Raw genomic sequence first — 72,089 nt, forward strand, 5'->3', positions numbered from 1 at the left:
CAATGACACTGACTCTACTCCAGCCACTTTAATCATGGGAATTGATGGGAAATTATGTAAATATATCACTAGCCACTTTAAACAATGCTACCTTATATAATGTTACTTACCCTACATTGTTCATCTCATATGCATACGTTGATACTGTACTCTATATCATCGACTGCATCCTTATGTAATACATGTATCACTAGCCACTTTAACTATGCCACTTGGTTTACATACTTATCTCATATGTATATACTGTACTCGATATCATCTACTGTATCTTGCCTATGCTGCTCTGTACCATCACTCATTCATATATCCTTATGTACATATTCTTTATCCCCTTACACTGTGTATGACAGTAGTTTTTTTTGGAATTGTTAGTTAGATTACTTGCTCGTTATTACTGCATTGTCGGAACTAGAAGCACAAGCATTTCGCTACACTCGCATTAACATCTGCTAACCATGTGTATGTGACAAATAAATTTGATTTGATTTGATTTGATTTTGAAATGGTTTAGGTAGTCTTGATTGATGGTAATGTCAACATAGCAGTCAGTCTTAGTGTAGGTTGTGGTTTATAAAATATTCCCATTGTTGGATATCCTTCCTCCTGCTAGTTTATGATAGGAATTACTAATTGCATCACAAACCAGTGCATTGTGACTTGCATGGATGATAGCCCATGTGTATAATCTATTTAGGCTTCAGTACATATCTCACTTTCTGGCATTTTGATTTCCGCATTGGGTGTGATTTCAGTGCCAAACAGGAGCAGAGTAAGGACGGGACAGGGGGAATGGAGACAGGGTCAGAGGTTGTAGTTCACAGGACACAGAGTGTGGCCACAGAGTCAGATGGTGTAACCAGAGGGTCAAAGAAGTGTGAGGTCCTGCAGGGTCTAACAGGGAGTGTTATTGGGGGGACGTCTCTGGATCTGAACCCCGTCTAGAGCCTCTGAGCAGGCTTCCATACATCACCCCACTGCCCTGCCTTCTCTCCCACACCCCAGATGGCCCTGTCTTATCTAGGCCTGAGCTTAGGGAGAGCCCTGAGCACATGGAGCTGGTGCTATCCCCTGAGCCACAAGAGGATCCCAATGACCAAACACAGTTGCTTGGCCTTGACAACCTTCAGGCAGCACAGACTACTTCAGGCAGCACAGACTACCTCATCCTGTGGGGAAAGATGGTGCTTCCATCAGTGAGAGTTTGAAAGACAGACAGCAGTGACAGAACCTGAAACACCTCAGTGGACAGAGACACTATCCTACGGCTGTCTGGGTATGATCCTTTATCCAGAGTCCATGACCTCATATTTTCACCTGATACAAGCGAAGGGGCCTGGGGAGAGAGAGAGGACAGATTTTTTTTTGTGGGGGATGAGGACCCTAGAAAAGGCCTTGAGGGAACTAGAAGTATCATACCTGATGGATCATCTAGTGTCATGCTAGAGGGGGAACGTCTAGATTCTGGAGCCAGCGGCCAGGTATCAGAGGACATGAGTGTGTATGAGGAGTACCTGCAGTGTGTGTCCTGTTTGGACCACCTCAGAAAGGGGCAGAATCAAGCACCTGCTGACGTCATGACCCTGCCTGCGGACCAAAGGACTGATCTGTCTAAACGATCTGTGAGGGCTCCTGCTGAGCTGGTGGTCGCTGAGCAACCTGTCCACCAGAACATCCCCAATGAGGGGAGAAGTGCATTATTCATGAATTCAGAAGTGAAGAACAACAGAAGTATGGGTCTAATAAAGGATACTCATCCTATACATGCATTATATACATAACACATACTTTACCTACTGATGACATACACAGTCAGCACATAGAGCACTTACCCTGCATATACTTTCCAATGTAAAGAGACATAATATTGTTCTTTCTTTGTCTTCGGTCAGTGTTGCAGCCCAAGAGCGGCGTAGGTCAACTTGGTGTCTGTGGTTAAGGCTCCTGTCAAAGGTTGCAGTCGTTCCTCGAGGTTCTGGGAAAGGTCATCCTTCACTGAGAAGTGCTACCATGGTAACATCTATCATACTTACGTCAATATCCTCTCAAACAACCAATATGTTTGTGTGTAACTGAGGAATGAGTTATTGGTTGTTACTTGGATTTGTATTAATAGCAATCAATGACATCAAATTAAGTATGGTGAAATATAAGTGAGTACTGGCACCTTTTTGATTCCACGAAGAGCAAGAGAGATAGCCATGTGGTGAGTATCACTCACATGGAGTTACACTACCCTCTGTAGTCTCTCAGCGGGACAGCATCTTTACACAGAAAGACAGCAGCAGGGGTGTATTTTTTTAGTTGAACCTTAATTTAACTAGGAAGGTCAGTTAAGAACAAATTCTTATTTCCAATGACGGCCAAGGAGCAGTGGGTTAACAAGGTTAACAAGACTGTTCATAATGACAGACTTTTATTTTGTCAGCTCGGGGGATTCAATCAAGCAACCTTTAGGTCACTGGCCTAACGCTCTAACCACTCTAGACTACCTGCCACCCCATTAGAACACCACATAGCAAACCGTAGTGTTGTGTTGTTGAATTAAAGAAGTAGTCGTGGTTCTCGTTTAACTGGCTTTAATAACAACTCATACTTTCCTAGGTTTCACAGTTCAAAGTAATTTTCATTCACTCGTTCTAGTCACATCTTCATCACTATAACAGGTAGGTAAATCTCACGATAGTCCAGTCACTATACTACATCCCTTACCTTGTTAAATTTAAAATCCACTTTCACAATACAATTATATTCCTGTTTCTAACATTTATGTTACAATAGCAATTTTATTTTACATTCAAAAGATAACTACTCATATTTTATATAAATTTAGGCAAAAATTGAAAAAAAAAGGGCTGCAATCCCGTTAACGGGATGATATGACAACAGCCAGTGAAAGTACAGGGCGCCACATTCAAAACATCAAAAATCTCATAATTAAAATTCCTCAAACATACATGTACTGTATCTCATACCATTTTAAAGATAATCTTGTTGTTAATCCCACCACAGTGTCCGATTTCAAATATGCTTTACAGCAAAAGCACCACAAACGATTATGTTAGGTCACCACATAGCCACAGAAAAACACAGCCATTTTTCCAGCCAAAGATTTTCCAGCCAGAGTCACAAAAACCACAAATAGAGATAAAATGAATCAATAACCTTTGACACTCATAGGACTTCATGTTACACAATACATGTATGTTTTGTTTGATAAAGTTCATATTTATCAAAATGTGAGTTTACATTGGCGTGTTACATACACTAGTTCCAAAAACATCCAGTGATTTTGCATAGCCACATCATTTAACAGAAATACTCATCATAAATGTAGATGATAATACAAGTTATACACATGGAATTATAGATATACCTCTCCTTAATGCAACCGCTGTGTCTGATTTGAAAAAAAGTTTAAGAAATAAGCGAACCATGCAATAATCTGAGACGACGCTCAGAAAAATGAGTCACAATAGCCGCCATGTTGGCGTCAACATAAACAAGAAATTACATGATAAATATTCCCTTACCTTTGATGATCTACATCAGAAAGCACTCCAGGAATCCCAGGTCCACAATAAATGTTTGTTTTGTTCGATAATGTCCGTTATTTATGTCTAAATACCTTCTTTTGTTAGCGCGTTTGGTATATATATCCAAACGCTTATTCTGGTCAGCGTTAGGTCAGACAAAAACTTCAAAAAGTTATATTACAGGTCGAAGAAACATTTCAAACTACACTGTAAGTACAGAATCAATCATTAGGATGTTTTTAACATATAGCTTCAATAAAGTTCCAACCGGAGTATTCCTTTGTTTCTTGATGAGCAATGGAACGCAAGTGGATACCATGAGGAATGCGCGTGATCAGAAAATGGCTGACTGCCAGACACCTGATAGATTCTGCTCTCATTCACTCCCACAACACAGTGGAAGTCTCATTCAAATTTATATAGATGGTTGACATCTAGTGGAACCCCTAGGCAGTGCAACATCATTAATATCTCAAGGGGATTTCATTGGGAACTGTGGTGAATACATACAATGCTCAGATTTCACACTTCCTGTTTTGATTTCTCCCCAGGATTGTGCCTGCCAAATGAGTTCTGTTATACTCACAGACATCATTCAAACAGTTTTTAGAAACTTTAGAGTGTTTTCTATCCAATACTAATAATAATATGCATATATTAGCAACTGAGACTGAGGAGCAGGCCATTTACTTTGGCCAACTTATTCATCCAAGCTACTCAATACTGCCCACCCAGCCATAAGAAGTTAAGAGGTTTTAAAGTTTCAACAGCAATTTTTCTGTGATTCTATATGAACAAAATTGAACAGTCAAATTGAACATTTCTGTAACTCTTTTGTTACTAATCTTATATCAGTTCTTTGATTTTAGACATTTTTACATTACCATGTCCTTGATAATGTCCATGTCTCACACCTCTACCACTTCTGGTAGTCACTTGTGATTCAAAGTTTTCCAAAGAACCATGAGATACTTCCACAGATGGGCTGTACTGAGATGTCTCAGCTTCTGAAGATTCATTATTCACATGTAAGTCATTTGCAGGTTCTGGAATGCTAAACTCAAGTCGGAAAGGAGTGTGTCGAAGGTGACATTCCTTATGGGTCTAGCCATAGTGAGCTATATTCTGTGCTCACTAGTTCAAATTAGTTGTCTGAGGTTTGTCCCAGTAATACATAGCGTTTGTCTCTGAACTTGGCTTCCAACTTTCCATTCTCCATACTTGCAATGTACACAATGTCTTCAACAAGTGTCAGTCCTCTCTTGGAATCCTTGGAAGACTTTCCTCAGTCTCTGTTCCAGTTCACTAGACAACAACATTGTCCATGTAGCAAACTACAACTTGTAATCCACATAGCATAACGTCCATGGCTTTCTGGTAGGCCTCAGATGCGATTGATAATCTGAAAGGTACTTTCTTCAATCTGTAGCATCCTCTGTTGTTGGGTTTCTTGATTCTAGTTCAACTTGCCAAAATCCTTTTCTCGCGCCCAGTTTTGCAAACACTTTCGCTCCTTGCATTGCTTGCAGTATACTGTCTACTGTGGGAACTGGGTGTCGTTCTCGTATGACAGCCTTGTTCGGTTCTCAGCACAAACTCTGACTTCTTTTGTGTCTTTCTTTGGAATGAGGAGAATATTAGAAATTCATTCTGATGCTTCATTCACTTCATCGATGATATCATCATCTAACAACTTGTCTAGTTCTTGATTGACAGCTTCCAGCATTGGATAAGGAACGCGTCTCAGGCCTTGAGCTACAAGGGCTATTTGGAAAAAGGACTCATATTCCTGTGCTAGCTGCAGAAATCTGCCTGGTGATTGCTCTCCTGAATTGACATTATCTCTTGTGCTCAGTATTTTCAAGTCAAACATGTTTTCCTTTACAAGTGTTAGGGTCTTATTTTTCAGAGTAAATAACTCACGGACACTCGAGAAGCTTTAACCAAGTATAATTCTTCCCAAAGGACGGGTACAGCTGTAATTCAGACAACCCAACATTTCTTCCATCACAGGCATATATATTGCCCTTAAGACACTCCTCCTTCTCTCCAATCCTTACATGTTAAGGTTCCACAGGAAAAGGGTAGTACACCTTTATTACTCCCTTCAGGGGGTCTGACCTCACCTCCTGACCTTCAGCCCTCCTTCACCTAGTCCACAGATGTCCATCTGTCTCCCCTATAGCAATCCTTTGGGATCCTCCCGTCCACCCAGTACATTCCACAGCCACTCTGTCTTTCTACAGATCTCACTCCTTATTATACTATGCGTCTGATCTATCAATTTTTTAACCAGGTAGGCTAGTTGAGAACAAGTTCTCATTTGCAACTGCGACCTGGCCAAGATAAAGCGTAGCAATTCGACACATACAACAACACAGAGTTACACATAGAATAAACAAAACATACAGTCAATAATACAGTAGAACAAAAGAAAACAAAAAGTCTATATACAGTGAGTGCAAATGAGGTAGATCGGCAGAAGATAGGCCATGGTGGCGAAGTAATTACAATATAGCAATTAAACACTAGAATGGTAGATCGGCAGAAGATGAATGTGCAGGTAGAGATACTGGGGTGCAAAGGAGCAAAATAAATAAATAAATACATTATGGGGATGAGGTAGGTAGATAGATGGGCTGTTTACAGATGGGCTATGTACAGGTGCAGTGATCTGTAAGCTGCCCTGACAGCTGGTGCTTAAAGCTAGTGAGGGAGATGTAAGTCTCCAGCTTCAGAGATTTTTGCAATTCGTTCCAGTCATGGGCAGCAGAGAACTGGAAGGAAAGACGACCAAAGGCTTTGGGGGTGAGCAGTGAGATATACCTGCTGGAGCGAGTGCTACAAGTGGGTGCTGCCATGGTGACCAGTGAGCTGAGATAAGGCGGGGCTTTACCTAGCAGAGACTTGTAGATAACCTGTAGCCAGTGGATCTGGCGACGAGTATGAAGCGAGGGCCAACCAATGAGAGCGTACAGGTCGCAATGGTGGGTAGTGTATGGGGCTTTGGTGACAAAACGGATGGCACTGTGATAGACTACATCCAGTTTGTTGAGTAGAGTGTTGGAGGCTATTTTATAGATGACATCACCGAAGTCGAGGATCGGTAGGATGGTCAGTTTTACGAGGGTATATTTGGCAGCATGAGTAAAGGATGCTTTGTTGCGAAATAGGAAGCCAATTTTAGACCTGCTGCGCCCTACGCTTGAAACCAGCTCTCTGTCTCCCATCGTGTTCATTACACACACACACACACACACAGCTTTTTTGTAAAAAATTAAGCAGAAATGGTGCAATGATGGTGAAGCTTTGATGTTTTGTATCTCTATCACTCATGTCTAATGTAAAAAAAAAATGTTTATCTTTAAGCACTGGGGTGAATACCAATGCAAACAATATTCCTGTCCATTTTTATTCTTCAGAGTACCATATTTAATTTCTGACCATTATACAGTCAAACAGCTGAGCAGTGGTTATGTATGTGAGTACTGTGATAGTTGAGTGTGGTGCACTGACTGTTGTGCAATAATTAGTAGTGTCCACTCTCTGCCCCCAGCCTGTAGGGGGCAGTGTACAGCTGTCTCTTCCTGGTGAGGTATTGGTGTCCATACTGTCACTCCTGCCACACCGAGATCTGTCTACAGTCGTCCAGGTCTGCCTCCACCTGCTCCGACTGGTCAATGACCACACACTCTGTAAGTCTCTGAGGAAGTGTGTGTGTGCGTGTGTGTGTATCTGTGTGTGTGTGTCTTCCTCTGTCCTCAGCCACATGGTGTGTTCTCATGATCTAAGAGATCCTGGTACCACTCTCTGGACAGCAAAAGAGATAACCAGAGCCGAAACATCACATTCTCTCATACCTACACACACACACACACACACACACACACACACACACACACACACACACACACACAGACACAGACACAGACACAGCATGCACTCACACACAAATACACGGACACCAGAGGAGGTTGGTGGGAAGAGCTTTAGATTGGTTGGTTGTTTACAGTAGCAACACAACTAACTTGTGTGCAACTATGGGGCAAAACAGACAGGGTTGGTTTAAATTGTTGATAACATGTAAACTATATTTCACCTCCAATGTTTAAAGTTGCACAATGAACACATATTGTCTGTCAAATACATTGTTAGAGTTGTTGGTTAGCTAGCTAGCACATATTAGACATATTAGCATAGACGTGACATCATTAAGAACACCTCAAAACAAAACATGGTATCAAGAACAAGATCAAACGAGTTGAAACAGTTTCTTGTCATTGTTATAGCTATCTGGCCATCCAGAACCATAACAACAAACGGCCTTCTGCCCCTTTGAAACATGCGCATTGTTTTCGTGACGTTGTCAGCAAACCCGTCTATAGGAGGAAGGCTCATTGTAATGGCTGGAATAGAATAAATGGAACAATATCAAACACATGGAAACCACATTTGACTTCGTTCCATGAATTCCATTCCAGCCATTACAATGAGCCCGTACTCCGAGGTCCTCCCACCCGCCTACTCTGACACACACACAGCTACAGTATACCCATGAGCAGAAATGAAAGTGCTTAATTATTTTAAACTGTATTTCTCTTTAGGGCAAGTTGTTATTGTGAAGAACAGCTCATCTCTAACTGACCAATTGCCAAGCACTGTGGGCGGGCGTCATCCTCCAAGCCTGACTATTTAATTTTTATTTATTTTACGAGGCAAATCAGTTAAGAACAAATTCAATGACAGCCTACCCCAGCCAAACCCAGATGACGCTGGGCCAATTGTGCGCCGCCCTATGGGACTCCCAATCACAGCCAGATGTGATACAGCCTGGAATCGAACCAGGGTCTGTAGTGATGCCTCTAGCACTGAGATGCAGTGCCTTAGATCGCTGCGCAACTCAGGAGCCGCACTATCTACAGGTGTTGCGGACTGTCAATCACCTCAGGTGTGCTAGAGTAGGTTTTCAATGTCAAGCCTCTCTGGAAGTGAAGTTAACCCATCATCCACTATACCAACGTATTGCACTCAAGATCAGTTAGAGAAAGAGATCTAGAAATGTAAATGTAATAATGTGAAGGAATTGTGTACACGTACATGGATGTACACCACCGTTCAAAGGTTTTAGAACATCTACTCGTTCAAGGGCTTTTTCTTTTTGTTTACTATTTTCTACATTGTAGAATAATAGTGAAGACATCAAAACTATGAAATAACACACATGGAATCATGTAGTAACCAAAAAAGTGTTAAAACAAATCAAAATATATTTTACATTTCAGATTCTTCAAATAGCCCCCCTTTGCCCTGATGACAGCTTTGCACATTCTTTGCATTCTCTCAACCAGCTTCATGAGGTAGTCACCTGGAATGCATTTCAATTAAAAGGTGTGCCTTGTTAAAAGTGCATTTGTGGTAAAGGGGTAAACAGCCACCCAAGGTAAAGGGTGGCTGTTTGAAGAATCTCATATAAAATATATTTAGATTTGTTTACCACTTTTTTGTTACTACATGATTCCATATGTGTTATTTAATAGTTTTGATGTCTTCACTATTATTCTACGATGTGGAAAATAGTAAAAATAAAGAAAACCCTTGAATGAGTAGGTGTTCTAACATTTTTGACCGGTGGTGTACATACATTTGCATATTTCAGAAATGCTAGCCGAGTCTACACTCTCAGAAATAAATACTTAGATTTGTTCCTAAAGGGCTATAACTGCTTGTCACTGGGGTGGTACCCTGTAAGGTCCATAATTGTACATAATTGTACCCCTGACAGTACGTTTTTCCACAGGTACAAAAGCATGCTTTTTTGCCTTTATATACTACCATGACAGTGACAAAGAAGTTTGTTAATTATAATTGGCAAAAATGTACCTCTACCATAGACCACTTAAACTGGTACAACACATCCACTCATGAGTGGCCAAAAAAGTACTACCTATCTAAAAGCCATGGCTTATTGGAGGCATGGCTTTTAGATAGGTAGTACTTTTTTGGCCACTCGTGAGTGGATGTGTTGTACCAGTTTAAGTGGTCTATGGTAGAGGTACATTTTTGCCACTTATAATTAACAAACGTTTCCAACATAATTTCCCAGTGTACATTGCCTTTTCGAGTGAATTGTAGAGTTACCACCTATGGCTATGTTTATTAGTGGAAGATTCTGCACATGGTTGTTGAATTAATTCATTTTCAGTCTTGTGGCCTTCACCAAGTGAGTTTCTAGGCTTATATTATCATTATCATTCAAATTAAACTCTTTCTGACGTTACGTATCTCATAAGGCCTTATTTTGTGGCCTAGTTTTTCCCTAATACATTGGTCTGAAACAGGCCACTTTAGACTTGCAAAATTCCGGTAACTTAACCAAAATTCCAGAATTTCAAAAAATCCTGGTTGAAGGGCAATTTCATTGCAGATTTGAATTAGGGCCTCTAGCGGGTTATCTGTGTTGTTGGGTGGTTCTTGGCTGTTCACAGGACTTGTTGTACCTCCCCACTGACTTCCTGGTGCCCCCTACTGACTTGGTGATGGAATGGGGCATGCTGGGAGGAGTGAAAGTGGTTTGAAGGGTCTGGGTGGGTCTGGAATGAGGCTGACTGGTTTTCTGCTGTGAGGGATCAGGGGCAGGAAGGGCTAAGGGTGGTGGATCTGGATCGATATAGAGAAGGGGGGAGGACCCCCATAGCAAAGGGTCTGAATACCTATGTAAATAAGGTATTTTTTGTATTTTAAAAAATGCTAACATTTGTAAAAACCTGTTTTTGCTTTGTCATTATGGGGAATTGTGTGTATATTCGTGAGGATTTTTTATTTAATCTAATTTTGAATAAGACTGTAACATAACAAAATGTGGAAAAAGGGAAGGGGTTTGAATACTTTCTGAATGCACTGTATATACATACATTTATAAATATTTATCTAATTAGTCAAACCATTAATCAACCATTAACAAATGCCTCATAAATAGTCTTATAAGTAGACAATACATTATTTTACAACTGGTTTATAAGTACATTAGTAGTACATTATGAATAATTTACAAATTGTGAACATCAAACACTTTATTAATGATCTTAAATCATTCATAAATAATTTTAAATAATGTTTATAAATGAGTGAAGGACTATCTAGAGATTGTCTCAAGTTTTATATTCACGAGCACAAGTACAATGAAATGCCTTTCATGCAAGTTATTTCCCAACAGTGCCGTAATCAATATCGGTAGTACTATAAAACAAAGTAAAGTAGAACAAAAACACATGAGAAATAGAAATAAGAAGAACATGAGAAAGTAAGTAATCTAGAACCCTCTATGTAGGGTTCTTCAAAGAAACCCCTGTATGTGGTTCTGCCTAGAACCCTCTATGAAGGGTTAAACCAAGAACCATTTTATCATCTAAAGTTTCCACTTTGGACTGTCAATAAAGGGTTCCACCAGCCTTTATAAGCCTTTAAAATGTAATTATGTATGACAATACATTACATATGTCATATGGCCTTTCTATGAGGGCCTCATTATACCCTAACCCTAGTTTACAGACCACATCAACCCTTGCAGGCCTGAAAACCTTGGGTTTCAGGACACTGTATTAGGGTAAAACTCTTAAAATAAACTTGTTGTATTGTGTTGAAGAATTTATTTTTAATGATAGTGTTTGGCTTGAAATTAAAATTCCTGAATGCAACAACCATGTCTCTGTCACTAACAAATACAGTACAGTTTAGTTCAGTAGAGTACATTAGAGCCAAGTAGGGCACAATAATGTTCGTTAATTGTATTATAACACATTGTTGAATACTCGTTTCTGATTAGCTAGAAGGGTATTCTAGAATGGTCATAAAACTCACTTAGATAATACCTTTGATGATACAGTAGCAGCAATACATGGTTATAACATCTATAGAAAAGACAGAAATGCCCACGGAGTTTGTGCTGCAGTTCAAATGGGGCTGCGGTTTAAAAACCTCTACGCAGACGACACCATTCTGTACACTTCTGGCCCTTCTTTGGACACTGTGTTAACTAACCTCCAGACGAGCTTCAATGCCATACAACTCTCCTTCCGTGGCCTCCAACTGCTTTAAAATGCAAGTAAAACTAAATGAATGCTCTTCAACCGATCACTACTCTGGACGGTTCTGACTTAGAATATGTGAACAACTACAAATACCTAGGTGTCTGGCTAGACTGTAAACTCTCCTTCCAGACTCACAATAAGCATCTCCAATCCAAAATTAAATCTAGAATCGGCTTCCTATTTCGCAACAAAGCTTCCTTCACTCATGCTGCCAAACATACTTTCGTAAAACTGACCATCCTACCGATCCTCGACTTCTGCGATGTCATCTATAAAATAGCCTCCAACACGCTACTTAACAAATTGGATGCAGTCTACCACAGTGCCATCCGTTTTGTCACCAAAGCCCCATATATTACACACCAATGCGACCTGTACGCTCTCGTTGGCTGGCCATCGCTTCATACTCGTCGCCAAACCCACTGGCTCCAGGTCATCTACAAGTCTCTGCTAGGTAAAGCCCCGCCTTATCTCAGCTCACTGGTCACCATAGCAGCACCCACCCGTAGCACTCGCTCCATCAGGTATATCTCACTGGTCACCCCCAAAGCCAATTTCTCCTTTGGCCGCCTTCCCTTCCAGTTCTCTGCTGCCAATGACTGGCACGAAGTTATATTTCTTAAACTAACCACATTGTATTTGGGAAATCATTCACTAAACCTTCAATCTCAACTAAATATTGTAATGAATAATGTGGAAATTGAGCAAGTTGAGGAGACTAAACTGCTTGGTGTAACCCTTGTAAACTGTCAGGGACAAAACATATTGATGCAAAGGTAGCTAAGATGGGGATAGGTCTGTCCATAATAAAGCACTGCTCTGATTTCTTGATATCGCTATCAACGCAACAAGTCCTATAGGCCCTAGTTTTGTTGCACCTGAACTACTATTCAGTCATATTGTCGTGTCACTTTTTTTTGGTGTGCCAGGACCATTTCAACATTTTCAGACCACGAAACAACTATTGATTTAGAAACACAGAGTTACTGCAAGTCGCAAAGGAAACAGGAGCTGCCTCCACTATTTCAGCACCATTTCATATTCAGTAGTTCAACATCAACAAATCACCTCTGCTTAGTCTAATACAGTGACAACTAAAAGATACCAAAAACAATTTAGTCATCATCCAATCATCGTAAGCTAAATATGATGTGGCTGCGGTTCGGATTTCGGTGTGTGTGTGTGTGTGTGGGGGGGCGTTTCTTTCGTGCAAGTAGAAAAATATGTTGAAACTCCAATGCCATCCTCCTCTCTTTCACGCTGACAAAACGGTTTATCGCTCTGTCATACAGTACATGCTTTTATTTTTTGTTGTCCTAGGCTACCTGGCTAAATGCTTGCTCGCTAGCTCGCTATCCTAACTTCCATTAATGGGCAATGTTAGCTAGTTAACATTAGCTTTCTACCTCTAGCTACATATCGAACTTCTATCCGCTCAGGCCAGGGGCACAACAATGTATTTTCTCCTGGTAAGTGTGTGCTTTAGTATTGTTTTCTTTCCTTATAGCAAAGTAGAGTGTAGGTAAGGGATAAATCCTGATGTTCTGTATGTTACCTTGAAAAATTAACAGACCTATACTTGACTTCTTTACTGTACACTACTGTGCTCTACTGTATTGTACTGTACTCTACTCCACTGTACTATACTCTTTTTACTGTACTTTAATGTACTGTACGCTGCTGTCCTCTACTGTGCTGTCCAAACTTGTGAAAAGATGTCCATGATTAGGCCAAATCTAGGCTGGCCTGGACCAGAAAAAAATCTGAACCAATTATAGATGTCTATGTTTGGGACAAATATAGGTCAGTCCAGACCGGACATCTGTTGACGTTGAAATCAAGGCCGGTCGAGACCAAACATGACGTCTATAATTGGACCAAATCAAGGCCGGTCCGGACGTCTATGATTGGTTCAGATTTGGTCTGGACAGGACCAAAAATCTACGTCCGTGGACATTGAAATCAAGGCCAGTCTGGACCACACCAAAAAAAATACAAAAAAAACACAGCCGGTCCGTCGGCCCGTGTTTAGTGGGCAGAGGCATGTGAACACACAAAGTGATCACCAGATAGATTGAGAGGAACAATCAACGACCATTTGAAGAAAAAAATAGCAGTAACAGGTCTCTCACCTGTTCTTTCTCTCTCTGTCTCTAGGTTGAAGCTGTTGCATCTCTACATCTGTGCCTACATAGAGAGAGATCAGAGACATCTACCCCACTGTTAGACTACCCACTGACTTAACACCCATACGGGGTGGGTGGGTGGGTGTACATGCATGTGTGCAATAACAAAAAAGCTGGGTTGTTTGGTTAACAACCCAGCATTGTTGGGTTGCAGGCGTTGGGTCACTTAGTTGGGTTGTTTTCTTTAAAAATAGCTATGTTGGGTTGCTGATTCTGGGTTATTGAGATATGACCCAGATCAGAAGACTGGAGGTGTAGTTTATTAGGGGCGTGGCTTTCAGATAGTTATTTTTTGCCACCCATAAGAGGAAATGTAATTCCTGTTAATTTAATCTGTAGATATGTGTGATGTAAATAAGTGGGAGGAGTCTCCAGCACAACAATGTGTTAAGCAGTGGCATGTATTCATGGGTGCCAAGGGTAGCCAGACTTCCCCAAAACTTTTACCAAGATAAAAATACAAAAACAATTCATCTTTCATCTCTGTGCTTTATAATTTTCCTTCAATTAGCAAGAGGCTGAATGTATCTCACCAGAGAAAGCCTCTGAGAGATCGAAACAGGGCCCCTCTGTCTCTGTATGTGTAGGCCATCTATCTGATGCTGTCTGGTCCAAACGAGTATGATGTTGTTGCCGCCCGTAGCATTGAATGGAATGCAAGGGAATCCAGCCAGCCATTTGGCCTCCCTTGATGGAAAAAAAGTATAAAACAATGAGTCAAGTGTTGAGCTAAACTGAGCGAGCTCAATTGTGAATGGTCCTGGCGCACCAAAAAAAAGTGTTAAGGGAAGCCAGCTTGGATATTAGGGTCAAATCACATTGAGAGCAAACGTCAATGACAGAAACAACTTGAATTGTTGTCTCTCATTGTGTTCTTGTCCTCCGGTGACTAGCTAGCTAGCTAAAGTTGTCCCTTTCCTAAATTAGCCACGGATGGAGATAGGGATTTGGACTTCTGGTTTTACTTAATTCTCCGACCTGATTATAATAGCAATTCCAACCATTAATTAATACATTGTTGGCATACCGAGTGGCGCAGTAGTCTAAGGCACTGCATCGCAGTGCTTGAGGCGTCACTACAGACCCGGGATCAATCCCAGACTCTGTCACTGGCCAGCCGTGACCGGGAGACCTATGAGGCGGTCTGGCCCAGCGTTGTCCAGGTTAGGTTAGGGGAGGGTGTGTCCGGCCTGGATTTCCTTGTCCTATCGCACCCTTGTGTCGAGCCGGCGCCTGCAAGCTGACTTCGGACTCTAGATGGTTTCCTCTGACACATTGGTGCGGCTGGCTTCTGGGTTAAGCGAGCAGTTCGGCATGACAGGGTCGTTTTTCGGAGGACATATGGCTCTCCCAAGTCCATAGGGGAAATGCAACGATGGGACAAGACTGTAACTGCCAATTGGATATCACATAAAAGTACAAAAACTATCATACATTGTTGTGCCCCTGGCCTGAGAGGACGGAAGTTCAATATGTAGCTAGATGTGGAACGCTAATGTTAACTAGCTAACATTGCTCATGAATGGAAGTTAGGCTAGCGAGCAAGCATTTAGCCAGGTAGTCTAGGACAACAAAAAATAAAAGCAATAGACCGTTTTGTCAACATGAAAGAGAGGAGGATGGCATTCGAGCTTCTCTACAAATAGAGTGAGTCAACATATTTTCTACTTGCAGGAACTCACACACACACACACACACACACACACACACACAAACACGCACTAGGAAATCCGAACCGCAGCCACATCATATTTAGCTCACAATGATTGGACTAAATTGTTTTTGGTATCTTTTAGTTGTCACTGTATTGGACTAAGCAGAGGTGATTTGAAGATGTTGAAATGTTGAAGATGAAATGGTGCTGGAATAGTGGAGGCAGCTCTTGTATCCTTTGCGACTTGCAGTAACTCTGTGCTTCTAAATCAATAGTTGTTTAGTGGTCTGAAAATGTCGGCAAAACATTAACTTGCCAGACCGTGCTGTCTGTTACATCCAATATGCTTTGTTGACTAAACCGGACAGAGGTTGCTATCCGGTTTTGTGATAAAACAAAGGTCTGGTTGAATTTATTCTGCCACTGTGTCTTCTTATTGTCTCTGGCTTTAGGCCTGTATATCAGGGTCGAAAGGCATGTGAATTAACAGGTTATAGAGCAAACAACACAATTATCACAACACAGGTTGTAATATGGACTTTTTTTCAGGCTGCTTCATAAAAGATTAATATGCAAGGGAGATATGTATACTCTAGCTAAGAAAGCAATATTAAGTGTATGTTGTGTAGTAAGCTGTTAGTAGCCCATGTGCCTCACCGTAATAATTTGGTCTATTTTCACCAACGCGATATTGTAAACACATTGTTCGTGGCCCGGTTTGTGCTTGTTTGCAAACTTTTTTTGAACAGCTTTGACAGTGGTACTGATAGTAGTGGTGGCGCTTGGCTTGCACGTGCAAATTTAGCACACACAACATTCTATAATATAATTATGTTATATGACGTATATCTTTTTTTGACACGCAAAGACCCAAACTGCGTTCAATGTGCCCCACCCTAATCATTTGGTCTATTTTCACCTCTTAATTTCGCCTACTGTTCTAACTTGGTAGTGCACATGTAGCCTATAAACTGTTTTAGAGAAATGTAATCATTGAATGTTGTAAGAGCTTTCATTGTCTGTTTATATTCCCCCTTTATTTATCCTACGGTTCTGACTTTGTGTACAGGGAGAATACTGTAAGAACGGCCCATGTTCTGAATTCAGTCGCTGTACATTTCAAAAGTGCTGAACAAATAGTTATATTGACGACGTCCGTCTTCGTCGCTCATTAATGTCTTAATCGAAATTACGGATTGCCTCTTATCCGCTTGTCGTCCCCTTATGCCATAGTGTGTACATCTCAATTATCAGTAGAAACCACATTTGTTTAAGCAAGTCAACCATATCAGCTATGTTTTTTTTAAAGGCAGTAAATGAGGCTGAAGAAGTGTTTCGCTGCCAGACAAGGCTGCGCTGAACGTTACAGCAGTGGTAAGGTGTTGGGACTCTGCTGTTTAAACAGCTTTATGTAGGCCCTAACAGTTTGTGGGCACCGTATGTCACCGTTTAGGGTTGTGTTGTGTAGTGGCTTTGCCGGCATGCATTACACATTTTGGGTTTGTTTGCCCCACCAACATGTGCATGCTAAAATCGCCACTGAGCTTTATCCAATTAGTCATCTATTTACTTACTCAAAGTATCATACACGTTTTTTTACATGCTGCTTGTTACTGAAAGTTTCCCATGTTCTCTGGCAGCCAGTTAGACAGAAGGGGGTAATTGTTCTTCAAGACACTCTCCATGGAAACAGTTTTTTTAAAACTGTTTAGATGTGTTTAGTTTAGTCAACGGATTACAGGTAATTCTGTACCTGGTTGGCCGGATGCCCGGCCCTTGTTTGTTTTGTGCCTGTTCCTCTGGAAGTCGAGAGGCCGACACAAGAGTGTTCTGAAATAGTAAAGGTGAGCCGCTTCAACAGCCGCGCGTACCCAGCCCCTCTCCACCCGTCCATCTGGCAAGAGACCCGGAAAGAAGACTTGACAAAACGACACTATAGGACGACACATTAATTCTGTTAGCCCAAGGCGGTCAAAGTCGTCCAGGAGAGAATGAATAACAACTTCATTTTTTGTTTACCTTTTTTGTAACTCGATAAGGTGTTTGACAGTGTAGAAAGACTTGGCTAAAACTTGAAGGAAGTTCGGGAAGATCGTGGTGAAAGGAATTGAATTGGTCAAAAACGTTCTGTTATAATTGGTCATAGTGGTCTGTTCCCTGGGTTGTTGTTTGGTGGGGCTTTCCACTCCAGACTAAACCATGTCGTTACCAGCCATGGGTATGAACCGGCAGAGTCTCTGCTCGCTCTTTCACGCTTGTGATGTGGATAATTCTGGACGGATTGAAAAAGACGAGTTTTTCCAAATCTGCTCAGAGCTCCTTGTCCCGCCGACGGAGAGAGAGCACATTTTCTCTAAACTGGACATCGACAGAGACGGGAAAATCAATCTAACGGAGTTCATTAGCGGCTTCCACTGGATCTCTGAGCAAGTGTACCGAGAGGACATGGAGAACAAGAGCTGGGGAGTCTCCTCTCAGGCCTGGGAAGATTTCCAGACCCGACTAGGGGACCATGCCCGGTTCATACCCAGGTCAAGTATGGAACACATTACAAAACAATCGTACCTGCTCATTAATAAACTTTTGATTTACATATTGTCCAAACGTCGTAGGAATGCATGCGTAAAACAGTTTCAATGTACATTTGAAGTGTAACCAATAGGCTACAGGTTCTCCCCTTATAATAGATTCACAATATATATATATATATATATATATATATATATATATATATATATATATATATATATATATATATATATATATATATATATATCAAATATTTGTGTACTATTGTGTAGTGTTTTAATTCAAACTTTTGGGCTATTCCGGTGTCAACATTTCTCCCACTTGTATTAGCCAGATGTGGTTTACACCTCTATGTGTATGCACGTGCATTCGTATGTGTACTCAGGTCAGTCTAGCTTTTGGATGAAATATATCAAATATTTCTAAGATCACCAATAGAAACCCTTGCTGCAACCTAACCCTGAAAGAATGAGCGAGAGAAAGGAAAGAAGGAAAGGAACGTATCAGTGTCCTATGACAGGTTTTGAAATGAGTTCCCATTGAGCAGTTGTCCTGGCACCCCTCTAGGGCTGGCATGGGACTGAGCTGCGCCCTGACACGCTACCATGGAGGGGACATTGATTAACACAGTGATTCCATGTTCCCCATCATGTCTTAAATAGACCTCATTATGACTGTTTGATCACCAGCTTCACCAGCTGTAGAAAGTAACCCATTGGAACTAACATCTTAGCTTGTTTCTTTGAAAAAGGGCAACTCCTGGGGCCCTCCATTAGTGATGGTTTTCCAGTGCTGTGGATCAAATGTTCTTATTATTGTGTGATAGAACAGTCATGTCTGTACTCAGTAGGCCTACATCCACCCAGGGTTCAGATCCAGAGACCAAGGTCACCATACTATTTTCTATTCTCCTGCCCATAGAAGAGCCATGGGTGGAGTAGAGCAGGGGTCAGTAATGGTACCACTCCTAAATAGTTATAGTTTAAGAATATATTCGAAGCAGGTAACTAGATGTGTTGTTACACAACAAAGGAGTGAGGTTAGCTAAAGCAGAAACTCAGGCAACCAGCCTAGGGTATAGCTGGAGGCCTGGGGATATAGCCAATACTCTACAGTCATAGACAAACAAACAACTTTTTCAATCCTCTCACTGTAAAATATTATGTTTATTGGTTTTTGATAGTGTCATTATTAGTAGTAACAAAAGTATTTAGCATTTCTTAACTTTAAACATTGCATTGAAGAAAGTGTTCCCTCTGTAAATCCTGGATTTTAAGACCCGGGCGTGTACTAGTGACACTGCCTGTTTTGACAGTGTTGTTGACTGTAGGACAGTGAGTCTATATGCTCAGGGATTATAATCTGGTCACCTTGTTGAAGGCACACACACACACTTTAGATATCTCTACCCATCTGACCCAGTTGAATGAGCCATGAATGAGTTTCTTAATTAGGCATGGATTAACATGTAAAATTGCTCTACAAGAAACAACATTTAAATGTAACCTGAATAGATATCAGGTAAATACTGTAGCCTACATAGGTATACAGATTAGAGGTCGACCGATTAATCAGAATGGCCAAATAATTATCGGCATTTTTGGACACCGATCATGGCAGATTACATTGCACTCCACGAGGAGACTGCGTGGCAGGCTGACTACCTGTTATGCGAGTGCAGCAAGGAGCCAAGGTAAGGTGCTAGCTAGCATTAAACATAATCACTAGTTAACTACACATGGTTGATGATATTACTAGTTTATCTAGCTTGTCCTGTGTTGCATATAAGCGATGCGGTGCCTGTTAATTTATCATTGACTCACAGCCTAATTCGCCAAACGGGTCATTTAACAAGCACATTTGCGAAAAAAGCACTGTCGTTGCACCAATGTGTACCTAACCATAAACATCAACGCCTTTCTTAAAGTCAATACAAAAGTATATATTTTTAAACCTGCATATTTAGTTAATATTGCCTGCTAACATGAATTTCTTTTAACTAGGAAAATTGTGTCACTTATCATGCTTTCCGTGCAACAGAGTCGGGGTATATGCAGCAGTTTGGGCCGCCTGGCTCGTTGCGAACTGTGTGAAGACTATTTCTTTCTAACAAAGACAGCCAACTTGGCAAAACGGAGGATGATTTAACTGACTTGCCTAGTTAAATAAAGGTAAAAAGAAAACACAATCGTTGCATGAATGTACCTAAACATCAATGCCTTTCTTAAAATCAATACACAGAAGTATATTTTTTTAAACCTGCATATTCAGTAAAAATGAATTCATGTTAGGGCCTCCCAGCTGGTGCAGTGGTTAAGGGCACTGTACTGTAGCGCCAGCTGTGCCATCAGAGTGGGTTCGTGCCCAGGCTCTGTCATAACCGGCCGCGACCGGGAGGTCCGTGGGGCGACGCACAATTGGCCTAGCGGCAGGGCTTGCAAACTATCACGGATTACAAAGGGAATACCAGCTGCAATCTGCCCAGTGACGTGAGCCTACCAGATGAGCTAAATGCCTTCTATGCTCGCTTCAAGGCAAGCAACCTTGAACCATGCACCAGCTGTTCTGTGTGATCTCACTGTCCATAGCCAATGTGAGTAAATCTTTTAAACAGGTTAACATTCGCAAGGCTGCGGGGCCACATGGAATACCAGGACCCGGACTGAGAGCATGCGCTGACCAAACTGATGTTTTTAACCTATCCTTGACCTGGTAATATCAACTTGTGTCAAGCAGACCACTATCATCCCCGTGCCCTAGAACGCCTGCCTTCATAGCCATGAAATGCTTGGAAAGGCTGGCTCACATCAACACCATTCCAAACACCCTGGACCCACTCCAATTCGCTTACCGTCCCATCAGATACACAGATGACGCAATCTCTATTGCACTCCACACTGCCCGCACTCACCTGGACAAAAGGAATACCTATTTAAGAATGCTGTTCATTGACTACAGCTCAGCATTCAACACCATAGTCCGCTCCAAGCTAATCACCAAGCTCAGAGACCCTGGGACTGAATATCTCCCTCTGCAACTGGATCCTGGACAACAACCTCTTCCTCAACATCAGCAAGACAAAGAAGCTGTTCGTGGACTACAGGAAATGGAGGGCCAGCACGTCCCCATCCACATCGATGTGGCTGTAGTGGAGCAGGTCGAGAGCTTCAAGTCCCTCTGTGTCCACATCACTAAGGAATTAATGTGGTCTACACCCACACAGTTGTGAAGAAGGCAAAACAGCGCCTCTTCCACCCCAGAAGGCTGAAAAGATTTGGCATGGACTCTCAGATCCTCCAAAAGCTCCACTGCTGCACCATAAAGTTTCTTCAAGTGCAGCCGCAAAAACCAATAAGCACTAGGGTGAAACTGGCTCTCATGAGGACCGGCACCGCAAAGGAAGACCCCGAGTTACCTCTGCTGCAGAGGACAAGTTCATTACCAACCTCAGAAATTGCAGCCCAAATAAATGCTTCACAGAATTCAAGTAACAGACACATCTCAACATCAACTGTTCAGAGGAGACTGCGTGAATCAGGTCGTCATGGTCGAATTGTTGCAAAGAAACCACTACTAAAGGACACCAATAATAAGAAGAGACTTGCTAGGGCCAAGAAACACGAGCAATGGACATTAGAACGGTGGAAATCTGTCTTTGGTTTGATGAGTCCAAATTTGAGATTTTTGGTTCCGTCCGCTGTGTCTTTGTGAGACTCAGAGTAGGTGAACGGATGATCTCCGCATGTGTGGTTCCCACCGTGAAGCTTGGAGGAGAAGGTGTGATGGTGTGGGGGTGCTTTGCTGGTGACACTGTCTGCAATTTATTTTGATTTCAAGGCACACTGAACCAGCATGGCTACCACAGCATTCTGCAGCGATACGCCATCGCATGTGGTTTGCGCTTAGTAGGACTGTCATTTGTTTTTCAACAGGACAATGACCCAACACACCTTCAGGCTGTGTAAGGGCTATTTGATCAAGAATGAGAGTGATGGAGTGCTGCATCAGATGACCTGGCCTCCACAATCACCTGACTTCAAACCAATTGAGATGGTTTGGGATGAGTTGGACCGCAGAGTGAAGAAAAAGCAGCCAACAAGTTTTCAGCATATGTGGGAACTCCTTCATGACGGTTGGAAAAGCATTCCAGGTGAAGCTGGTTGAGAAAATGCCAAGAGTTTGAAAGGCTACGAGGCAAAGGGTCGCTACATGGAAGAATCTCAAACGTAAAATATATAGGCCATACACCACATATGCTACTGCTCCACATACTCTGCTGCTACACATCAGTCTATCTATTCGGTCTATTATTTACTTTACCCCTACCTATATGTACATAGCTACCTCAATTACCTCGTACTCCTGCACATCGATATTGGTACTCCCTGTATATAGCCATGTTTTTTTTACTCTTTATTGTTATTTGTTATTTGCTGGGTATTTTATTCCTTGTCATTTAAAAAAAATGCTGCATTGTTGGAAAAGTAAGCATTTCACCGTTAGTTTACACCTGCCTGTTGTTTCATGAAGCATGTTACAAATAAAATGTAGCTGTTCTGTTCCAAATATACTGTAGCTGTTCCAAATGTGTTTTCGATGAAAGGCCTTATGCTGTTGTAAGTAACTTGTATTAACATGTCTACACTGCATTTCTGATCAATTTGATGTTATTTTAATGGACAAAAAATGTGCTTTTCTTTCAAAAACAAGACATTTCTAAGTGACCCCAAACTTTTGAACAGTAGTGTATGTGTATGATTTACTAACAGTTTAACACTGATTATGTAATACATGATGACATTTGAAAGGCATTTTACAAGAGATGTCCAACACCCATGATTACAGTTACTGTCTGTCTGTCTGTCTGTCTGTCTGTCTGTCTGTCTGTCTGTCTGTCTGTCTGTCTGTCTGTCTGTCTGTCTGTCTGTCTGTCTGTCTGTCTGTCTGTCTGTCTGTCCTGCCTGCCTGCCTGCCTGCCTGCCTGCCTGCCTGCCTGCCTGCCTGCCTGCCTGCCTGCCTGCCTGCCTGCCTGTTCGTTTGTCTGTCTGTCAGTCCGTCCATCTATCTGTCTGCCTGCCTGCCTGAATGCCTGTCTGTTGTGTCTGTAGGAATGAGCAGGCAGCCACGCTGTACCAGAACATCAGTATGACAGAGCCCAGGATGGTGCCTCAGTATGAGAGAGTCATTATGAGCTTCACAAGAGAGATCAAGCAGCACAATGCTGAGATGGAGAACCTGGCCCTGGCTGTGAAACGGTACTAACACACACACACACGCTCACACACACACACTCACCGACAACCGCAGTTTACTTAAAACCCACATACTGTACATACACTGTACACATGCAGACATTCTATCATACCGTACACGTCCTCAAATACAAATGGGAAGTTTGATATTTTAAGTAGAAATTGTGCACCAATATTGAATTTGTTGCTTTGACAAAGTAATTTCTGAAGATTATTAGTTAACTGAGCAGGTCAAGCATAACACGTCAACCCTGTTACCCATAGATAGACAGGCTAGAAATACATGTATAAAAAATAATGATATAATAATGCATTTAATTGCCACTTCCTGGTGCACACAACAAGCTTCCATTCCCCCTCTCACAAGGGGATTTATGACTGATTTAAGAAGAAATAATCAACTCAGTCACAATCAATCCTGTTACTTTATTTGGCATTTATTATAGTATTTTTATTTATTGAACCTTTTTCAGTGGGAAAACTTTGGTTGTTAGGTGAAAGCCAACGTTTATTTGACCAAGTTACACTTCTCCAAAGGCCAACACAGATATAATAAATTCAGTTACAGTATTATGTTTTATTTCTGCTCAGAGCCCATGACCAAGCCGCCATGCAGCTCAGCGAGATGGAGGAGGAGATGGATCAACGCATCCATGCAGCTGAGAACAACACACAGCAACAGGTGACACACACACACACTTGCATGATTGTCAATTCTAACTATAGAAATGATGTCCATGTTGTAATGCGATCTGGACAGGTTGTGTTCCTACAGGGTTTAGCCACTGATAAGAAGGGTGGAGCTCATCTCTTCACTCATGCTAAATAGAGAGGACTTGTGATCAGATTACTCATTAAACCTCAAACAATCCTTGGCTGTGTTGACGTCTGATATGTCAAGCTGTTATCATACCTAGATTCTATATACTGAGTTTATTTATAATCATTTGTTAAAAGTAACTGGGATGTGACGGAAAATGTCCGGTTTCCATACTTCCATGGAACACTCCTATTCCTGGAATCTCTCATTCCTCTACTCTGTGAACAGTCTTATCTCCCCGTGTGTGTGTAGTTATGTACATTATGTAAGTGTGCTACATCAGCTCTGTTTGTTGTGCAGCTGCTGTATGCTTAGACTAAGAAAAGCACCCACACCTAGACTCACCTGCCCCCCCCATGAAAGTCTGTCATCATCCAGTGTAACAGTTAAGGTGTATCCAATCAGAAAGCAATCTACTACTTCAGCACTCATGCAGACCTGCCAACATGCACGCATTTTGCGTACCAAAATGTTGGCCATGTATGCAGGTACGGAATCCGAGTTAAAAAGTACGCAGAAATTTATAGGGCCTGATTTTATTTATTTATTTATTTTTTACATTTGAATAAAAAATGAATCCACTGAGTAAATCTAACGCCTCAATTTTCGAGCTGAAACACACAGACATGTACAGAGTTGGAGGTAAATACATCATTATTCGACGTAGCTACCCTGTGTGTGCCCCTCCTCCTGTTTGTTGTGATGCTGAGTTTGCCGACTGTCAGATGTACGTAAACACATGGACAAATCCCTGTGTTGTGTGTTGTGGAAAGGTTGTTGTTTAATTGTTTCAAGCTAACGTTAGCGAACATAATATGGACATTCAGTGGGCTCTAAAGTGCCAGCAGTTCACTCACATTTGCTAGTGAAAGAAATTAAATGCAAATACGAAAAGTAACTGGTCGCATTTGTGTGAGTGGGATATACATTTAATTATGCGTCTCATTAGTTGTATTTTCCATGTAACATTACAGGGATCATGCAACCTGATAACTATAATTATGACCCACATCACAAAAAGCATTACAAAAGTATAATAAAAAAGAAATATAAACATATTGGCATTAAATGGAATCGGGAGTTTAGAAGAATGAATGAGTGTCCGGTATTAGCTATAGAGGCCATGCTTCTAAAATGCCTTTGCACTAGATTTGAGATTTTATCAATTTCGAAAGTCTGATGTATGCGCTGCAAAGCAATCCAATTGGCACCTTTACATAGGCTGAAACACCGGACTCTTCTAGCGAACAGGTACAGATTCCCTTTTCTTTTTATGTTATTATGGATAACATGTTCATTTGATACTGATGCTCTGATTCAAACATTTGTTCTTCTTATCATATCAGAGTAATAAAAAAAACATGTTTTATCGTGGATAAGACGTTTGTACGTTCTTTACCTAAACAAATAACTTGTTATTATTTGTTTAATACAATTTTTTTTTACTCAAAGATTAAAGGCCCTTTGTGTGATTTTGTACCATATGTGTAGATGGAACGCTGTCAAGAAAGAAAGTATACCAACCTTTTATAGGCTTGATTTGGTTCAAGTGCTACAATTGCGATCAGATTCACAAACAGCTTGTGGCACGAGCATGCGGAGAAAAGAAAACCCCAATTGGGTGTTCTGCGCGAGTCTGATACTCTACAAAGTTGGACAGGGTTGGCAGGTCTGCTCATGTTCCTTGATACACCCGAGCCCCCTCCACCTGTCACCCAAACTGCCCTAAAATAGCACAGCTCAAACTCTTATCAGTGGAACATAGAGGAGTGATACAAAAGAAGTACAAACAAACACAAGCATACACATGCACACACACAGAAGAACACACTACCGCATTCACACACACACAGAAACACACATGCATGCACATACACTGTGCCATTTGATTTGGACAGTAGTTGGGTGTTTTGACAGTAGCTGTATCTGTATGTTGACAGTGTGTGAACATTTGATGATGATGTAAGACTTTAGAATTGTGTCTTGTGTCCTTGTGGAGGCCATAATAGATGGGATGCTGCTACACCGTGTTCTATTCTGTTATCTGTAGGAGGCCAAGAGGACTGAGACAGCTCTGAGTGAGCTGAAGAGACACTATGAGTCTGAGGTGTGCGAACTGCAGCACAAGCTCCAGAAGATGCAGCTGGTGAGTTTACCATTCGACTATTCATCACTTATACTGTTCCACCTAGTACACGCTAAAGATATCCTTTATATTGTAGGTGGTGTGAAATAAATATGAACTTTTCCAATAAAGTCTGAAACTTGATACACAGTTTGGGGCCAAGTTTCATGCTGTTAATGAAAAAGTGAACAATTAACCAATAATGTGGCATCTATTGCCTGGACGACTAGTCTAGCCAATCACTCCTGTTCACCCACTCAGCATTGGTTCATGAACATGTGAGACATCCAATCAGATTAACTCAATCACAATTGAATGAAATCCATCTATGCTGCTATCTGTGCCATTGAATATTGTGATTCACTGACAGCAGGCAGTGATGTGTGTTAAAGGTGTCTACTCCCTCCTCAGATTGAAGACCAGTACAAGAACATCAACATGAAAGATGAGTCTTCAACCCTGAAGAGAAAGATCAACGAACTGACTCTGGTGAGATGGGTCTTCCTGCTAGGCCTATATCACTCTGTACACATACTTTAACTCTCTTCCATTTCCTGATCTCACTCTTCTCTCTCTCTGCCTTTACCTCTCTCTCTCTCTCTTTACCTCTCTCTCTCTCTCTCTTTCTTTACCTTTACCTCTCTCTCTTTCTTTAACTTTACCTCCCTCTCTCGCTCGCTCTCTTTCTTTACCTTTACCTCCCTCCCTCTCTCTCACTTTACCTTTACCTCCCTCTCTCTCTCTTTCTTTACCTCCCTCCCTCCCTCTCTCTTTCTTTACCTCTCTCTCTCTTTACCTATCTCTCTCTCTCTTTACCTCTCTCTTTCTTTACCTTTACCTCCTCTCTCTCTCTCTCTCTCTCTCTTTCTCTTTCTTTACCTCTCTCTCTCTTACTTTACTTTACCTCTCTCACTTCTTTTCCTCTCTCTTTCTTTACCTTTACCTCTCTCTTTACCTTTACCTCTCTCTCTTTACCTCACTCTTTCTCTCTACCTCTCTCTCCCTTTACCTCTCTCTCTCTACCTCTCTCTCCCTTTACCCCTCTCTCTCTCTCTCTCTCTCTCTCTCTCTCTCTCTCTCCCTCTCTCCCCAGGAAAACCAGCGGTTGAAGCAGGAGTTGATGCAGTCTCAAACTAACATAGCCTTCCTTCAGAGTGAACTGGCCTCTCTGAAGAGTGATCTGACAGACCACAGCATCAACTCTGAGCGGTGAGAAACACATGCATGCACACACACACACACACACACACACACACACACACACACACACAGACAGACAGACAGACAGACAGACAGACAGACAGACAGACAGACAGACAGACAGACAGACAGACAGACAGACAGACAGACAGACAGACAGACAGACAGACAGACAGACAGACAGACAGACAGACAGACAGACAGACAGACAGACAGACAGACAGACAGACAGACAGACAGACAGACAGACAGACAGACAGACAGACAGACAGACAGACAGACAGACAGACAGACAGACAGACAGACAGACAGACAGACAGACAGACAGACAGACAGACAGACAGACAGACAGACAGACAGACAGACAGACAGACAGACAGACAGACAGACAGACAGACAGACAGACAGACAGACAGACAGACAGACAGACAGACAGACAGACAGACAGACAGACAGACAGACAGACAGACAGACAGACAGACAGACAGTATCTGTAATCATGGGTGTTGGACATCTCTTGTAAAATGCCTTTCAAATGTCATCATGTATTACATAATCAGTGTTAAACTGTTAGTAAATCATACACATACACTACTGTTCAAAAGTTTGGGGTCACTTAGAAATGTCTTGTTTTTGAAAGAAAAGCACATTTTTTGTCCATTAAAATGACATCAAATTGATCAGAAATGCAGTGTAGACATTGTTAATGTTGTAAATAACTATTGGAGCTGGGAAACGGCTGATTTTTAATGGAATATCTACATAGCCAGAGGCCCATTATCAGCAACCATCACTCTTGTGTTCCAATGGCATGTTGTGTTAGCTAATCCAAGTTTATCATTTTAAAAGGTTAATTGATCATTAGAAAACCCTTTTGCAATTATGTTTGCACAGCTGAAAACTGTTGCGCCCATTAAAGCAGCAATAAAACTGGCCTTCTTTAGACTCGTTGAGTATCTGGAGCATCAGCATTTGTGGGTTTGATAACAGTGCATGCACTGAGTGACTCCAGGATGCTGGCCTTCTAGGCAGAGTTCATCTGTCCAGTGTCTGTGTTCTTTTGGCCATCTTAATCTCTTATTTTTATTGGCCAGTCTGAGATATGTCTTTTTCTTTGCAACACTGTCTAGAAGGACAGCATCCCGGTGTCGCCTCTTCACTGTTGACATTGAGACTGATGCTGATAATGGGCCTCTGTACGCCTATGTACATATTCCATAAAAAATCTGCTGTTTCCAGCTACAATAGTAATTTAGAACATTAACAATGTCTACACTGTGTTTCTGATCAATTCGATGTTATTTTATTAATGGGCAAAAAAATGTGCTTTTCTTTCAAAGACAAGGACATTTCTAAGTGACCCCAAACTTTTGAACGGTAGTGTATGTCATGCTGTAACGTAATCTAGTGATGTCATTAGGGCTCCCGAGTGGCGCAAAGGTCTAAGGCACTGCATCTCAGTGCTGGATGCGTCACTACAGACTCTGGTTTGATTCCAGGCTGTGTCACAACCGGACGTGATTGGGAGTCCCATAGGGCGGTGCACAATTGGCCCAGCGTCGTCCTGGTTAGGCTTTGGTCTGGGTAGGCCATTATTGTAAATAAGAATTTGTTCTTAACTGACTTGCCTAGTTAAATAAAGGTAAAATAAAATAAAAGTAATAATCTAATATCTCCTAGATGTATTACTATTTGTGAAATGATCAATCTGATTTTTCTACAGTGGCACATTGAGAATCCCAATGTACACTGAGACACACAACACACAGACACAAAGCCAAAACACACATGTGAGCACACACACGCACACAGAGCCTGTGACACCTCATCCCAGCCTGAGCTGTAAGTTCGCCTTGAGCCATCCAGTGACTCAATCAGTCATGCAGTAGAGGCCACAGCCACAGCCCCAGGCCAGTGTGACTGTGTGACTGCCTCCCTGCCTGTGTGCTTGGCTGCTCCCTCCCCTCCCTGGGGTGGTAACATGTTTCCAGGCTTGGAACAGGATATCCTAGTGTGACCTCACACTCAGTCTCACAACCTGGTTACCTGGCAACCAGTCTCACACTTCGCCTTTGAACTTGTTCCAGTCAAACTAAGTTTGTGTTGTGAATGTGCCACTTCTTTGAGACTGTTGAAGTGTCTGCTTTTGTCTGCATTATTAGAATGTACATTCTCCTGTTTTTGGAGAATTAATGTATGTGTTTTGAGAGTGTGTGTAGTATGTGTTATTGTAGTTTATGTAGTATGTGTTATTGTAGATTATGTAGTATGTGTTTTTAAAGGGGAATTTGTAGTATGTGTTACTATAGTTTATGTATTATGAGTGTTTATGAAAGTGTATGTATTAGTTGTGAATGACTGTGTTTGTATGTGCAGGGATGAGGCGATGATGAGAGACTTCTCTGATGAGAGGGAGAACCTGGAGCGACAGATAGAGATCCTACAGTAAGTCTGGCCAATCATAGTGCTTGTCTGACACATAAACAGGAACGCTGACAAATGCTCACCTAACCCACAAACAGGAATACTTCAAAACTCACAACTTGATGTTAAATCGAGTTGCCTGTAAACTGAGGAACATGAAGTTGTAAGCCTTGGGAGTTTTGTGAGTCTTAAAGAGTTCCTGTTTTTGAAAACCTCAAAAGTCATTTTCCAAAAGTCAAGACCTCTTTTGATCACCTCTTCCCGTTCTTATCCTCTTCTCTCCTCCTCTGTTTCTCTCCCTCTTCTCTCTCCTTTGCTTCTCTCCCTCCTCTGTTCCCCTCTATAGAACAGCCAACAGGAAGCTCCATGACAGTAACGACGGGCTGCGCAGTTCCCTGGAGAACACCCTCAGCAAGAGCAATAAGGTGAGGTAGACAACCACATAGCCATGGTAACACCAGCATGCTCTCTCTCTCTTGCTCTCTCCCTGCCTCTTATCTTTGTTCTTCCGTCCCTCTTTCAATCATCTCCCTATCCCACACCCCTTTTATCCTCCTCTTCCCATCACTCCCTCTCTCTTTCTCTCTGATCTCTCTGCTTTTAACGTCAGGGTTGAATCTCTAATGCCAGTCCTAAGGGCTTGTCTGTTGGAGGAATCAACTGAGCCATGTTTGAGGCAATGACAGACAACAACAAAAACAACGGCAACAACAACATATTTCAGTCTTGACCCCTAACTCACTCTCCTCATAACCTCATAACTTCCACTCTGTCTCACACACTCTCATCTAACGATAATTCCTATACTCACACATAGGGTTCAGTACATACAGGTCAGTGCACACACACGTGCGCACACATAAGTGTATGGACACACACCCAAACATTAACAAAAACACACCCACACACACACACAGTGACCCAGACAGTTGTGACAGTGATGTTGTGGTTGTGTTTCAGCGTGGTAGCAGTGCTTCCCCAGCCAACACCATTAGCAGGAGGAGCAAGAGTATCTGTTACTCATCTCCATACCGCGACAGGTAAGACAGAACTGGACTAGCAACAGCCTGCTGGTGTGTTTGTGCAGACAGAGTCCAGATAATATACTCTAATACAGGTACACACTGCACACGTACATGTGTATGTTCAAACTCAAGTTTATGTACAATTATTATCAGGTGGAAGATTAGCACTTGACATATGCATGTTTGCATTGTATACTCATAGCCATCCATACAGGACTCATAGCCATCCATACACAAAACAGCACAGTCTATGTTCTAGCTTGGTTGTTGGAGCTAGCTTAGTTGTACGGTGGTTCCTCCTTTAAAAGTTGTGTCTTACTGCAGCACACCTTGTGGGCTGCTGCAGAATTCTCTGGCACGTTATTTAATTGTCAGCCATTTTTTCTGTTAATGCAAGTCAGTGCTAGTTTGACACCAGAGGGCATCTTTGAGAAGCGTTTGATAGTCTTCCATATTGGCATTACAAATCAAATCAAATCAAATTGATTTATATAGCCCTTTGTACATCAGCTGATATCTCAAAGTGCTGTTACAGAAATCCAGCCAAAAACCCCAAACAGCAAGCAATGCAGGTGTAGAAGCACGGTGGCTAGGAAAAACTCCCGAGAAAGGCCAAAACCTAGGAAGAAACCTAGAGAGGAACCAGGCTATGTGGGGTGGCCAGTCCTCTTCTGGCTGTGCCGGGTGGAGATTATAACAGAACATGGCCAAGATGTTCAAATGTTCATAAATGACCAGCATGGTCGTATAATAATAATAAGGCAGAACAGTTGAAACTGGAGCAGCAGCACGGTCAGGTGGACTGGGGACAGCAAGGAGTCATCATGTCAGGTAGTCCTGGGGCATTGTCCTAGGGCTCAGGTCCTCCGAGAGAGAGAAAGAAAGAGAGAATTAGAGAGAGCATATGTGGGGTGGCTAGTCCTCTTCTGGCTGTGCCGGGTGGAGATTATAACAGAACATGGCCAAGATGTTCAAATGTTCATAAATGACCAGCATGGTCCAATAATAATAAGGCAGAACAGTTGAAACTGGAGCAGCAGCACGGCCAGGTGGACTGGGGACAGCAAGGAGTCATCATGTCAGGTAGTCCTGGGGCATGGTCCTAGGGCTCAGGTCCTCCGAGAGAGAGAGAGAGAGAGAGAAAGAGAGAATTAGAGAACGCATACTTAGATTCACACAGGACACCGAATAGGACAGGAGAGGTACTCCAGATATAACAAACTGACCCTAGCCCCCGACACATTAACTACTGCAGCATAAATACTGGAGGCTGAGACAGGAGGGGTCAGGAGACACTGTGGCCCCATCCGAGGACACCCCAGACAGGGCCAAACAGGAAGGATATAACCCCACCCACTTTGCCAAAGCACAGGCCCCACACCACTAGAGGGATATCTTCAACCACCAACTTACCATCCTGAGACAAGGCTGAGTATAGCTCACAAAGATCTCCGCCATGGCACAACCCAAGGGGGGGCGCCAACCCAGACAGGATGACCACATCAGTGAATCAACCCACTCAGGTGACGCACCCCTACCAGGGACGGCATGAGAGAGCCCCAGTAAGCCAGTGACTCAGCCCCTGTAATAGGGTTAGAGGCAGAGAATCCCAGTGGGAAGAGGGGAACCGGCCAGGCAGAGACAGCAAGGGCGGTTTGTTGCTCTAGAGCCTTTCCGTTCACCTTCCCACTCCTGGGCCAGACTACACTCAATCATATGACCCACTGAAGAGATAAGTCTTCAGTAAGGACTTAAAGGTTGAGACCGAGTTTGCGTCTCTGACATGGGTAGGCAGACCATTCCATAAAAATGGAGCTCTATAGGAGAAAGCCCTGCCTCCAGCTGTTTGCTTAGAAATTCAATTAGGACAATTAGGAGGCCTGCGTCTTGTGACCGTAGCGTACGTGTAGGTATGTACGGCAGGACCAAATCAGAGAGATAGGTAGGAGCAAGCCCATGTAATGCTTTGTAGGTTAGCAGTAAAACCTTGAAATCAGCCCTTGCTTTGACAGGAAGCCAGTGTAGAGAGGCTAGCACTGGAGTAATATGATCAAATTTTTTGGTTCTAGTCAGGATTCTAGCAGCCGTATTTAGCACCAACTGAAGTTTATTTAGTGCTTTATCCGGGTAGCCGGAAAGTAGAGCATTGCAGTAGTCTAACCTAGAAGTGACAAAAGCATGGATTAATTTTTCTGCATCATTTTTGGACAGAAAGTTTCTGATTTTTGCAATGTTACGTAGATGGAAAAAAGCTGTCCTTGAAATGGTCTTGATATGTTCTTCAAAAGAGAGATCAGGGTCCAGAGTAACACCGAGGTCCTTCACAGTTTTATTTGAGACGACTGTACAACCATTAAGATTAATTGTCAGATTCAACAGAAGATCTCTTTGTTTCTTGGGACCTAGAACAAGCATCTCTGTTTTGTCCGAGTTTAAAACTAGAAAGTTTGCAGCCATCCACTTCCTTGTGTCTGAAACACATGCTTCTAGCAAGGGCAATTTTGGGGCTTCACCATGTTTCATTGAAATGTACAGCTGTGTGTCATCCGCATAGCAGTGAAAGTTAACATTATGTTTTCGAATAACATCCCCAAGAGGTAAAATATATAGTGAAAACAATAGTGGTCCCAAAACAGAACCTTGAGGAACACCGAAATTTACAGTTGATTTGTCAGAGGACAAACCATTCACAGAGACAAACTGATATCTTTCCGACAGATAAGATCTAAACCAGGCCAGAACTTGTCCGTGTAGACCAATTTGGGTTTCCAATCTCTCCAAAAGAATGTGGTGATCGATGGTATCAAAAGCAGCACTAAGGTCTAGGAGCAGATGCAGAGCCTCGGTCCGATGCCATTAAAATGTCATTTACCACCTTCACAAGTGCCGTCTCAGTGCTATGATGGGGTCTAAAACCAGACTGAAGCATTTCGTATACATTGTTTGTCTTCAGGAAGGCAGTAAGTTGCTGCGCAACAGCCTTTTCTAACATTTTTGAGAGGAATGGAAGATTCGATATAGGCCTATAGTTTTTTATATTTTCTGGGTCAAGGTTTGGCTTTTTCAAGAGAGGCTTTATTACTGCCACTTTTAGTGAGTTTGGTACACATCCGGTGGATAGAGAGCCGTTTATTATGTTCAACATAGGAGGGCCAAGCACAGGAAGCAGCTCTTTCAGTAGTTTAGTTGGAATAGGGTCCAGTATGCAGCTTGAAGGTTTAGAGGCCATGATTATTTTCATCATTGTGTCAAGAGATATAGTACTAAAACACTTGAGCGTCTCTCTTGATCCTAGGTCCTGGGAGAGTTGTGCAGACTCAGGACAACTGAGCTTTGAAGGAATACGCAGATTTAAAGAGGATTCCGTAATTTGCTTTCTAATAATCATAATCTTTTCCTCAAAGAAGTTCATGAATTTATCACTGCTAAAGGGAAAGGCATCCTCTCTTGGGGAATGCTGCTTTTTAGTTAGCTTTGCGACAGTATCAAAAAGGAATTTCGGATTGTTCTTATTTTCCTCAATTAAGTTAGAAAAATAGGATGATCGAGCAGCAGTAAGGGCTCTACGGTACTGCACGGTACTGTCTTTCCAAGCTAGTCGGAAGACTTCCAGTTTGGTGTGGCGCCATTTCCGTTCCAATTTTCTGGAAGCTTGCTTCAGAGCTCGGGTATTTTCTGTGTACCAGGGAGCTAGTTTCTTATGAGAAATGTTTTTAGTTTTTAGGGGTGCAACTGCATCTAGGGTATTGCGCAAGGTTAAATTGAGTTCCTCAGTTAGGTGGTTAACTGATTTTTGTTCTCTGGCGTCCTTGGGTAGACAGAGGGAATCTGGAAGGACATCAAGGAATCTTTGTGTTGTCTGTGAATTTATAGCACGACTTTTGATGTTCCTTGGATGGGGTCTGAGCAGATTATTTGTTGCAATTGCAAACGTAATAAAATAGTGGTCCGATAGTCCAGGATTATGAGGAAAAACATTAAGATCCACAACATTTATTCCATGGGACAAAACTAGGTCCAGCGTATGACTGTGACAGTGAGTGGGTCCAGAGACATGTTGGACAAAACCCACTGAGTCGATGATGGCTCCGAAAGCCCTTTGGAGTGGGTCTGTGGACTTTTCCATGTGAATATTAAAGTCACCAAAGATTAGAATATTATCTGCTATGACTACAAGGTCCGATAGGAATTCAGGGAACTCAGTGAGGAACGCTGTATATGGCCCAGGAGGCCTGTAAACAGTAGCTATAAAAAGTGATTGAGTAGGCTGCATAGATTTCATGACTAGAAGCTCAAAAGACGAAAACGTCTTTTTTTTTTTGTAAATGAAATTTGCTATCGTAAATGTTTGCAACACCTCCGCCTTTGCGGGATGCACGGGGGATATGGTCACTAGTGTAGCCAGGAGGTGAGGCCTCATTTAACACAGTAAATTCATCAGGCTTAAGCCATGTTTCAGTCAGGCCAATCACATCAAGATTATGGTCAGTGATTAGTTCATTGACTATAATTGCCTTTGAAGTAAGGGATCTAACAGCCCTATTTTGAGATGTGAGGTATCATGATCTTTTTCAATAATGACAGGAATGGAGGTGGTCTTTATCCTAGTGAGATTGCTAAGGCGAACACCGCCATGTTTAGTTTTGCCCAACCTAGGTCGAGGCACAGACACGGTCTCAATGGTGATAGCTGAGCTGACTACACTGACTGTGCTAGTGGCAGACTTCACTATGCTGGCAGGCTGGCTAACAGCCTGCTGCCTGGCCTGCACCCTATTTCATTGTGGAGCTAGAGGAGTTAGAGCCCTGTCTATGTTGGTGGATAAGATGAGAGCACCCCTCCAGCTAGGATGGAGTCCGTCACTCCTCAGCAGGTCAGGCTTGGTCCTGTTTGTGGGTGAGTCCCAGAAAGAGGGCCAATTATCTACAAATTCTAACTTTTGGGAGGGGCAGAAAACAGTTTTCAACCAGCGATTGAGTTGTGAGACTGCTATAGAGCTCATCACTCCCCCTAACTGGGAGGGGGCCAGAGACAATTACTCGATGCCGACACATCTTTCTAGCTGATTTACACGCAGAAGCTATGTTGCGCTTGGTGATCTCTGACTGTTTCATCCTAACATCGTTGGTGCCGACGTGGATAACAATATCTCTATACTCTCTACACAAGAGAATTTAACTTCTCTAGGGTAGGGGGCAGCATTCGGAATTTTGGATGAAAAGCATGCCCAAATTAAACAGCCCGCTACTCGGGTCCAGAAGATATGATATGCATATAACTGGTAGATTTGAATAAAAAACACTCTAGTTTCCAAAACTGTTAAAATAGTGTCTGTGGGTATAACATAACTGATTTGGCAGGCGAAAACCTGAGAAAAATCCATTCAGGAGGTTTTTTGGGGGGGGTTTTGTAGTTTTCTATTCAATGCCATTACAGTATCCATTGACTTAGGACTCAATTTGCAGTTCCTATGCCTTCCACTAGATGTCAACAGTCTTTATAAATTGTTTCATGCTTGTATTCTTATAAATGAGGGAGTAAGACCAGTCTGAATGAGTGGACCCTGATGTGTCACAGAGCTTTTTCATGCGCAATCCCGAGAGAGTTCATTTCTTGTTTACCTTTTATATTGACAACGTTATTGTCCGGTTTAAATATTTAAAGATCATTTAGGCTAAAAATCCTCAATGAGGATTGAATATAAACATCGTTTGACATGTTTCTATGAACTTTACGGATACAATTTGGATTTTTTTGTCTGCCTGTTTTGACTGCGTTTGTGCCTGTGGATTACTGAAGAAAACACGCAAACAAAACAGAGGTTTTTGGATATAAAGAGACTTTATCGAACAAAAGGAACATTTATTGAGTAAATTAATGTCTTCTGAGTGCAACCATATGAAGATCATCAAAGGTAAGGGATTAATTTTATCTCTATTTCTGAGTTATGTAATGCTTCTGCTTGACTGGTTACTGTTTGTAATAATTTGTCAACTGGGCTATGTTCTCAAATAATCATAAGGTATGCTTTCGCTGTAAAGCATTTTTTAAATCTGACACCGTGGTTGGATTCACAAGAAGTTAATCTTTAAACCTATGTAAAATATGTTTTGTTTTCTGAATTTTTATAATGAGTATTTCTGTATTTGAATTTGGCGCTCTGCAATCTCACTGGATGTTGGCCAGATGGGACGCTAGCTTCCCACATACCCTAGAGAGGTTAAAACCTTTTTTTGATTTTAAGAAATTTGGCTTAATTAATTTGATTAATATTATGGTGTTTCTATTCCGAGAAAAATTAAAAACGAAACCCCCGGGTTTCCGTTAGTATGGAATGAAAAATATGGTGCTGTACAATGTGACATTCGGGTTAGGTGTTCAGCATAAGAGGATTGGAGTATTCTAAATTCTTTGCCTTCATTAGACAACTTTGTTGTAAATCAGTTATATTTATTTCGATAGTAATTCGTTATGGATCCATAACTAAATAAACATCAGCATTTTGAAAGAGTATTTTAATCATTATTTTATTAACGAAAGCATAAAGATGCTGATGAAGAAATACAGTACTGTACAGTATATGCTTTTACATTTGGATAATAAAGCATTTAAGCATTTTGAAGATATAAGCCACCTGCATTTGTTTATTAGGCTACTGTGCAGTCTGACAAGTAAACATAGCCTACAATACATACTGTAGTAAACATGGGAAAGTGCCTAATTCCTTACATAAGGGAGAACAGGCCATGTCCAGACTTTCTTAGAGACCTCAAGTGCTCAATGACTCTGTCTTTAATGCTTTTTCGGGTTGCATCAGTCATGGATAGAAACTTCTGAGACACAGTATTAATGATGAACACCCGGAGGTTCACTGGTAAGCCACATTTGCCTCGGGATCCATCCTAGTTGGTATTCTGTGCCCACTTGTGGTATCTCACTTCGGTTACACATCCTTGGAATAGCAGAACAGCATAACGGTCCGGCCTTCCCTTGCTGTTCCCAGTTGCCACTGGTCAAAAATTGTAAGTAGGCCTAATAAAAAAATTGTCTGTTAAGCCTCATAGCCTACCTCAGCGAGTTAAGTTATTTTATATTGGTCTAGGCTCCGAAGAAATAGACTCCAATTAATTAATGTAGTTTGTAAAGTCAAATTAAAATGAAGATTATTGTTGAAATGAATTGATTGACTGGTGTAGGTTTTCTCCATCTGTTGGTGTGCAACACTTGCATAACAAGCTAGCTATATTGTCAGCACCAGCCACTGGTCACATCCTATTGATTGCGCTGCAGTTAACGCCAGTAGTTTTTTAAATTGAACCTTTATTTAACTAGGCAAGTCAGGTAAAACAAATTCTTATTTACAATCACGGCCAACACCGGCCAAACCCGGATGATGCTGGGCCAATTGTGTGCCACCCTATGGCACTCCCAATCACGGTCGCCTGTGATACAGCCTGTATTAAAACCAGGGACTGTAGTAATGCCTCTTGCACTGCGATGCCGTGCCTTAGACCGCTGTACAGTTGAAGTCGAAAGTTTACATTCACCTTAGCTAAATACATTTAAACTCAGTTTTTCACAATTCCTGACATTTAATCCTAGTAAAAATTCCCTGTCTTAGGTCAGTTAGGATCACCACTTTATTTTAAGAATGTGAAATGTCAGATTAATAGTAGAGACAAATATTTATTTTATCTTTAGTTTCTTTCATCACATTCCCAGTGGGTCAGAAGTTTACATACACTCAATTAGTATTTGATAGCATTGCCTTTAAATTGTTTAACTTGGGTCAAACATTTCGGGAAGCCTTCCATAAGCTTCCCACAATAAGTTGGGTGAATTTTGGCCCATTCCGCCTGACAGAGCTGGTGTAACTGAGTCAGGTTTGTGGACCTCCTTGCTCGCACACGCTTTTTCAGTTGTGTCCACAAATGTTCTATAGGATTGAGGTCAGGGCTTTGTGATGGCCACTCCAATACCTTGACTTTGTTGTCCTTAAGCCATTTTGCCACAACTTTGGAAGTATGCTTGGGGTCATTGTCCATTTGGAAGACCCATTTGCAAGCAAGCTTTAACTTCCTGACTGATGTCTTGAGATGTTGCTTCAATATATCCACGTAATTTTTCTTCCTTGCAAGCCTCCCCCTTTTCCTTCAAAACTTAACGATGGTCATTATGGCCAAGCAGTTCTATTTTTTGTTTCATCAGATGAGAGGACATTTCTCCAAAAAGTACTATCTTTGTCCCCATGTGCAGTTGCAAACCATTGTCTGTCTTTTTTATGGCGGTTTTGGAGAAGTGGCTTCTTCCTTGCTGAGCGGCCTTTCAGGTTATGTCTATATAGGACTCGTTTTACTGTGGATATAGATACTTTTGTACCGGTTTCCTCCAGCATCTTCACAAGGTCCTTTGCTTTTTTTCTGGGATTGATTTGCACTTTTCGCACCAAAGTACGTTCATCTCTAGGTGACAGAACGCGTCTCCTTCCTGTGCGGTATGACGGCTGCGTGGTCCCATGGTGTTTATACTTGCGTACTATTTTTTGTACAGATGAACGTGGTACATTCAGGCTTTTGGAAATTGCTCCCAAGGATGAACCAGACTTGTGGGGGTCTACAATTTTTGGCTGATTTCTTTTGATTTTCCCATGATGTCAAGCAGAGGCACTGTGTTTGAAGGTAGGCCTTGAAATACATCCACAAGTACACCTGCAGTTGACTCAAATTATGTCAATTATTTGAAGCCTCTAAAGCTATGACATCCTTTTCTGTAATTTTCCAAGCTGTTTAAAGGCACAGTCAATTTAGTGTATGTAATCTTCTGACCCACTAGAATAGTGATACAGTGAATTAATCTGTCTGTAATCATTTGTTGGAAAACTGACTTGTGTCATGCACAAAGTAGATGTCCTAACCGACTTGCCAAAACTAGTTTGTTAACAAGAAATTTGTGGAGTGGTTGAAAAATGAGTTTTAATGACTCCAACCTTAGTGTATTTAAACTTCCGACTTCAACTGTAGATACGTGTGTAGGTACAGTTTATGTAGAAAGTTTACATACACATACCAGCGACGGGTGGCATAATGTCAAATTTGTCATTGGAACCACTCTAAATGATTGGTCATATAAAAACCTTGTGACCCAGATGCATAATGAGTGCTCTAACTCCCCCCTGCAGTGGTCTGGAGCAATGAAGCTGTGATTCTGGGGAACCTCTTAAGTCGATGAACCACTGTAGTGATGAAAGGTTTCTGTTTCGAGTAGTCTGTGTGGATGTTGAGACTGACAGGAATGCCTCTGTCTGTCTATACTGTCCCAGGTTCTACCAGGCGGGTGTGGATGGTGTGGATGCAGACGGAGACCTGCTGGGCCTTTGTGGAGGTGAAGGTGGTAGGAGTTCTCTGGGGTGTCGGCGGCCCAGTCTGGACACCCTAGCCCTGGCTCTGTGTGACCCGGCCATGCAGGTAAAACGCAGCAGCGAGGTAGACAGCCTGCCCGAGAGCTCCCTAGACAGCGGCATGTCCACCCTGCGTGGCTCCAACAACGAATATGACTCTGAGCAGGAGGTGAAAGGGCACGAGGAGGAACAGAGGGTGGCAGGGAACACAGACAGCCTGGCGGGGGGCCACTCTGACAATGACGTAAGACACATAAACATACAGTAATACACATACACACACACTACACCATACACACACACAAGCACTACATACAAACACACACATAGACTATGCCGTAGTACACACATACATGTACGCACTATACGCACACACACAGACACATGCTTATTACACACACAGACACTCAAACACACACACACTTTACAGTAATGCACAACACACGCACACAAAAAGACATTATACACTCATCGTCATCCACTTGTACTACATACACTTATTGTTACTGATAACGCTCATTATGTATTGATGTTAATACGATAGTGTTAATGTGTCAGGTTGCAGAGATGCGGGATGAGATGGTGTTTGGATCAGACAGTGATTCTGTCCTGGACTGGAAACCTTTGGAGTCAGTCAGCCGGACCAGCTCTGGAGCGTCCACACGCAAAGCCCTCTCTGCCATCACCAATGAGGTACAGGACAGAGGGCAGTGGTGTGAGAAGAGAGGAGAGTGTAAATCCTGGATTGTTGAACTAAAATAAAAGCTCATTTTGGAGCTTTAAAACCATTTTAAAAAGAAACAGACACTTGGCGGAATTACTTGGTTAGCAGGCAGACGTTAGTAGAAAACACTTGAGCGTAAATGGTTGACTTAGTTCAGGAGAAACTGTTGATTGTTGACTGTGCATGACAAGTGAGTTAACATCATTCTAGTATTATGACATGGTCCGGTACAATACAGTCAAGGTGTGCCTTTAACCTCTTTCACTTTCTTTCTTTCTCTCTCGCTCCCTCTCGTGCTTTCTCTCTCTCTCCCTCTCGTGCTTTCTCTCGCTCCCTCTCGTGCTTTCTCTCACTCCCTGTCGTGCTCTCTCTCTCTCTCTCTCTCTCTCTCTCTCTCTCTCTCTCTCTCTCTCTCTCTCTCTCTCTCTCTCTCTCTCTCTCTCTCTCTCTCTCTCTCTCTCTCTCTCTCTCTCCCTCTCGTGCTTTCTCTCGCTCCCTCTCGTGCTTTCTCTCACTCCCTGTCGCTCTCTCTCTCTCTCTCTCTCTCTCTCTCTCTCTCTCTCTCTCTCTCTCTCTCTCTCTCTCTCTCTCTCTCTCTCTCTCTCTCTCTCTCTCTCTCTCTCTCTCTCTCTCTCTCTCTCTCTCCTCCCTCTCGTGCTTTCTCTCTCCCTCTCGTGCTCTCTCTCTCTCTCTCTCTCTCTCTCTCTCTCTCTCTCTCTCTCTCTCTCTCTATATAGGGTAAAGAGAAGGAGTCAGCTGACCTGGGCTATATGACATCAGAGAAGGCCTACAGGGTGGTGTTGGCTGGCGATGCAGCGGTGGGCAAGTCCAGCTTCCTGCTCCGCCTCTGCAAGAACGAGTTCCGAGGAAACACCAGCGCCACCCTGGGTGGGTGTGTCAGCGTACCTGTGTTAGCTCTCACCTGCTTACAGTATCATTCTATCCACACATTACTTTTGACTGTAAATGGTGAACAAGGAGTTTGTCTAGCTGGACCGCTCGGGCTCGGTTTCACACTACTTCCCCCAACACAGCTTGGCTTGTGAAGTCTCCAAAGGTTCTATTTTTTTATTTGAATTTTTTTATTTAACCTTTAATTTAACCATTGAGATTTAAAATGTATTTTTCTAGAGCGTCCTGGCCATGATAGGCAGCACCAAGTCATTACAAAAATGACAGACAAACAACATGAAAAACTACAAGTAATCTAGTAAAAACCATAGAATTCACAAGAGTATAACAAAATCAAAAACAGCTAATTAAAAACATTGACAGGTCAGGGTCTCAAGATCATTCATCAGTGATTTAAAAATACCAATCGGGACAAGTTCTTCCAGTTTAAAAGTATTTTGTAAGGTGTTCCAAGACGATGGCGCAGAGTACATAAAATCCCTTTTACCAAATTCAGTTCGGACATTTGGAACAGTTAGCAGGATAAAGTCCAGCGAACGAAGAGAATACTCACCACATTTCTGAACAATAAAAATGCCGAAATAAAAAGGTTGTAAACCCAAAATGGCTTTGTAAATAAAAGTATACCAGTGACTGAGCCTACGAGTGATAACCCTGGTATACAAAGTGCAGTGGTGCGTAGAGTTTTTGCAGTTTAAAAGAAATCTCAAAGCGCCATGGTAAAGGGTGTCAATTGATCTCAAACACTGAGCAGAAGCATTCATATATAGAATATCCCCATAGTCTAGTAAAGGCATAAATGTAGCTGATACTAGCCTCCTTCTGGCTTCAAAAGAAAAACAAAGTGGTTGAATATGCAATTTAAAAGAGAGACCGTCATCAATTAAAATTCCAAGATATTTATATGAGGTTACAACCTCAATCTCCTTGCCTTGACAGGTAGTAATAGGTGAAAGGTTCAGAGGTCTATTTCTTGCTTTAGAAAACACCATTAGTTTAGTTTTGTCAGTATTGAGGATAAGCTTCAATCTACACAAGGCATGTTGATCAGTATAAAAAGCAGTTTGCAAGTTCTGGAAAGCTTTTGTAAGAGACAAGGCACAACAGTAAATAACAGTATCATCAGCATAAAAATGAAGTTGTGCATTTTGGACATTTTTGTCTAAATCATTTATATAAATAGTGAATAAGAGAGGACCAAGTACAGAGCCTTGGAGCACACCATTAAAGACAGACAATTTAACAGACATAAGCCCATCAAATTGAGTGCACTGAGTTCTATCAGACAGATAGTTAGCAAACCATGCAACTGCATACTCTATCCCATGGTGCTAGTCAAGTATGCATGCCTAGTTGCCTGGGACAGATATAGAATGTATATTTAGATGGTAATGTGATTGTCTTTTGGAGTAGTGTGTTTGAACATCCTCTTGTGTTGATCCTCAGGGGTGGACTTTCAGATGAAGACTCTAGTAGTGGATGGAGAGCCCACCCTACTACAGTTGTGGGACACAGCAGGCCAGGAGAGGTGTGTGTGTGTGTGTGTGGGGGGGGGCACGTTTTACTATATTTGTGAGAACCAAAAGTCCTCACAAGAATAGTAAACCAACAAATAGCTAGTTTAGGGGTTAGGTTTAGTGTTAGGGTAGATTTAGGGTTAGAGTCAGGGTCAGGGGTTAGTGAGAGCTGTGTGTGTGTGTTTGCATGCATGCGTGTGTGTGTTAGTGAACATGTCTATTTCAGCCAATCTATGTAGTGGTGCTCTGTTAACCTCTATCCCTGTGTGTGTGTGTCCTAGGTTCCGCAGCATTGCGAAGTCGTACTTCAGACGAGCCGACGGGGTCCTCCTGCTGTATGATGTCACCTGTGAAAAGAGCTTTCTCAACGTGAGAGAATGGGTGGACATGATTGAGGTAGTAATAATTTATATAATACATTTTTGCAAACAATTGATATGATACTTTTCCAAGATGCTCAAAGCACTTCACATTTTTATTTTTTTATTTAACTAGGCAAGTCAGTTAAAAACAAATTCTTATTTACAATGACAGCCTACCGGGGAACAGGGGTTAACTGCCTTGGTCAGGGGCAGAACGACAGATTTTTACCTCGTCAGCTCGTGGATTCGATCCAGCAACCTTTCGGTTATTGGGCCAATGTTCTAACCACATATTAAGGTTCAAATTCACCCTATCCGCCACCAATGTGTAGCACACATCTGGGTGATGCCACGGGATGTAAACATTTTGGGAGGAGAATGACTGTGAGAAAGTCGGTTCGGGTGACTTTTAAAATGACATCCTACTCCAAAATGAATGAATATAAACATTTACAAGATATGGCAAATAGAAATCAAATTGGATGGACATCAGAAGTAGAGGAAGGCCAGGGTTAAAAACAAACCAAATATAACTATTGTAAAATAGATTGTGTCTGTAAAATGTGTATAGTATGTATAAGCTGGAAGTAGAAGCCTAAGTGTTATTGTTTAATAGTTTACTCCAATTAAGGGGGGTGATAGGGTTTGCGGGGAATAATAAAGGAAGGTAAAAACATTTTTTAAGTGTGTATGTATATGTATGTATTTTTATATATATGTACATGTGTGGGTATGTGTATGTGTATATATATATATATTTACCCCGAAAATAAATGGGGGATTGGAAACGATGCAGAAAATTACACCGAAGGAAGCAACAATCTATCCGCAATATTAAAGCTGATTCACCCTAAAAATTAAAAAGAAACATTTAAAATGTAATTTCCCCCTACAGAAATTAACCCAATATAACAATAGTCCATATTATCATTATTATCACCTGGTGTAGCCCACCTGATGCAGCATAGTGGCTATAAATAATTAGGCTGAGGATTGCCGATTTACCCGGGCTACCCGATTTACCCGATTTATTGGGCAAATCATTAACCAGATCACAAACTCTAAAGTCTAAACATTAGGCTATCATGTTGCTAGTTATAGCAACATCCCACTGGGCAAAAACTTGTTGAAGCAACGCTGTGTCCATTTCATTGCAGTGTTGAGTTGTGTGATAAGTGTGTGCATCCCAAATGGCACCCTGTAGTGCACTACTTTTGACCAGAGCCATATGGGCCCTGGTCAAAAGTAGTGCACAATAATGGGAATAGTTTTGAGTTTTGGATAGCAGTGTTGTTGTGTTTGTTGTCGGTGTTGTTGGCCTGTGTTTTAACCTGCTGTCCATCTGTGTCCAGGACGTGTCCCAGGATGACATTCCCATCATGCTAGTTGGAAATAAGTGTGACCTGAGGGAGCAAGCGCTACAGGACAGTGTCATCTGTGTCCCCACCAGCTTCGGAGAGAAGCTGGCCATGGTGAGACCACTCAACCCCAATTGTCTTACTTAAACCTTTACATTAGTTACGTTTACATTTGTCATTTAGCAGATTATTTTATCCAGAGGGATTTACAGTCACGTCTAGTTGTACCCTAGAATATAGCCTGGTCAGGTCAATGTATGGAACTTCGGCCTGATTTGAGAGTTGCGTTGTTTGTTTCCTTTCAGACATATAACGCCCTCTTCTGTGAGACCAGTGCTAAAGACGGATCTAATGTCATAGAGGCCGTGCTGCATCTGGCCAGGTAAGAAATACCGGATCCTAGACATCTCTGTTTTCTCTCTCTGCTAAGTGATTTACATGTAAATGTGTTGCTCCTTAGAGTACTCTCTGATCTGACTGAGTTGGATACTTTTAAATATTTTTTTCCTGGACCAAAATGTAGAACAACATGTAAAGTTTTGCTGGCCTCTAGTGTGCAAGAGTGTTCTGTACTCTAATTAAGCAATAAGGCACGAGGGGGTGTGGTATATGTCCAGTATACCACGGCTAAGGGCTGTTCTTACGTATGACGCAATGGAGTGCCTGGACACAGCCCTTAGCCATGGTATATTGGCCATATACCACAAACCCCCAAGGTGCCTTATTGATATTATAAACTGGTTACCAACGTAATTAGAGCAGTAAAATGTATGTTCTGTCATACCCATGGTATACGTTCTGATATACCACAGCTGTCAGCCAATCAGCATTCAGGGCTCGAACCACCCAGTTTATTATGCCCATAAGCAATAAGCACCTCGGGGGTTTGTAAGTTCTGAGTTGCGTCGTGCCTAACAACAGCCCTTAGCTGTGGTATATTGGCCTCTCGGGCCTTATTGCTTAATTATACTAATGCCAATACAGTGGAGGTATGCCTTTAACTCTTTCTATTTTATTCTTCTCTTTTGATCTCATTCTCATTCTCGTTCTCCTCATCCTCCTCGCCCCCCCCCTATCAGAGAGATGACCAAGCAGGTTCATGGGGATGAGAACCAGGAGTCTGTGACTAACCTCTACAGAAGTCCCAACAAGAAGATGCCCACTGTCACCTGCTGCACAGGATAAGAAACCACACAGGAACACTACTAGAGTAACCAAAACTCAGCACCAGAGCAACCACAGCAACAGAACACCACAATACAAGAATACTGTCAGCAAAGACAGAACAAGAGAAAAATGAGACTTCAGAAGAACAGAACACAGGAGAATCCAGTCAGAACACTTGAGTATCATAGCACTAGAATATCAAACAGCTGATTTTCTCGTATGAGATCAACTGTGCTTGTTTTAAACTGTGTGTGCATGCGTGCACGATTATGCAATTATATGTTTGCATGAGTACATGTGTGCTTGTGTTATGCATATGTATTTGGCTTTCGTATAGAGTCCTTTGACATCATTCACATCATGGTTAGTAGTGAAGTCTAATCTCTTATGCTGTTGATTGTCTTCTTATGAAGCCTCTGTGTTGAAGCCATGGTCATTTGTATTGCAGATAGCTATTGTATATATCAATGTACAGGTAGTGTCTGAAAAGTACCATGTACTGGCAAATTATATTCTCAACAAGTCACTAGAAAGCTTGGGATAGCAGCAATTTGATATTGACAGATATGATGAGGAGAGACAAATGCACGTGATAGGTGGTGAACAGGAGGGTGGGGAAATGTTATTTTTACAATGGAATAATGATCTTATTAGTAAGCTGTTTATTGCTAAGGGATAAGGCGGAGGGAGGACCTACAGTTTAGTAGATATAAATATAGAATTTCATTCTAGTTCTGTGATAGTAGACACAGTAGTGTCAGAAACATCCTCCATGTACAACATTTGTGATAAAGAGTAACAACTGCATGTCAAGGAAGGAGTGTCATGATTGTCAGTTGAATTCTGATTGTAGGAGCCAAGAGCAACATCTGGAGAGAATGATGTGATTGGATGACCGTGGGAGGAGCAAAATGTCAAATGTATGAATGTGGTGTGAATGAATGGGGCACATTTTATTTCTGTGTGTATATTGTAAAATATTGTTATCATTAATATATTATGTAATGTTAGACTTGCCATTTGGACCTCTCCTGGGTCACTAATGATGTCACTGTGAACCCACACCTGTCTGTCTGAGCCCACTGTGTGGTCATACTCAAAGCGCTTTACTATTAAAATGTAGCATGAACAAAACACAATGTGATATGACTTCCCTTATCCAGGCAGAGTCTGAACATAATATTTCATGCTGAATATATATACAGTATATTTCATGTTGAGGGCATGGAATATAAAATAAGTTATAATTTATCTGGAGTGTTATCTACTCTCTTGCTCAGTCACACACACGCATACACAAACACACACCCCAAATGTCCACAGAGTCCACTGACTGGGGAAAATAAATTAAACAATCAGATAACTTCTTAAATTTTATTTGTTAGGACAACCGTGTCACCCATATTCCCTGAGCATTTTTACGAGGAGCTGCAGCATGTGCCAGCATTTATTCAGGCCATTTGTGTCTGGAGGTCTGGCACAGAGCCCAGCCCCACCTCCCATTAGTTTACATTTTCATGAGCTTGATGAGGCGACCCTAGTCATTTGTCAAACAAAATGTGGGGTGGGGCAGGCAGGCAGGCAGGCAGGCATGGGATAATTAAATAATCACAAATGTGTAGCAGGCAAGGTTATTGTTTGGAATGGATTCATTAATTTGATGTGGGCGGAACAGAAGCGTGTCCTAAGTAGAAATCAACAGGGTATTTTTTATATTCACAGAGCTGAGTCCCACGATGTCACCGCTGGATGGGTTTCAGCCCTGGGTTTGACCCCTGGCACTTGTTTACATGTCCAATGATTTACAAGACACTGGTAATAACTTTATAACAACCTCTGTCTTGGATGGTGTTGTTCTCCCTGTGACGGAGTGCTTAGAGTGGGTTGAAGGAGGGTGATGATGGCCTTCACAATTCTGGATCTCTCACACTGAAGAGCTGTTATTATCAACCCCCCTTCAGCTATCAGCAGGGCTTCTGAAAAGATTGTCCTTGTATGAATCTCTAATACACATAACACTCAGCCATACCTTATAGAACAAGCACACACAAATTACAAACTCACATGTGCACGTACATACACCATTCACAGTCTGACAGGTAGTATTTAGGCTAATCACACGTCTTTAATGAACATTGTCTAGCACTACTACATCAACATAGGATCAAAACCCCTTAAACCTATACTATTACCATAAACACATCAGCAGTCCAACTAAATCAGAACATCCTGCCATCTGGAGAGGTCAGAGGTCGTTGGAGAGGCCATCGGACTGTGTGGAACTCTGGGGCAGCAGACTGTGTGGAACTCCACACCTCCAACTATTCTCCCCCAAGGCTGTCCTGCCTGGGGTATCAATCACATTATGACAATATCATCGTCATAGATTATTTAACCATGTCACAATCTGTGGGGCATACTGTTTTTAGACGTTTTTTAAAATCTATGATTAACTGGAGATACGCAAACGTAAACCTAGGCCTGGTTTGAGTTCATTTATCTCACATTATGACCTAGGTGAATAATAGTGAAAACTCTTTGTCCATCTGACATAACTCTTTGATGTCAAATGTCACATTATATTATATTTCATGTCATGTCTGGAGGGGTAAGAATGCCCAGCTGTACAGGTCACGGGATTCATATGAGTAATAACCCAGGGGAAGGCTCTGTACTGGTACAAATTATGTTTAATAATACTATATGTGACTCATAACCTGGATTCTGGCTCTTTATATAGCAACATTTTATTATCTGTTTTTTTTTACATTGGATAAAAGTAGACTCAGAGCTACAAAATGGTATATCATACACTGCATTTGAGGAAACAAATTAATTATGTTTTGAAAGTTGATAAACTCATGTAAACTCATTTTTGAGAAAACCGTCTTTCAATGTTTTCGTACTACTATTAGAGAGCCCTTCTTTGTCTACACCCATTCAGCATTGTTCACACCCTCTTAATAGGCTGACCACACCGCTCGCGTCACGTGCGTGAGCGTTGCAAAATATATTTAGAAATCTATGTTATTCAATTATTGCGCCAACGAGCGTATGCGTTGCCAAGGGCTAAAATAGAAGTCATACCTATTTCTGACGCAGATCGCGCTGCAAGTCCTGCCTCTCCCATCTCCTCATTGGTTTATAGAAGCAGGTACCCATGTGCCATCTCCTCATTGGTTATACCCACGTGGGTGATTGAAAGACGAACTGTTGCCGGTTGTTGTGGTAAAACTGAAAGTTTAGATGCCAATCACTGTATAAGTTAAATGATGAAAAGGCCTGGAAGGAAGAGGGATGACTAGAAACGATACGGTTGACCGTTTTTATGTGTGGACTAATTGTTGGAGTAGAGGTCCTTGTGCATTTCAGGTAGAAAACAACCTAATGTTTATATCCCAGGACAAATTTACAAGCAACATCAAGCTAGCTAAATAGGTCAAATTAGCTAGCAAGTGCAAGCTAACTAGCTAAATTGCCATAAATGTTTAATGCTTTTCAACCTGTCCCCAAATTAATGTAATTGGTTCAGAGTATGTTGTGATATTTTAACCTGCGTGTTGTGATCGCGTTTGGTGTGGGGGGACAAAAGATATATATGCAAGATGGCGCACGAGCGCAGCCGGTTTGGGTTCCGTGTTAGCCCCACCCATCTCTTTAAGGGTTGATCCGTGCGTTCTGTACTAACTAACTTCTGTTGTCACGTTCTGACCTTAGTTCCTTTGTTTTGTCTTTTGTTTTAGTATGGTCAGGGCGTGAGTTGGGTGGGTTGTCTATGTTAGTTTTTCTAGGATTTTCTATTTCTGTGTTTGGCCTGTTATGGTTCTCAATCAGAGGCAGCTGTCAATCGTTGTCCTTGATTGAGAACCATATTTAGGTAGCCTGTTTTCGATTGTGTTTTGTGGGTGGTTATTTTCAGTCTTTGTGTGTCTGCACCAGACAGAACTGTTTCGGTTGTTTCTTTGTTATTCAGTGTTTTCATGAAATAAATCATGAACACTTACCACGCTGCACCTTGGTCCTCACCTTCTTCCCAAGACAGCCATTACAGAACCACCCACCAAAAAGGACCAAGCAGCGTGGTGACGAGGAGGGGAGGATATATTAGACAGCAAGGGACCCTGGGCACAGGCTGGGGAATATCGTCGCCCCAAGGCAGAGCTGGAGGAAGCTAAAGCTGAGTGGCGGTGGTATGAGGAGGCAGCACGGCAGCGCGGTTCGAAGCCCTAGAGGCAGCCCCAAAAATGTATTGGGAGGAGGCACACGGGGAGTGTGGCTAAGTCAGGTAGGAGACCTGAGCCAACTCCCCATGCTTACTGTGGAGCGAGAGGGACCGGGCAGGCACCGTGTTATTTTGTTTGTTATTCAGTGTTCAGTTTTTTCATTAAATAAATCATGAACACTTACAACGCTGCACCTTGGTCCTCACCTTCTTCCCAAGACAGCCGTTACATCTGTACTAACTCCCAGACATCTAGCGAGAACAGCTCACTGCACATTATTCGCCCTAGCAGAGCTGATTAGGCTGTTATGTTATCCAGAGCGTTGGTGACTGCAACTGTGCTGTCAGATTGTCCATCCTCCATAAATTCAGTGTTTCGCATTCAGAGCGCACACTGGACACTGGCCAATAAGTAGGGTTGTTCCGAAAGCTCTAACCTCACAACGACAGTCAAGCACCCAAGCTAACTGGCTAACATTGGCTAGCTACTTCCAGACACATAATGAGAGAACACCCCACTCTGACCATTTTACTCCCCCTAGCAGAGATGGTTAGGCAGTTTTTATGTTCTCCATAGCGTTGGTGACTAACTGTGCTCATGGCAACAATTTAATTACGCTTTGTTACTGACATTTACTGACTCCAGATATATGCAACAGGTGTTGAGCGTTTAAAAATGAATCAGTTATGTGACCTGGCACATGAAGACGAGTATTTTGCTAAGAAATGTAGCTAGATAACTAGCTAGGTAAACAATGAATCCCAACGCATGACGTAAAGTTAGTTAGTGAGCCAGCCAGCTAACGTTAGCTAGCTAATGTTAGAGTCGCGTCAATTCGAATCTGGTATCAGGATAAATATGACAATGAGTCACAGATTGTATACTATGTATTTTTTATTAGCTAAGCAATAAGTGGTAAATGCAATTTTCGTATATACGGGCTCTCTGTCCCACCTCGCAGGGCAAACAGAGAACTGACTTGTTCTTGACAAATATACCCTGACAGAAATAGTTCCTGCTTCCCGAGCCGGCCTGTCAGAGTAGAGACTGGACGTGGTTTAAACTCACCCAGTCTGATTGTTGGCGCAGAGGTTGGTCCCAGCCCTCTAAGCGCTTCAGTTGATAGATGTAACTGTTGCTGTGAAGAATATCTATGCGCTCATGCTCGATACCGTTATCTCGCACCTGGCTCCTGTTATCTAACAAAAGACCGTTTGTTCTCGCAACACTACATTCTGAATGTGCCCCCCCAACTCATTGCACAGTTCCTGTCTTCATGTTATTCTGTATTTTTCCATCATGAGAAAGGCCCATGGCCCTGAAACTGTTAACAATGTTTCAAGTCAGCTATGTTGCAAAACACATACATACATCCACACAAGCCAACAGCAGATAATATTCAATCACATATATGGTAACGGGCTATAGTGCACAACACAGAATCCTCATACTAACAGTGCACTAACTTGAACTGAAAATACTTTGAGTGGAGTCTTTTAAAACATTTAGCTAGCTAGTTAAACAATGGACCATAACAACAACGTTTCTACCCTGCATGAATCTGCAGGTAGCTAACCAACCAGGTTCTATGGCTAGTCAAGCAAATGTGTCTGAGATACGAAGAATAAGATCATACACACAATTTTAGCTAGCAACCCAGCCTGCTAGGGTTGCCAACTGTCCCGTATTAGCTGGGATGTTCCTTATATTGGGCTAAATTGGTTGTCCCGTACGTCCCGTATATTCATCCAATCACAGTATAGCGTAAGTAATTTCTGTTTGTTGTTCGGTCGGTTTGGCATAACAAGGAAATATTGATAAACCTGCAAAAAAAAAAGACTGCAGCTACAACAAATAATGGAAAGCAAAAAAAGACGTGGGTTAAGGCTGTGAGTGGTGACTCGAGGAAAGCTTTTTGTACTTTATGCAGTCGGGAATTCTCAATTGGCCATGGAGGGAAGAATTACATAACTCAGCATGCATCCACAGACATGAACAAGAAGGCCACGCTAGCTAAAGCTGCTAGCAATATCGGTGCATTCTTCGTGACGTCTACTACGGAAAATGACAAAATCTCGGCAAGTGAAGCCTCGTATGTGTACCATACAGTTAAACACGGACTCAACTACAACGGCACCGACTGTCTTTTGTTAAGCTCAAATGTGCTTTATTTCATGACTCAAATGTTGTGAAGAAGATGCACTTGGGAAGAACAAAAGCTGAGATGATTGCAAGGAATGTTTTAGAATCAAATACTGTGCGGGATATTTTGGATGATCTGTCCCCGACCAAAGGTGAGCCCGAGTATTTCTCAGTTGCCAGTGATGCCTAAAACGAGGGAAATAGAAAAATGTTTCCAGTGTGCGTGAGATAATTCTCAAATCAAATCAAAGTTTATTTGTCACATACACATGGTTAGCAGATGTTAATGCAAGTGTAGCGAAATGCTTGTGCTTCTAGTTCCGACAATGCAGTAATAACCAACAAGTAATCTAACCTAACAATTCCACAACAACTACCTTATACACACAAGTGTAAAGGGATGAAGAATATGTCCATAAAAATATATGAATGAGTGATGGTACAGAACGGCATAGGCAAGATGCAGTAGATGGTATAGAGTACAGTGTATACATATCAGATGAGTAATGTAGGGTATGTAAACATAAAAGTGGCATTGTTTAAAGTGGCTAGTGATACATGTATTACATAAAGATGGCAAGATGCAGTAGATGGTATAGGGTACTGTCACGTCCTGACCTTAGTTCCTTTTTTATGTCTCTATTTTAGTTTGGTCAGGGCGTGAGTTGGGGTGGGCATTCTATGTTTTGTTCTGTGTTAGATTTCTATGTGTTTGGCCTGGTATGGTTCCCAATCAGACGCAGCTGTCAATGGTTGTCTCTGATTGAGAACCATACTTAGGCAGCCTGTTTTCCCACTATGGGTTGTGGGTAGTTGTTTTCTGTGTCTTCACCATACAGAACCTTTTCGACTTTCGTTGTTTCACGTTTGTTATTTTGTATTCAGTTTAAATAAATTTAACATGGACACGTACCACGCTGCATATTGGTCTGATCCTTCCTGTTCCTCAGATGAAGAAGATCGTTACAGGTACAGTATATACATATGAGATGAGTAATGTAGGGTATGTAAACATTATATTAAGTGGCATTGTTTAAAGTGGCTAGTGATACATTTTTACATGAATTTTTCCATTATTAAAGTGGCTAGAGATGAGTCAGTATGTTGGCAGCAGCCACTCAATGTTAGTAGTAGCTGTTTAACAGTCTGATGACCTTGAGATAGAAGCTGTTTTTCAGTCTCTTGGTTCCTGCTTTGATGCACCTGTACTGACCTCGCCTTCTGGATGATAGCGGGGTGAACAGGCAGTGGCTCGGGTGGTTGTTGTCCTTGATGATCTTTATGGCCTTCCTGTGACATCGGGTGGTGTAGGTGTCCTGGAGGGCAGGTAGTTTGCCCCCAGTGATACGTTGTGCAGACCTCACTACCCTCTAGAGAGCCTTGCGGTTGTGGGCGGAGCAGTTGCTGTACCAGGCGGTGATACAGCCCGACAGGATGCTCTCGATTGTGCATCTGTAAAAGTTTGTGTGCTTTTGGTGACAAGCCGAATTCCTTCAGCCTCCTGAGGTTGAAGAGGCGCTGCTGCGCCTTCTTCACCACACTGTCTGTGTGGGTGGACCAATTAGGTTTGTCTGTGATGTGTACGCTGAGGAACTTAACTTTACTACCCTCTCCACTACTGTCCCGTCGATGTGGATAGGGGGGTGCTCCCTCTGCTGTTTCCTGAAGTCCACGATCATCTGTTTTGTTGACGTTGAGTGTGAGGTTATTTTTCTGACACCACACTCCGGGGGCCCTCACCTCCTCCCTGTAGGCCGTCTCGTCGTTGTTGGTAATCAAGCCTACCACTGTAGTGTCGTCTGCAAACTTGATGATTGAGTTGGAGGCGTGCATGGCCACGCAGTCGTGGGTGAATGGGGAGTACAGGAGAGGGCTCAGAACGCACCCTTGTGGGGCCCCAGTGTTGAGGATCAGCAGGGTGGAGAGGATCAGAGGGGTGGAGATGGGTACTGGACTTCCTGCCCGTCAGGAAGTCCAGGACCCAGTTGCACAGGGCGGGTTCGAGACCCAGGGTCTCGAGCTTGATGATGAGTTTGGAGGGTACTATGGTGTTAAATGCTTAGCTGTAATCGATGAACAGCATTCTCACATGGGTATTCCTCTTGTCCAGATGGGTTAGGGCAGTGTGCAGTGTGGTTGCGATTGCGTCATCTGTGGACCTATTGGGGCGGTAAGCAAATTGGAGTCGGTCTAGGGTGTCAGGTAGGGTGGAGGTGATATGGTCCTTGACTAGTCTCTCAAAGCACTTCATGATGACGGAAGTGAGTGCTACGGGGTGGTAGTCGTTTAGCTCAGTTACCTTAGCTTTCTTGGGAACAGGAACAATGGTGGCCCTCTTGAAGCATGTGGGAACAGCAGACTGGGGTAAGGATTAATTGAATATGTCATTAAAAACACCAGCCAGCTGGTCTGCGCATGCTCTGAGGACGCGGCTAGGTATGCCGCCTGGGCCTGCAGTGAAGGAGAGTCCACAGGTTTTGGTAGCGGGCCGTGTCAGTGGCACTGTATTTTCCTCAAAGCGAGCAAAGAAGATGTTTAGTCTGTCTGGGAGCAAGACATCCTGCTCGGGGAGCTTGTTTTCTTTTTGTAAGCCGTGATTGACTGTAGACCATGCCATATACCTCTTATGTCTGAGCCGTTGAATTGCGACTCTACTTTGTCTCTATATTGACGCTTAGCTTGTTTGATTGCCTTGCGGAGGGAATAGCTACACTGTTTGTATTCGGTCATGTTTCCGGTCACCTTGCCCTGATTAAAAGCAGTGGTTCACGCTTCCAGTTTCGTGCGAATGCTGCCATCAATCCACGGTTTCTGGTTTGGGAATGTCTTAATAGTTGCTGTGGGTACGACATCGCTGATGCACTTGCTAATAAACTCACTCACCGAATCAGCGTATTCGTCAATGTTTGACGCAGTGCGGAACATATCCCAATCCACGTGATCGAAGCAATCTTGAAGCGTGGAATCAGATTGGTCGGACCAGCGTTGAACAGACCTGGGTGCGGGAGCTTCCTGTTTTAGTCTCTGTTTATAGGCTGGGAGCAACAAAATGGAGTCGTGGTCAGCTTTTCCAAAAGGAGTGTGGTGGAGGGCCTTATATGCATTGCGGAAGGTAGAATAACAATGATCCAGGGTTTTACCAGCCCTGGTAGTACAATCAATATGCTGATAGAATTTAGGGAGCCTTGTTTTCAGATTAGCCTTGTTAAAATCCCCAGCTACAATGAATGCAGCCTCAGGATATGTGGTTCCCAAATTTGATTTGATTTGATTCCCATTTACATAGAGTCAAATAAAGTTCGTTCAGGGCCGTCGACGTGTCTGCTTGGGGGGGAATATATGCGGCGGGGTTATAATCAAAGAGAATTCTCTTGGTAGATAATGCGGTCAACATTTGATTGTGAGGAATTCTAATTCAGGTGAACAGAAGGACTTGAGTTCCTGTATGTTATGATCACACCACGTTTCGTTAGGCATAAGGCATTCCCCCCGTCCCTCTTATCAGAATGATGCTTGTTTCTGTCGGCGCGATGCGTGAAGAAACCAGCTGGCTGTACTGACTCCGATAGCGTGTCTCGAGTGATGGAGTACAGTGCAAGTTACTTGCCTTTTATGAAGACAATGATGAAACTGCAAATGGCATACATCAAGCTCTGATGAACTGTCTGGAAAAGCATGAACTGGATATTAGACACATCACAACCTATGCAGCAGATAATGCCAATGTCAACTTTACCAGTTATTGAGCAGTGCCAACAATCACATTCTGAAAGCTAATTGCCCAGCTCACATAGCTCATAATGCCTCCTGCTGTCAGTGGATATTGTGACAATTGTTTTAAAGAACTTCAGCCACTTCTCAGTATCTGCTTGCTGAAGAGAGGAACTGCGTGCATTTTTTGGCTTTGTTGACACTGAATGGAGTGAAACTCTGCGACATGTTTGCACACGATGGCTCTCTCTCTCGTCGATCGTCTCCTGCAAAGCTGACCAGCTCTTACTTTGTACTTCAGGTCCCTTGGGGAGACTTGTCCTGTGGCACTGAAGATATGTTTGAGTATGAAGAAAAAACGGATGCTGCTGAGATTTATCTGTGCTTTTTCCACAATGTGGGGTGTTTTTGACCAACTGGTAAAAAAAGCTGGAGGAAACAACGCTCTGCATCAGAAGGTTACGAAGAAGTCCAACATTTCAAAATGAAGATTCTTCAGCGGAAACAGAACAGCTTTTTTGGATACCAGACCAAGCAGCTGATGGACAAACAATTGTCAGCACAAAGGCCCAAGCAGCAACAGGACTTTGAAGTTCTATGACACTGTCATTACATACATTGACAAGTGTTTTGATTTCTCACCAGAAAATGTATTGGTGAAACTGAAACCGATCAGCCTCTATGAGGAGCTCTCCTTCACTGACCTGGAGCAGGTGGTAGTTGCCCTCAAAATGACAGACAGTCATTATGGAACAACTCTGAGTTTTGTGCTAGCCGGGAGGAAATACAGAAAGCCAGACAGGATACCACAAAATCTACCAGTGAGAAGTGGGAGGCAGTTTTCAAAAACCTAGGGAAAGCCAACTTGATCAACATGTTCAGGATTGTCTCATTTGTCCTCAGTGTGCCAGGCTCAAATACCTTTGTGTAGAGGATTTTTCTCTCTGATGACCATTAAATGGTCAGACTCAAGAAACAGATGCAGCACAGAGGCTCTGTGACAGAGCTGATCAAAAATGAACTTCAAATATCTGTGAACTGTGACTTCTCTCTGGCTACGCAAAAGGACAAAGGACTGCTTGAATCAGTCAGAAGCAGCAAAAAATATCAATGGAAAAAATAGACTTGGTGAGTGACTCGTGCCCCTCTTCCTCTTTTGCATTTGAAATGTTTTTAGTTTTTTTTTTTTTTTTTTTTGTAACCTCTTGAGCTTTTGAGACGCAGACGTCTCACCTAGAGCTCTAGAAATGCACATACGCTATATGCTAATGGTATTAGTTAAAACGAAACGTTCATTAAAATACACATGTTTGGTATTAAAATAAAGCTACAGTCATTGTGAATCTAGCCACCGTTTCAGATTTTTAAAATGCTTTTCGTGAGAAAGCATGAGAAGCTATTATCTGATAGCATGCAACACCCCAAAAGACCCGTAGGGCATGTAAACAAAAGAATTAGCATAGTCGGCGCTACACAAACCGCACAATAAAATATAAAACATTAATTACCTTTGACCATCTTCTTTCTTTGCACACCTTGATGTCCCATAATCAATACTGGGTCTTTTTTGGATTAAATCGGTCCATATATAGCCTAGATATCGATCTATGAAGACTGTGTGGAAAACGGAAAAAGAGCGTTTCATAACGTAACGTCATTTTTTAAAAGTTAAAAATTCGACGATAAACTTTTACAAAACACTTCGAAATACCTTTCTAATGCAACTTTAGGTATAACTACACGTTAATAAGCTATAAAAATCATCAGGAGGCGATGTAAATTCGATAGCCTGCCGTGTGGAAAAAATGTCCGGAGAAAAAGGCAGACAATGCCTCGGGTCGGTGGTCGGAGAGAATCGGTTCCCTTTATGTTTATGCGGATCTACCAAGAATCAATTCAGATTCAAATGAGGAGACTCTATAGATCCTGTGGTAGCTGTAGGTACTGCAAGCTTGGCCAAATATATTACGGTTCACCTTTAACAATTCATGGGAGTGGCGCATGGATACTTTTTTCCATCTCCAGTGATCAGATTTTCCTGCGCTTTTCGATGAAACAGACGTTCTGTTATAGTCACAGCCGTGATTTAAACAGTTTTGGAAACGTCTGAGTGTTTTCTATCCACACATACTAATCATATGCATATACTATATTCCTGGCCTGAGTAGCAGGACGCCAAAATGTTGCGATTTTTAACAGAATTTCAGAAAAAGTAGGGGGAAGCTTAACAGGAAGCTTAACAGCCAAATTGTAATTTATTTGGAGTTTTTTTCACAAGTTTACATAAGTGATACCGTTTTAGTAAAGCTATAATTTTTTTTGCCTTTCCAGTTGACTAAGAATATGATATACACTGTCTATTCATTCACACAACACGATACCCGCACCGAGCACTGGCACGCCACGTTTTGTCCTTTATTTGGTAGTGAGAAAGTTGGCAAATATACAGCCAGCTAACATTAGCTAGCTACACAGCCAGCTAACATTAGCTAGCTACACAGCCAGCTAACATTAGCTAGCTACACAGCCAGCTAACGTTAGCTAGCTACACAGCCAGCTAACGTTAGCTAGCTACACAGCCAGCTAACGTTAGCTAGCTACACAGCCAGCTAACGTTAGCTAGCTACACAGCCAGCTAACGTTAGCTAGCTACACAGCCAGCTAACGTTAGCTAGCTACACAGCCAGCTAACGTTAGCTAGCTACACAGCCAGCTAACGTTAGCTGGCTAACAGTACACTTGAAATGAAACCACTGTCAAAATTAGAAACGTGTAATATCTGAAAATGTAGCTAGCTAGACTATCTTACCAGTATACATCATGGTTGGACGTATCTCCTGCCCGATACCATGCATGGTTGCCCTTAGTTTGACGATGTAATCCAGACTGGCGTTTTCTCCATCTCTGTAGCTATCATACTAGAGAAAGTGGAAAGCATACACATAACGTTAGCTAGCGAGCCAGCCAGCTAACGTTAGCTAGCTAACAGTACACTTTAACTTGACATTTATGTTTATGCAGTTTTACTACAAAAGCTGTGTTTGACACAATTACCTAGACATACTGACCAGTTCCAATAGACAGACGCATGCTATATGGCAGAGAAATCCAAACTCATATCTCGGCATGTCCAGCCCACTCATTATCTCAGCCAATCATGGCTAGCGGGAAGGTTGTTCTTTTTTTCTGTGGCCAAACCAAGGCTCATGAATTTAACAATTGTATTCATATTTACAGATGGCATACAAGTCTGATATTAAGGCACATGAAAGTTCACATGTTTGAGAAGGCATTTGCCCCCAATTTTTTTTTTTAAATGTTCAAACAGCTCTCCTGTGAAGTCCTGACTTGCGACATACGCCTAGTTTCCTGAATCTGGTCACATATGGTAATTTTCCATTAAGAAAAATTGTGTGACTTGCTTCAGCTCATTGAAAGTACTTTTGTGACAGCGGATAGGATAGCCTGAATATGAAAGTTGTTTTGGTGTCTCTAGCTTGAAAGGTTCCCAAGTTACTGTTGGTTGGTTATTTTATGCATAGTTATGCAAATGTATATAGTTATAGTCTATGAAGATTCAAAATAATTTGAAGTTAGGATAGCCTGAATGTTTTAAAGTGGGTCTTGTAGCTACCTCCTGTATTTCATATGGTTCTCAATGTCAACACTGTAGAGGTGACTCTGGGATGCTGGGCTTCTAGGCAGAGTTGCAAAGAAACTCATATCTCAGACTGGCCAATAAAAAGAAAAGACTAAGATGGGCAAAATAACACAGACACTGCAGAGAAACTCTGCTTAGCAGGCCAGCATCCCAGAGTCGCCTCTTCACTGTTAACGTTGAGACTGGTGTTTTGCTGGTACTATTTAATGAAGCTGCCAGTTGAGGACTTGTGAGGCGTCTGTTTCTCAAACTAGACACACTAATGTACTTGTCCTCTTGCTCAGTTGTGCACCAGGGCCTCCCTCTCCTCTTTCTATTATGGTTAGACACTGTTTGCACTGTTCTGTGAAGGGAATAGTACACAGCATTGTACGAGATCTTCAGTTTCTTGGCAATTTCTTGCATGGAATAGCCTTCATTTCTCAGAACAAGAATATACTGATGATTTTCAGAAAGGACTTACTTTCTGTCCATTTTGAGCCTATAATTGAACCCACAAATGCTGATGCTCCAGATACTCAACTAGTTGAAAGAAGGTCAGTTTTATTTAATCAGCACAACAGCTTTCAGCTGTGCTAACATTTCAAAAGGGTTATCTAATGATCAATTAGCCTTTTTAAATGATAAACTTGGATTAGCTAACACAACGTGCCATTGGAACACATGAGTGATGGTCGCTGATAATGGGCCTCTGTACGCCTATCTAGATATTCCATTAAAAATCAGCCGTTTACAGCTACAATAATCATTTACATTAACAATGTCTACACTGATTTCTGATCAATTTGATGTTATTTTAATGGACAATTTTGTTTTGCTTTTCATTCAAAAACAAGGACATTTCTAAGTGACCCCAAACTTTTGAATGGTACTGTATGTTTTTTATATATTTTTATACCAAAAGGGGCTCTAAAATTCAAAATCAAACAGCTAAATGATCCATAGTAATGACCATAGTATGACCCACGGGGGCTAGCTAGTTTTTTAGCACAAACGGGTGTAACTTTTGACTGGTAGAAGATAATTCTGTTCTGATTGCAAATTTGAATAACGGAGAAGTAGACCAAGATGTCATACCCTCTGACTTGTTGGGAAAGTGATCTAAGTAGCTGATTTGTGTCAAAAGTTGGATTGTTGCATTCGTAGTGAATGGAATGTTGGAAGTTACGATGTTAGCTTTAGAAATTCCATGGAAGTGGATGAAGTTTAATACAAGTTTTACTATTTAAAGGAAAGTAGTTAGTCAAAGCTACATTTAGTAAAATAATGGGTCTGATTACTTTGATATACAACTACACTGAGTGAGCAAAACTCTAAGGACTCCTTCCTAATATTGAGTTGCACACATACACAATCCATGTCTCAGTTGTCTCAAGGCTTAACTCCTTATTTAACCTGTCTCCCCCCCTTCATCTACACTGATGAAATTTGATTTAACAAGTGACATCAACAAGGGATCATAGCTTTTTATATGGACACCAAGGAAATAGCAGGTGTCCTTAATGTTTTGTACACAGTGTACAGTATATCAACCTTATTACTTTGGATTGTGGGGCAGTTAGATCACAAAAACGTCTTAACTACATTTGTTGCATGTGATAACAAAGAAAAAAAAAAAAACATTAGACAAAGGGATCTTCTGTCAGAAGATGGGAATAAAAGGCAGGATCATGTGGACAACACTCTTGGGAAAGCAAAGCAACTTAATAATAGTTTCACAATTTACTTTCAGTGTAAATTAAGTTGGATTTTAGTTGAATAATTATGCAATGTTTTAGGCTATTATTTGGGAAGAGAAATATGATGGTGATAACAACTCTTTAAAATTATTTTTGTGGTAGTTGAAGAACTATGTAGAATAGATTTGTATGATGACCTACTGATATCTAGCTGTAGTTCAAGCTAATAAATAAACTCTTTAGGCTAACAGTGATCACTGAAAAGTACATTTCCTGAAGAAAATGTGCTGTGTTTGCTAGCTTGTTTTAAAGCATGTATAGTTTGAAATAAGCTATAGTAGTGGTAGTGTCTGCAGTAGTAATGGTGGTGACTGGTTATATTTGAAAAAGTAGGTAGATTAAAATATTGATTGGTTGATACGATAGGATAACCTGGACATGTGAAAGTTGGTTTGGTGTCTCTAGCTTGACTGGTTCAAGAGTTGCAATTATTATTGGTGGGTATTATATGCTAATGTATGCACATTTAAATAGGTATAATTTATAGTGCAGACCAGAGCTAGATAGCTATGCCCAGGGCCAGAGCTGGACCAAACTAGTGCAGACCAGAGCAGTAGTTATGGTCAGTAGTTATGGTCAGCAGTTGTGTTACATGTTCCTTGGGCCCAACAGTATGGACGTGGTCAGTGGTTGTTTGGCCAGTAGTTGTGGTCAGTAGTTGTGTTCTTGTTGTCAATAGATGCTTTGCAAGCCCCACTAATAATTAATACACGATTTAAAGTGTGGCTGCTTTCACAAGCCAGACTAATAACTAGATGGTAACTTTACAAGTAAAAGTTGGGCTTGCATTTACTCTTTTTAAAATTACTTTTTAGTAGTTTAAGAAGTTCAATACGTTCTATTTACTTAAAGTTAAATTTAGTCAAATAATTTGTCTGATTACTTTGATAGACTACGATATCAACCTTATTTCTTTGGATTGTGGGGCAGCAGTTAGATCACAAATAAATACACTCAGACTAGCCTACTACACTTTTATCCACTCTCCTACTAGAATACCAAAGTATATGCAAACTGTAATAATAGAGTACAAGTGACAAGGAGGCATTGTTGAAGTTTCAAATACATTTACAAACATAATTTTATCTCTGCGCTAGACCTCTCTGGGCTGGATGGGCATCAGTGTGAAGAGGGACCCACTGGCCTGAAAGGGGGAACCCCTTCCCTCGGATCACTTCTGCCACTTCTGACTCAAATCAAATAAGCAGAGCATACATCTGAGTCCAGCTGAAAAATAACTTACTAAAGTTCGCTACCAAACCATTTAGCAGCGAGTGATAGACGTTTCAGTGCAACCCGTATTTGATTGTTTTCACTAGGAACCAAATGGGACGAAATGGAGAGGGACCCTGTCTAATAGAAACTCAAATTGGATTATTTAGCTAGGACTCATCTTGTTGTTTGTATTATTGTTAGTATAATTTAATTATGCCAATGTGCTTCCATCAATTGAAAGCCTTTAATTAATCTATTTTATGAGCGTTTGTAAGATTTCTTGTTCGCATAAAATAGACGCAGACCAGTCTTTAAATAATAGGTAATAAAATGTATTCTCGGAGCTCGCTACGACTTAAACACATGCATCAGTTTATATACAGATCATGACGTCATTTCACTGCCTTAACCGAATCCCCTCCTCTCGACCGGGACAAAGTAAGGTGAAAAGTTCATTCTAACTTACTACCACACTCCCAAATAACTTTTGACCCCTCAACATTATCGATCACCACTGAACTGACAGTTTTATTAGACAGAACCTAGGAATGCACTCACTGCCTTATCTAAAAACCCCAGAGCTAAGTTTCAGTTGGGTCAACCATAGGCTAACGACCTTGTGTTTACTCAGTCCCCAACCCATTTGTTTCTACCTAGTTGAAATGGTGTTCATTAACTTTTTATTACTCCTTGTCCTGTCACACAATCCCTTCTTATGAACTCATATTGTCAATCACTTATAAAACAATGTATAAGTTTACCTAGATACAATTCTATTTAAAATGGGGATATTGTTTATTCATTTATCAATAATAAATTCAACAATTATGTAGTGAAGATGGATGCAAAGTGGTGCCGCATTGTTTTTTTCTCTGCTGGAAGTCCATTCATCGCAAAGATGGTGAATAAATGAAGATGTTGCACGAAGGCTTTTAACCATTGAAATAAATTGTCACAGTTCCAGTCTAGTTAAGGGGTGGCTCTCCTATATGCACCAATGTGAGAGAAGCTGGTTCTGGTCCCTGGTTGACTTGGTCCATCAAAAAATGCAGTCCATGTTGAAACGAGAGAAAATGCATGATGATTCTGCAACTTTTTGAAGATATGCTTTTGTGGTGGGAGGGAGGAACATAAGGAATTAAATGTTTTAGGCTATTATTTTGGGAGCGAACTACCCCGTGTATTCAGAAAGTATTCAGAGCCCTTGACTTTTTCCTAATTTTGTTACCTTACAGCCTTGTTCTAAAATGGATTAAATAAATACAAATCCTCATCAATCTACACACAATACCCTATAATGACAAAACAAAAACTGTTTTTTTATAATAAAAAAAACTGAAATACCTTATTTACATAAGAATTCAGAGAATTTGCTATGAGACTCGAAATTGAGCTCCGACGCATCTTGTTTCCATTTGATCATCCTTGATGTTTCTACAACTTGATTGGAGTCAACCTTGTGGTAAATTCATTTGATTGGACATCATTTGGAAAGGCACAAATCTGTCTATATAAGGTCCCACAGTTGACAGTGCATGTCAGAACAAAAATCAAGCCATGAGGTCGAAGGAATTGTCCGTGGAGCCCCGAGACAGGATTGTGTTGAGGCACAGATCTGGGGAAGGTTACCAAAGAAATTCTGCAACATTGAAGGTCCCCAAGAAGACTGTGGCCTCCATCATTCTTAAATGGAAGAAGTTTGGAACCACAAACTCTTCCTAGAGCTGGCTGCCTGGCCAAACTGAGAAATCGGGGGAGAATGGCCTTGGTCAGGAAGGTGACCAAGAACCCGATGGTCACTCTAACAGAGCTCCAGAATTCCTCTTTGGAGATTAGAGAACCTTCCAGAAGGACAACCACCTCTGCTGCACTCCACCAATCAGTCCTTTACAGTAGATTGGCCAGACAGAAGACACTCTTCAGTAAAAGGCAAATGACAGCCCGTTTGGAGTTTGCCAAATGGCACTAGATCATGAGAAACAAGATTGTCTGGTCTGATGAAACCAAGAGTGAACTCATTGGCCTGAATGCCAAGCGTCACATCTGGAGTAAACCTGACACCATCCCTACGGTGAAGCACAGTGGTGCCAGAATCATGCTGTGGGGATGTTTTTCAGGGACTGGGAGGCTAGTCAGATTGAGGGAAAGATGAACGGAGCAAAGTACAGAGATCCTTGATGAAAACCTTCTCCAGAGCGCTCAGGGCATCAGACTGGGTGAAGGTTTGCCTTCCAAAAGGACAACGACCCTAAGCACACAGCCAAGACAACACAGGAGTGGCTTCGGGACAAGTCTCTGAATGTCCTTGAGTGACCCAGCCAGAGCCAGGACATGAACCCAATCGAACATCTCTGGGGAGACTTGACAATAACTGTGCAGCAATTCTCGCCATCCAACCTGACAGAGCCTGAGAGGATCTAAAGAGAAGAATGGGAGAAAATCCCCAAATGCCGGTGTGCCAAGCTTGTAGCGTCATACCCAAGAAGATTTGAGGCTGTAATCGCTGCTGAAGGGGCTTCGACAAAGTACTGAGGAAAGGGTCTGAATACTTATGTAAATGTAATATTTCCATTTTATTATTTTTAATACATTTGCAAACATTTCTAAAGAACAGTTTTTGCTTTGTCATTATGGGGTATTGTGTGTAGAATGATGAGCGTTAAAAACAATCTTATACGTTTTAGAATAACGGAAATCCGTTTTACCTAATTTCAACCAGCTTGTCACTTGTGCAACTAGAGGAAGACAACTCTAGATCACCTTTACTCCACACACAGAGGCTCATACAAAGCTCTCAATTGCCCTCCATTTGGCAAATCTGACCATAACTCTACCCTCCTGACTCCTTACAAGCACAAACTCAATCAGGGTGTACCAGTGACACATTCAATACAGAAGGGGTACGATAAAGTTGAGCTAGAGCTGCCGCTTTCAAGGAGAGGGACACTAATCCGGATGCTTATAATAAATCCCTCTATACCCTCAGATGAACCACATAACAGGCAAGGCATCAACACAGGACTAAGATCGAATCACACTACACCGGCTCTGATGCTCGTCGGATGTGGCAGGGCTTAAACTATCATGGCGTATAATGGAAACCCAGCCGAGAGCTGCACAGTGATGCAAGTTTAACGGATGAGCTAAATGCTTTCGATGCTCGCTTCGAGGCAAACAACACTAAACCATGAGTGAGAGCACCAGCTGTTCTGGTCAACTGTGTGATCACGCACTACATAGCCGACGGATTATCAGAACGCGTACTTACAGCATGCGCTAACCAGCTGGAAAGTGTCTTCACTGACATTTTCAACCTCTCCCTGACCCAGTCTGTAATACCTACATGTTTCAAGCAGACCACATCCCTGTATCCAAAAACGTCAAGGTAACCTGCCTAAATGACTACTGCCCCGTAGAACTCACATCTGTGGCCATAAAATTATGTAAATGGCTGGTTATGGCTCACATCAACTCCTTCATCCCAGAAACCCTGGACCCACTCAAATTCTCATACTGCCCAAACAGATCCACAGAAGACACAATCTCTATTGTACTCCATACTGTCCTTTCCTATCTGGACAAAAGGAACACCTGAGAATGCTGTTCATAGAGTACAGGTCAGCATTCAAAACCATAGTGGCCTCCAAGCTCATCACCAAGCTAAGGTCCCTGGGACTGAACACCTCCCTCTGGAACTGGATCCTGGACTTCAAAAGGTGGTGAGGGTGGGTAACAACACATCTGCCACACTGACCCTCAACACGGGGGCCCCTCAAGGGAGCATGCTTAGCCCGATCCTGTACTCCCTGTTCACCCACAAATGCGTTGCCGCACACGACTCCAACACCATCATCAAGTTTGACGATGACACAAGGGTGGTGGGCCTGATCACCAACAATGATGAGCTTATCATGGACTACAGGAAACAGAGGGCTGAACACATCGCTGGGCTGTAGTGGAGTGGGTCGAGAGCTTCTGGTTCCTCGGTTCCTAAGTTCCTATCATGGTCCAAACACACCAACACAATTGTGAAGAGAGCACGACAAGGCCACTTCCCCCTCAGGAGTCTGAAAAAATTTGGCAGATCCTCAAAGTTTTATGGCTGCAACATTGAGAGCATCTTGACTGGCTGCATCACCTCTTGGTATGGCAACTGCTCGGCATCCGACCAGAAGGCGCTACAAAGGGTATTGCATACAGGTCAGTACATCAATAGAGCCGAACTCCTTGCGATCCAGGACCTTGATACCAAGCAGTGTCAGAGAAAGGTAAAAAAAAATATTTTGTTTGATTCTATACACACACTGGAATCTACCCACATACTGAAAGCCAATTCCTGCTTGCTCTGGAAAAATGCGATCAATGAGGCTCCGTATGGAGATTGAGACAATTGTGGAGGCCAAATCGAGCTCCGAACCTCATCGCTGTGTACCTCACAAATTTTGTAACAATGCGGAGGGCTCTGTATAGGTCCTGTATAAACACAAATTCTCTCTTGACATCTTCCTTCACAACAGCTCTGCTTTGCTCCACGGAGAGCAAGAAATATGCCCTGACTTCTGCAGAGGCCATATCACAGTAAATGCCTTTTACACTGACACTCACTCACTCACAACATGTACACACAGACACACACACTCATCACATACGCTGCTGCTACTGTGAATTATCTATTCTGTTGCCTAGTCACTAACTCAACCTACACTGCCTTCAGAAAGTATTCATTCCCCTTGACTTACTCCACATTTTGTTGTGTTTTGTATTTGCATTTATGGATCCCCATTAGCTGCTGCCAAAGTAGCAACTACTCTTCCTGAGGTCCAGCAAAATTAAGGCAGTTTATACAATACTTTTTTTTTTTGCAATGCATTCACAGATTTCACAACACACTGTGTGCGCTCGGGCCACTACTCCACCACTTCCACATATCTACAGTACTAAATCCATGTGTATGTACAGTGCATATGTTATCGTGTGTGTGTGTATGCGTGTGTGTGTGTGTATGCATTTGTCCGTGCCAATGTTCGTGTTGCTTCAGTCCTCGCTGTTCCATAAGGTGTTTTTTTTTTAAATAAAATGTTATTGTTTGTCAGTTACTTGATGTGGAATAGAATTCCATTTAGTCATGGCTCTATGTAGTACTGTGTCTCTCATAGTCTGTTCTGGACTTGGGGACTGTGAAGATACCTCTTGTGGGGTATGCATGGGTTTCGAGCTGTGTGCCAGAAGTTTAGATAGACAGACAGCTCGGTGCTTTCAACATGTCAATACCACTCATACAGTTAAAGTCGGAAGTTTATATACACTTAGGTTGGAGTCATTAACTTGTTTTTCAACCACTCCACAAATTTCTTGTTAACAAACTATAGTTTTGGCAAGTCGGTTAAGACATCTACTTTGTGCATGACACAAATAATTTTTCCAACAATTGTTTACAGACAGATTATTTCACTTCTAATTCACTGTATCAATTCCAGTGGATCATACATTAAGTTGACTGTGCCTTTTAAACAGCTTGGAAAATTCCAGAAAATTGTCATGGCTTTAGAAGCTTCTGATGGGCTAATTGACATCATCTGAGTCAATTGGATGTGTACTTGTGGATGTATTTCAATGCCTAACTTCAAACTCAGTGCCTCTTTGCTTGACATCACAGGAAAATCAAAAGAAATCAGAGCTCAGAAAAAAATTGTAGACCTCCACAAGTCTAGTTCATCCTTGGGAGCAATTTCCAAATGGCTGAAGGTACCACGTTCATCTGTAAAAACAATAGTACGCAAGTATAAACACCATGGGACCACGCAGCCGTCATATAGCTCAGGAAGAAGATGCGTTCTGTCTCCTAGAGATTAACATACTTTGGTGCGAAAAGTGCAAATCAATCCCAGAACAACAACAAATTACCTTAATGATGATGCTGGGGGAAGCGGGTACAAAATTCTCTATCCACAGTAAAACGAGTCCTATATCGACATAACCTGAAAGGCTGCTTAGCAAGGAGAAGCCACTGCTCCAAAACCGCCATTAAAAAAAAGCCATATTACGGTTTGCAACTGCACATGGGGACAAGATTGTACTTTTTGGAAAAATGTCCTCTGGTCTGATGAAACAAAAATAGAACTGCTTGGCCAAAATGACCATCGTTATCATTGGAGGGAAAAGGGGGAAGTCGAAGAACACCATCCCAACCGTGAAGCACGGGGGTGGCAGCATCATGTTGTGGGGGTGCTTTGCTGCAGGATGGATGATGCATTTCACAAAATAGATGGCAATATGAGAAAGGAAACTTATGTGGATATATTGAAGCAACATCTCAAGACATCAGTTAAAGCTTGCTCGCAAATGGCTCTTCCAAATGGACAATGACCCCAAGCATACTTCCAAAGTTGTGGCAAAATGGCTTAAGGACAACAAAGTCAAGGTATTGGAGTGGCCATCACAAAGCCCTGACCTCAATCCTATAGAACATTTGTAGGCAGAACAGAAAAAGCGTGTGCGAGCAAGGAGGCCTACAAACCTGACTCAGTTACACCAGCTCTGTCAGGAGGAATGGGCCAAAATTCACCGAACTTATTGTTGGAAGCTTGTGAACATTTGACCCAAGTTAAATACTTTAAAGGCTATGCTACCAAATACTAATTGAGTGTATGTAAACTTCTGACCAACTGGGAATGTGATGAAATAAATAAAAGCTCAAATCATTCTCTGCTATTATTCTGACATTTCACATTCTTAAAATAAAGTGGTGATCCTAACTGGCCTAAGACATGTCAGGAATTGTGAAAAAAATGTATGTAAACTTATGACATCAACTCTAAATAAAAGTAGGGATGAAGTCAATCTTTCATCCAGGAGAGATTGACATGCATATTATTCATATATATTAGCTTTCTGTGTACACCCAAGGGCCAGCCGTACCTCAATTTTCCTAAGTCCTTTTTTTGGCACCTGACCGCACGACTGAACAGTCGTCAACGTGTGACACAACTAGGGCCTGTAGGACACGATCTTGTTGATAGTGTTGTTAAGAAGGCAGAGCATCGCTTTATTAGACCGACTTCTCCCCACCTTAGCTACTACTGCATCAATATGTTTTGACCATGACAGTTTACAATCTAGGGTTACTCCAAGCAGTTTTGTCATCCCAACTTGCTCAATTTCCACATGATTTCGTTGATGTTTAGGGTTTAGCGAGTGTTTTGTTCCAAATACAATGCTTTTAGTTTGAGAAATATTCCTTGTCACCCACTCTGAAACTAACTGCAGCTCTTTGAGTGTGTTGCAGTCATTTCAGTCACTGTAGTAGTTGATGTGTATAGTGTTGAGTCATCCGCATACATAGACACACTCACTCTACTCAGTGGCATGCCGTTAGTAAAAATGGCAAAAAGCAAGGGGCCTAAAGAGCTGCCCTGGGGAATTCCTGATTCTTACAGGATTATTTTTGAGAGGCTTCCATTAAAAACACCCTCTGTGTCCTGTTAGACGAGTAACTCTTTATCCACATTATAGCAGTTTTTTTCCCAGCAGCAGACTATGATCGATAATGTCAAAAGCTGCACTGAAGTCCAAACAAGCCCCCACAATCATTTTATCATCAATTTCTCTCAGCCAGTCATCAGTCATTTGTATAAGTGCTGTCCTTGTTAAGTGTCCTTCCCTATAAGCATGCTGAAATTCTGTTGTCAATTTGTTTACTGTGAAATAGCATTGCATCTGGTCAAACACAATTTTTTCCATAAGTTTACTAAGGGTTGGTAACAGGCTGATTGGTCGGGTAATTGAGCCATTAAATGACTTTAGCTTCCCTCCAGGCTTGAGGGCACATTCTCTCTAGTAGGCTTAAATTGAAGATGTGGCAATATCCTCTGCTATTATCCTCAGTAATTTTCCATACAGATCTCACAAATTCTTATTTTCAATTACGTCCTATGAACAGTGGGTTAACTGCCTTGTTCAGAGGCAGAGCGACAGATTTTTACCTTGTCAGCTTGGGGTCGATCTTGCAACTTTCTTGTTACTAGTCCAACGCTCTCACCACTACGCTACCTGCCGCCCCTGATTGTCAGACCCTGGTGGCTTGTCATTGTTGAGAGACAATACTTTTTTCACCTCTTCCACACTAACTTTACGGAATTCAAAAGTACAATTATTGTCTTTCATAATTTGGCCCGATATACTTGGATGTGTAGTGTCAGCATTTGTTGCTGGCATTTCATCCCTAAGTCTGCTTATCTTGCCAATGAAAAAGTAATTAAAGTAGTTGGCAAAATTAGTGGGCTTTGTGTTGAATGGGTCATCTGATTCAATGAATGAAGGAGACGAGTTGGCTTTCTTCCCAAAAATTCAATTTAAGGTGCCCCAAAGCTTTTTACTATCATTCTTTATATAATTTACCTTTGTTTCATAGTGTAGTATATTTTATTTAGTTTAGTCACATGATTTCTTAATTTGCAGTACGTTTGCCAATCAGTTAATTGCCATAACTTTTGCCCCATTCCTCTCAAGCATACATTTTTCAATTCCTCATCAATCCAAGGGGATTTAACAGTTTTTACAGTCATTTTCTTAACAGGTGCAGGCTTCTTAGTAACTGGAATAATAGTTTCATGAATGTGCCAAGTGCAGCATCTGGTTGCTCCTCATTACACACCATAGACCAACAAATATTCTTTACATCATCAGCATATGAATCACTACAAAACGTATTTTTGTATGACCTCTATTATATTAGGCCCAGCCTTTGGAACTTTGGTCTTCCTAGAGATTGTTATTATATTGTGATCACTACATTCTATGAATTTGGATACTGCTTTAAAGCAAATTTCTGCAGTGTAAGTAAATATGTCATCAATACATGTTGATTATTTTTTGTAAAAAAAAATGTAACCTGTATTTATCAAGGCAGTTAAGAACAAATTCTTATTTACAATGACGGCCTATTTAATTCCTGTGCTTTTTGTATCCTGGTAGGTTGACTGAAAATCTGATCCAGGTTGCAGGCACTGGTTACAGTTTGAAGTTTTCCTGAGTGGGCAGCTTGATGATAGCCAGTCAATATTTAAACCACCCAGAAAATATACTTCTCTGCTGATATCACATACATTATCAAGCATTTCACACATA

At 41.8% G+C, this 72,089-nt stretch overlaps 1 protein-coding gene across 1 annotated transcript; it reads left to right on the top strand.

Moving 5' to 3' along the window:
- Positions 1-17,121: 17,121 nt before the first annotated feature.
- LOC112264156 (ras and EF-hand domain-containing protein homolog) lies at positions 17,122-47,523 on the top strand. Its single transcript, XM_042330722.1, has 17 exons — positions 17,122-17,991; positions 23,098-23,244; positions 23,833-23,923; positions 26,112-26,207; positions 26,598-26,675; positions 27,280-27,395; positions 29,763-29,831; positions 30,157-30,235; positions 30,771-30,850; positions 40,155-40,476; positions 40,791-40,925; positions 41,694-41,844; positions 43,315-43,396; positions 43,667-43,781; positions 45,100-45,219; positions 45,411-45,487; positions 46,185-47,523. Exons 1-17 carry the CDS (start codon positions 17,660-17,662, stop codon positions 46,288-46,290), a joined length of 2,196 nt encoding a protein of 731 aa, XP_042186656.1. The 5' UTR covers positions 17,122-17,659; the 3' UTR covers positions 46,291-47,523.
- Positions 47,524-72,089: the final 24,566 nt, after the last annotated feature.

Source organism: Oncorhynchus tshawytscha, linkage group LG12, assembly GCF_018296145.1.
Source record: "Oncorhynchus tshawytscha isolate Ot180627B linkage group LG12, Otsh_v2.0, whole genome shotgun sequence".
Classification (NCBI taxonomy): domain Eukaryota; kingdom Metazoa; phylum Chordata; class Actinopteri; order Salmoniformes; family Salmonidae; genus Oncorhynchus; species Oncorhynchus tshawytscha.

Bases quoted from the DNA above. Each gene is read 5' to 3' on its own strand.
- LOC112264156 (XM_042330722.1), top strand. From the start codon at position 17,660: ATGTCGTTACCAGCCATGGGTATGAACCGGCAGAGTCTCTGCTCGCTC. The intron at 30,236-30,770 runs GTGAGGTAGACA...GTTGTGTTTCAG, and splicing joins CCCTCAGCAAGAGCAATAAG to CGTGGTAGCAGTGCTTCCCC. The intron at 30,851-40,154 runs GTAAGACAGAAC...ATACTGTCCCAG, and splicing joins TCATCTCCATACCGCGACAG to GTTCTACCAGGCGGGTGTGG.